Here is a 72089-nt window from a genome sequence, read left to right as displayed (position 1 = left end):
AGGGGTGTTTCTTTACATGCTCATGCCCAGCTGACCTGAAGGTCAAGTGTGCTCTGAACCTTCTTTGGTCTAGAGTGAAGGATTGGCGGAGGTTAGTTACTAGTTCTGAAACCCTAGAGCAGCAAGCTGCAGTTTCATGGGAGCAGTTCTCTGTTATGTTACGCTCGAGATTTGTTCCATTAATAGAGCGAGAGAGGATGGCTCAGAAGTACTTGGATTTGAGGCAGGGGACCGATTCAGTGATGGATCACCAAGATATTTACGGCGAGAGCCATGTTTTCGCTGAGTTTGGTGCATCTTAGCAGGCTCAGATGACCCGCTACTTGAGCATGCTCAAGACGGACATTCGGCAATTTATGTCCACATAAAGCTATGGTTCATTGGTAGATTTACAGGAGGCCGCTAGGCGGCGAGAGATCGAAATGGAGCTCCAGATGATGGAGCAGAGGCAAGCCCCAGCGTAGTCAAAGCCTGCACTAAAGCAGTTCAAGGCAACTGATGTTAGATTTGGGAGTTGGAGGGACCGCACTTGTGGAAAGTATGGCAAGGTTCATGATGGTGCTTGTCGATCTTCTTTTGAAAGCCATAATTGTGGGAGGCAGGGCCATGTTGCAAGGGATTGCCATTAGTAGGCTCATGTACCCAACACCAGGATTTGCTATCATTATGACCAGGTTAACCATGTGAAGGCCAACTGCCCCTTTCTTGATGCTAGTCTGACGTAGGATCTAACGCCAACTACTTTGAGGATCATAGATGGGATCCAGGGCAGGGCGGAGCCCCTGAGGGATCGAGGTCACGCTTTTCAGCTCACGACAGAGGAGGCCAAGGTGGCACCAGACGTTGTGACTGGTACGTTTCTATTTATTATTCTGTTGATTATATTTTATGGTATTCTCATGTTTATGCTCTTAGTAGGTACGTTCTTAATGAACTCTTTGCCTGCTCTTGTGTTATTTGACTCGGGCGTGAGTCAGTCCTTTGTGTATCGATCGTTTAGTAGGGAGTTTGATATGCCTATTGGGGAGTTAGAGTGTTTGTTGTGGGTTTCTACCGCCAACGAACATGGGGTTTCTGCATCCAGAGTGTATCAAGGTTGTGCTGGAGATCTTTGGGGTTCCGTATACGATTAATATGATCCCTATCCCCATGGGGTATTTATGCATGATAGTGGGTATGGACTGCCTGAGCAGGTTTGGTGCCATGATTGATTGCGAGGGCCAGCGAGTGGTAGTTCGAACCCCAAGTGGGAGAGAACTGGTTATCTAGGGAGAGGGAACCAGGGTTGGTTCACGGATTTGTTCAGCAGCCAAGGCTCGACAATATATTCGGCATGGGTGTGCGGGTTATCTGGCTTATGTGGTTGATACTTAGGTCGAAGAGCTGACTTTAGTTTCAGAGGTACCTGTTGTCAGGGAGTTTGTCAACGTTTTCCAAGAGGAGTAACCCAGTGTACCTCCCGAGAGGTAGGTTGAGTTCAAGATTCATCTAGTTCTAGGTGCGGCTTCGATCGCCAAGGTGTCATACCGCTTAGCACCACCTGAGATGCAGGAGTTGTCCTCTAAGCTTTAGGAGCTGTTAGGTAAGCAGTTCATTAGACCGAGCAATTCTCCATGGGAAGCGTCAATACTGTTCGTATAAAAGAATGATGGTTCACAACAGATGTGCATTAATTACCAGTTGTTGAACAAGTTAACGGTGAAGAACCTTTATCCCCTTCCATAGATTGATGACCTCTTTGATCAGTTGCAGGGTGCATCTTGGTTCTCCAAGATCAATATGAGGTTTGGGTATCATCAGGTGGGAGTGAGAGAGGAGGACATGGAGAAGACCGCGTTCTGGACTCGTTATGGGTATTACGAGTTTGTGGCGATGCCATTTGTTCTCACCAATGTGCATGTTGTGTTTATGGATTTGATGAATCGGGTGTGTAGGTCGATGCTCGACCGATATGTCATTGTATTTATTGATGATATATTGGTGTATTCTAAGACCAGATAGCAACATGAGGAGCACCTTCGAGAGCTTATTGGAGTATTGAGGTGGCAACAACTATTTGCCAAGTTCTCGAAGTGTGAATTTTGGTTACGAGAGGTCTAGTTTCTAGGGCACCTCGTTAACCAGTATGGGATTTTGGTCGATTCGGTCAAGATTGAGGTTGTGATATAGTGGGAGGTTCCGAAATCTCCCTAAAAGATCAAGAGTGTCTTGGGTTTGGGGGGATACTATCGGAGATTTATTTAGGATTTCTCTAAGATTTTGGTACCCCTCACTCGTCTGACGAGGAAGGGAGTGGATTTTTGATGGGGCCCTGAGCAGCAGTCGGCATTTGAGACTCTTCGACGGAGGTTATGTGAGGCCCCGATATTGACCCTTCCAAAAGGAGTCGAGGATTTTATGGTATTTTGTGATGCATCCATCATCGGTTTAGGGGTGGTCCTTATGCAGAGAGGACGAGTGATTGCCTATGTTTCACGGCAGCTAGATCCGAATGAGACGCGATATCCTACTCATGACCTGGAGTTAGGGGCAGAGGTGTTTGCTATCAAGGTTTGGAGACATTATCTTTATAGGATCCGTTGTACTATTTACACTGATCAGAAGATTTTGAGATCTATTATGGATTAGTCGAACCTAAACATGAGGCAACGTAGGTGGCTGGACGTGGTCAAGGATTATGACTGCGAGATCATTTACCATTTGGGTAAAGCGAATGTGTTAGCGGATGCATTGAGCCGCAAAGTCGGTTGGGTCTTTGGTTGGGGAGATGTATATGAGAATATCCATTGATTCTCCACATTTTTGTTTGATCAGTGAGGCTCGGGCAGAGGGAGTTCAGAAGGAGAACTGGAAATAGGAAAGGATTAGGGGCGAGATCGACAAGTTTTTCACCGATAGCCAGGAATTGCTGACCCGATGTGGTCGGGTTTGGGTTCCAATTTCTGGTGGGATCAGGAATATAGTACTGGAGAAGGGTCATAATTCTTGTTTTTCTATACAGGAGCCACCAAGATGTATCTGGATTGGAGATTAAGTTACTAGTGGCTGTGTATGAAAAGGGGGATAGCCTGGCACATTGAGAGGTGCTTGATCGATAGGATGGTCAAGTTCGAGCATCATAGGTCGCATGGGAAGCTGCAGCCTTTGGATTTTCCCATGTGGAAGTGGGAACAAATCACCATGGATTTTATCATTAAGTTGCCGAAGACGGCCAAGGGCTTTGATGCTATATAGATCATCGTGGATCGATTGACCAATACCGCCCACTTTTTGGCCATCCGAGAGAGATCTTCAGCCAAAAAAGTTGGCTGATGTGTATGTCCAGGAGATCGTTGCTCGTTATGGGGTTTCGGTATCTATTGTATCAGACTGAGATGTTCGGTTCACTTCTTGATTCTAGCAGAAGTTCCACAAGGAACTAGGCACGAGGTTACATTTCAGCACTACTTATCATCCGCAGACTGACGGTCAAAGTGAGCGGACCATCCAGACCCTTGAGGATATGTTACGGGCCTATGTCATTGATTTTGGTGGGAGTTAGGATTCCTACCCACCTCTTACGGAGTTTTTCAACAACAACAGTTATCACTGCAACATTGGTTCCCCACCTGTTAAGCTCTTGTATGGTCGGAGATGTCGTACCCTGGTATGTTAGGGAGAGGTTGGTCATAGGTTCATGGGAACGACCAAAGTAGTCCTTTAGACCACTAAGCTTATTCAACATATCAGGCAGAGACAACAGACCGCTTAGAGTCGGCAGAAGAGCTATGCCGACCAGAGCCGATCAGAGTTGGAGTTTTAGGTCGGCGATATGGTGCTCCTGAAGGTCTGGAAGGGTGTGATACACTTCAGGAAGATGGGAAAATTGGGTCCCCGGTTTATTAGACCTTTCTATGTGATCGAAAGGGTAGGCAGGGTGGCTTACCGGTTGGATTTGCCTAGGGAGCTCAGTCAGATCCACAACACTTTCCATGTCTATCAGTTGCGCAAGTGTGTGTTGGACAGTGAGACGGTGATTGCTTTGGATGATCTTCAGGTCCATGATCACCTGAATTATATTGAGAGACCGGTGGATATTTTGGAAACAAAGATGAAGGTCCTGTGCAAGAATGATATATCATTGGAAAAGGTTCAGTGGCAGCATCGGAAAGGCTCCGAGTGGACCTAGGAGTCAGAGGCTGAGATGAGGGAGCATTACCTCAACTTATTTGTTGCAGCAGACTTCAAGGACGAAGTCTAAGTCAAGTGGGGGAGAATTGTAATATGTTTTGAGAAAATTTCATTCTTGACCCTTATATTTAGATTTATTGCATATTGGTCCCTAAATAAAAGAAAGAGTGCAAAAGGACCCGTAGTGGAATTTTGGTGATTTTGGACTTTGGGAGTACGTTGAGCGTAAGTATGTACGATAAGCGTACTAGGGCGCGCCTTAGTACATTGGGTTACACCTTGTATGCAGGGTGTACGTGAGGATCATGCAAACCCTAATTTTTAGGTTTTGGCTCATATTTAAACATCATTATAGCCTCACATCTCATTCTTATTCAACATCTTTCTATGAAATCGACCCCAAGTAAACCCTAAGAGAAGGAGAGTATTTTGGAGCCTTTAGAGTGTTTAGAAGTTTTCTTGGAGAAAAAATAACGTGGTGAGAAGAACTTGGAGCCTGAGAGCACTTTGGATCTAGGATTTCATTCTTGTTTTCAACCTCCAAGAGGCATAAAGCTTGCAACTATACCACTCCATCTTGTAGATCCAGACATTTCACTCTTTTAAGTCATTTTTGGTCCCAAAATGGTGATTCTTAAGCTTGGCTTGTTCTTGACCCATTACGACGTCCTTTTAGACCTTAGGAAGGGTTTTGTGTTGGAATAGTGTCCATGGTCATTAACTATTGGTAATATTTCTAATAATAGCAGGGTCCTTTTGGGTTGCCCTCAAGACCCAAATTGAATAGAATAAATAAAGGAGAAACTAGTTTATTAATTATTATGGTTAATAATTAATTAGAAACCAATTGGAAATATATTTTGGGAATTAATTAACAGTTTGATTACTCAAACTGTTGAATGTCCATTAATCGATAGTTGGTTAATCAGGAATGTTCCAGAACCTTATGGAAGTAGGGTTGGATGAAAATCACTCCATACCACATGGGAAAGGAGTGAAATTTCATGGTTAGGCCTCTATCCCACATGGGAAGGAGTACTAAAACCTAATGAGGTACCCAAGGCTATAAATAGGGCCTTAGGGATTTCATTCCTCCTTGCACCTTGGCTTGAAGTATTTGCCAACCCTTCTTCCTCCCCCTCTTAGGGATGATTTCTAACCCCTTTGGGTTTGTGAAATTGACCCTTCTCCTAGTTATTTTATTCCACTCTGTGGTTTCATTAGGTGTGATACCATTAGAGGGATTCTGGTTTGGATTCATTCATCCAAACAACTTCATGGAGGTTCAAGATCTCAAGCATGGAGATCAAGGGCTACATAAGAGGTATGTTTTCTTACTTATGTTTTAGTTTTCTAGGGTTGATGTAATTAGCATGAAGCCATAGATCCATAGGATGCATGTACACTTAGGTATATCGTTGTTTTGATTTTTCCGCTGCCTAGTTTTAGAGTGTATTTGATGCATAGATAACCCATCAGTGGTATCAGAGACATTGGTTCATGGTTACTTTCACCCTAGATCCATGTTTTCTGTAAAAACTTGTTTGAAACTGAACGGAGGAAGAATAATTGAAAATTTCATAATGTGTTAAAACCTTAGTCGCAGCTCATGACGTGAACTAGGAGTTCACGACGTGAGCTCAGCAGAATTTAGGGTTTCAAATTTTTTGCCATTTTTCGAATATGTAGCTTTGATAAACATGGATAAATACCTAAATTTAATTTTTCTTTGAATTTGATAATTGATCAATATTATTTAAACGTGTTTATTTGAATTGAATATTTATTTCTGTATAAATAGTGAATTTAAATATTTTAATATTATTTGTAATAGAGATTATAAATTTGAATATTACCCCTCATGATTTATTAATTATTACATTGCGTCCTCGCAATTAATTAGAATTAATAATAGACAACTAAATTTAAAAAGTTTTAAATTTACCCCTTGTGTGTGTGTGTATATATATATATATATATATATATATATATATATATATATATATATATTAGAATTGTGTCTACTATATGTATAAGAAAGTTACAACATGCGCCCTTGTGAGTTTAAACATTGACATTGTCAGTCTTACCTCAACTAGGCTCACCCGTTCTAATGTAAGGGTTTAAGGAGGTCTCTATGATTCCTAATGAGGTCGGTTTTTAATATGCTTCCCGCTTACCACCCTCATCGCCTTATTGCATTTTGAGAATGGAGTTACCGAAAGGGTTTGATAGTGATGATGGTCAATCTAAAAGTATTCTAAATAGAAGTATAAAACAAAATCCCGTTTTATTAATAGAATGTGAGTTTATACTATCCATGAAAATTGCACATTCTCTTTATATTCTGTTGGTGGAGCTCGTGTGGTTAACCGGCACATCAATCTAGAATATAGTTGAGCATGATATGGAACTCACGAATCTCAAGCGTAACTTGAGTCGGGGATCATGTGATTTTGCAAGGTTAATTCGCAATCTGTTTAATGAATCTTATGTTATCCATAAAAATTGCACATTCTCTTTATAACTTGTTGATGGAGCTCGCATGGTTAACTGGCATGTCAGTTTGAGAGTATAGGTAAAGAATGATGTGGAACTCGCGAATCTCAAGCTTAACTTGAGCCGGGGACGACGGGATTTTGTATGGACGATTCACCATCTGTTCAATGATCCACGACGACCCCGTCATTGAATTTAAGATGAACATAATTCAAGATGAACATAATTTCGTAGTGATCGAAATTGGAAAAGGGCTTTGTCCACCTAAATAACTTTATTGTGTGTTTACGATATCCCTTTACACATCATGGAGCCAAATATGGATCCTAGCCTTTTAAAATAATTTAGGGTGATTATTTTCTAAGGATAAGTAAAACAAACTATGATGGAATTTGTCATTGAATGATGTCTATAACCTTATCCACTAAAATCTACTGCTATAAAACCTTTGAAAGGATTAGCTATGAGGATGATCAATCTTGTCAATTTCGTAGTTTGGGAATAGTTCTCATAAACGAAAGGAAAGATCACGCCTTTGTTAAAGTTCTTCCTAGGTTACTTCAAACATTGCATTCTAAATTGTTAGAAAGAGCAATTATCAAATGTACGTTGTAAATTGGTATATTGAAGTAAAATGAAATTTCCTTGAGTTAGGAGTTGACTATGGTTAGTCGACTAGCTAACATGTACATATGATTAGTTCTCTCTGATTTTGATATGAACAACTTGGAATGTCCATTAAGGAGTTTTGTAGCATGTTGAGGTTTCCTTTTGGAAACTCATACTTCAAAACACTCTCATATTTTACTATCATGAATAGAAGTGTCAAGAAGAAGAAATCCAATTGCCCACGGTTTAAAAGGCGATTAGTGTGGGTATACCTAATCTAGGCCCTAATACTTAGGACAAAGGAAGGCTTATTCTAAGACATTTTCTGATAGCTGCTTGTTTCCATAACAAGAAAAGGACTAAGAAATCAAACTTTCCCAAATGTATATTTGAGGTGAAAGGACTGGAACATGAAGAAGTTAAATTTGACCATGGGTCACGAGCCTATGCTACTTTCCATTGGATCAAAAGATAACTAGTTCTTCCATTTTTTTTATTCAAACAAATATATGGATTTATAATGCCATCAAAACATTACTTCTAAACCTTGAGTGTGTTGCTAAGGATTAGTGCTACATTTGCAAGAATGTGAAGTCACTAAAATAAAGTAAGAAGACTAAAACATGGAGAAGATAATTTGATCATGAATACCAAGCCCTTGCTACATTCATAGGATCAAAAGACAACTTTTTTCAAAATGTTTAGTCTATGGTATTATAATTGAATTTTTTTATACTATGATTTATGAGATAGTTCTGACTTATTTAAATGTGGAGCATTCTAACATGTTAAAAGAAAGTCATGAAATCTATGAAGCTGGTACAGTAGCAATAGTTCAAAATTGATTCGAACATTTGAATAAGGTGTATTATTGTGAATATTTGTTGATGTTAGTTCAACTAATGGATTGTTCAGATTGACCAGAATAAGTACTTGTTCAAATAAATCCAAATGTTTGGGTGAAATGTATTTATGGAATCATATTATGGGATACATAAATGAGAAATACATTACCAAGTATCCAGTTGGATCAGATTTTGGATATCATTTGACCTCGAGTCTTATGATAAATGCAAATCTTCTTTATCAAGATAGATAATGAATGCGTCACTGGTGATGTGAGTATCTGTTGGAATTAGTTCACACTAATGGACCGTTCAGATTAACCACGACAATAGTGAGACCGACTTCGTATGAATGTGAGTCTAGAACCTCTCATGTGTTCAGAGCTCTCATATAGCGAAGTTAAGAATCAATTGGGCAATAGGATGAGACACTCATAGTCATAATATCAGTCCAAACCTTATCGAACATCTAAGTGATGGTGAAATAGTTTCATGATCTATCTCCACCCAAAACACTACCACTAGGAAGTGTTAGTTGGATAGAGAAACAAATCGTTCATTAATTTTGTACTACATGAGTCGCACTATGTTTGCTAACAATTTGTGGATTCTACCATGAATAGTGTTACAAGAAGTCCTTTGGTCTTGTGCCAACTAAATAGGTTCCTAAAAAACTCTATGATATGTGAAGTGGGATTCTATCATCACTGCTATATATGTAAGTCTACGATTATGAGGCTTATGCTTGTCGTGAAGTGCTCGATAATCTAGGACTATTATTAAAGAGCTGTTATCTCGTTGGAGAGCCCATCAAGCATTTTGGATAATTGTTTAACAACCTTCTAAGAACAAAGTGTATGTTGCTCAAAGGGCAGTCTTCCAAGAGAGGGAGATGATTTCCAAAAGGGGTAGTGGGAGCCACATTGATCTTGATAAGATTCAAGAGTTAACCAATAAAGAGCCTAAAGTTGGACATAGCATTCAATTTGGAACTGAAAGAGCTATTAAGGAAACTGACATATTTCCATTTTTCCTTATAGATCTGATAGAAGATGTCATGGACCTAGTTATATAAGAGTTTATATTGCTAAGGTATTTGAGTCACTGGTAGATAGCAATTAGAGTGTACCAGCTATCGGAAGCTATGGTAGGCCCTAAAGGCAACAACATAGAATGAGGAATTTGAAAGTGAGATTCAATCCATGTATGTTGTTATTTGGTAGACCTAGCACTTGACCTTAACCCTTAAGTGCAAGTGAATCTTCAAGTAGAGACAATCATGGATAGGAACAAACATATAACTAAACCAAGATAGGTTTTGAAGGATATGTAAGCTTAATAAGTTCATTTATGGACTGAAATAAGCATCTCGTAAGTGGGATCATTATTTCACTGAGAAAGTTCAAGGAGTTTGAATTTTGAGAAATAAAGATAAGCCATATATATGTCAAAGCTAGTGGGAGTAATTGGAATCTTTGTTCCAATGAGAAAAGTTCAAGGAGTTTGTATTTCAAGAAACACAAATAATCCATATGTATGTCAGTGTTAAGGGGAGCACTATAGTCACCCTTGTATTGTACATAGACAATGTACGATTTATAGGAAACTATATTCCAACTTAGCTGGTGTAAAAGCTTGGCTTGGTATGAGAACTGTTTCACTATGATATACATGGGAGATACAAGACGTGTGCATAATAAGGATCTATGGAGATAGATCAAAGTGATTCATTGGATTAAGCCAAAGTACATGGAATGTTGAGGAAACTCGAAAATGTGTTTAGGCTTATTACAATATGGAATGACATTGAGCAATGATATTGTCCTGGTTATACTATTGAGCTAAAGCAAATGATTCGTGTCCCACATTCTTCTACTATGGGATCGATCATACATGCCATGACATGTACCACATTTAATGACTTGTATGCCTCGTGCAACACAAGTTGGATTAGTTCAATTTTGGCAAGAATCAATGAACAAAGATCAAGAACATTCTTAAGTGTCCTTGGAGGATAGAAGATATGATATTGATAGTATGGAAGAGATCATTGTAAGAGCTACATTGATGCTAAGTTCCATACTAATAAAGACATTTCCGTTTGTAGTCGGATTTCGTGCTTCTCTGAATGGTGAAGTTTTAGCTTGGAAGATTACCGAGTATTACACCATCGTGGATTTTTGCAAACTTAGAGTATGTTGCGGTTGGTTAAATTGCAAAGAAGACAATGTGACTAAAAGATATTCATTAGTGACATCTTTGTTGAAATTCAATCATTGATGGTCCTTATGAAGTTTCTTGTGACTTTGGGTGAACCTACCTCGAGTATGGATCCCAAGTCACACAAGCTCACATTACACATACTCAGTAAGTACCAACGCATTTGATAGTGAGTCAAATGTAAAGACATCATAGTCAATGATTCATATCGAAAAATAATCTTGTCGATCCATTCCTAAGCCGATGTCATTGACCAATTCTGACAGTCGGACAAATTCAAGAGGCATTAGATTTGCAAATGAATTCGCTTAAACACTCTTAGTTTGGTTTGTTTTAAAACCCGAGAACTTTAAGAAGTATATGTTTTAATTTGATTTGGAGAATATTAAGTGGTGATCTTAATATATGATGGATTTCGGTCATTTCAATTAGCCTGTCACTGCGTTCTCACTTTTTCATGTTTGGAACCCACTTACCGAGTATTAATTTACTCAAACGTCCACAGATGGTTATACTCTTGGAAGTAAGTAGTGATTCAAGACTGTCGTGAGTATTAGTGGATTGTCCATATTGATTGGACATAGCATAGAGATTGCGCTAACACTCATGAGTGCTTAATAGAGATTTAAGTATTGGACCAACCCACGCTTAGAGATTACTTCATGGATTCAATCACAAGTAATTCTAAGATGATAATATCTTCTATTCTTCAAACCTAGATGCATGTCAGGTTTTTCTCTATGATTCTGTTATGTATTCGTCTACTCCAACGCTAACCGTAAATGGTAGTTATAAAGGGTATGTCCATGTGTGACATGATGAAATAGACAAAAACTATGTAGTCAAAGTTTATTTGTTCCTTCTGCCTTAATAGGAGAAGCGATATCTGTGGACCCCTAGATGATTTGGTGCTGGCATCTAAAGTGCTTGGCCGAGCCTTGGCTGGAATTAATGTGTTCAATTTGGTAGTCAGATGCAGTAGTCACATATCTATATCGGGAAACATAATCTTGAATTCTTGAGATTGACCATTATCCATGTATCGAATTCATATAGATATCATATAACGAAGGGATAGTTGATCACTTATCTAAGGGTTGAATCTTGATTAAATCAAGAGTTCGATAGTTGCATTGGATGGCTAACTCTCTATTGATTATTGGAGAAATATCGGTCCTCATATAGTTGATGACTTGTCCAAGTGGGAGACTGTTGGAATAGTGTCCAAGGTCATTAACTATTAGTAATATTTCTAATAATAGCAGGGTCCTTTTGGGTTGCCCTCAAGACCCAAATTGAGTAGAATAAATAAAGGAGAAATTAGTTTATTAATTATTATGGTTAATAATTAATTAGAAACTAATTGGAAATATATTTTGGGAATTAATTTACATTTTAATTAATTAAAGGGTTGAATGTTCATTAATTGATAGTTGGTTAATCAGGAATGTTCCAGAACCTTATGGAATTAGGGTTGGATGAAAACCACTCCATCCCACATGGTAAAGGAGTGAAATTTCGTGGTTAGGCCTCCATCCCACATGGGAAGGAGTACTAAAACCTAAGGAGGCATCCAAGGCTATAAATAGGGCCTTAGGGATTTCATACCTCCTTGTACCTTGGCTTGAAGTATTTGCCAACCCTTCTTCCTCCCCCTCTTAGGGACAATTTCTAACCCCTTTGGGTTTGTGAAATTGACCCTTCTCCGAGTTATTTTATTCCACTCCTTGGTGTCATTGTGTGTGATACCATTAGAGGGATTCTGGTTTGGATCCTTTCATCAATGCAACTTCATGGAGGTTCAAGATCTCAAGCATAGAGATCAAGGGCTACATAAGAGGTATGTTTTCTTACTTATGTTTTAGTTTTCTAGGGTTGATGTAATTAGCATGAAGCCATAGATCCATAGGATGCATGTACACTTAGGTATCTCGTTGTTTCGATTTTTCCGCTGCCTAGTTTTAGAGTGTATTTGATGCACGGATAACCCATCATCTTGAGTCATAAAAATGGGGTCTTACTGGTTGATTTTGCTCCATGCATTCTTTAGAAGGTCTTAATGTATTAAGATGTTGAGTTAAGCACTTAATGGACATGCAAAGTCATATAGTTGGAAACTTCATGACTCTTGAGGATGATTTAGCCTTGGATCTGAAGATTAGACGTAGGAGCTTAATCCATTAAGCTCTTAATGAAGTTTTGAGAAGTCTGGGCATACGTCCTGCGTAACCTAAGTACGCAGCGCATATGTGGTTGAGAATTGGTCACTTGTTGATTCGGCTGGGTTGACTCAGCTCACTTGCTGATTTTGACCAATTTAACTTTGACTTTGACCAAGGGGTATGTTGGGTATTTTGAATGGTGATTGAGAATTGGTCATTTGGATGAATAGGTGATAGTTAGAGCTGAGATTCGGAGTTGGGACCTCATCAGCCATTGTTCAGACTGTGAGGTGAGTTTTCCTCACTATACTTGCCAGTCAAAGGCACCAAGGCCAGACCATTGGATTGATATCATGATATACATTGATATGCTAAGTATGGAACAGATTTGCATGATTATATGCTAGTTGCTGATATGCTTAGACTGATAGATCTGTAGGACTACTTGTGATTTCTGTCTGCATGATTTGGCGACATTACAACACTGGGGTTGCTTTATTGCTTACGCTTCAAGGCAGGTGAAGCCTCATGGGGCGAATTATCCGACACACTATTTAGAGTTAGGGGTTGTGGTTTTCGCCCTTAAGATTTGGCGACATTAACTCTATGGAGTCCGTTGTACTATTTACACAGATCACAAGAGCCTGAAGTATCCGATGGATCAGAAGAATCTGAACATGAGCCAGTGTCAGTGGTTGGATGTGGTGAAGGATTATGATTGTGAGATCATTTACCATTCGGAAAAGGCCTATGTGGTGGCCGATGATCTTAGCTGCAAGGAGGTCGTGGCTCCGATTGGGGTTATTTGTTTGAGGATGACCGTGATTACTCCTCTTTTGGAGCGGATTCGAGAGGCTCAGGTTGAGGCTATGAAGGAAGAGCACCGAAAGAATGAGCGTATAATGGGTCAGGTGGCTTCCTTTGATTATGATAGTCGAGGGTTATTGAATCTTCATCGGAGAGTGCGGGTTTTGTATTGGGGTGGTGTGCATCAGGTTCTGATGGAGGGGGCACACAAACAGAGATTCCCCATTCATCTCGGGGTGACAAAGATGTATAGAGATCTTCATCCTGATTATTGGTGGCCCTGCATAAAGCGGGATGTAGCTTGGTATGTGGAGAGGTGCTTGACTTGCAGGAAAGTCAAATTCGAGCATCAACGGAATCATGGTAGGATGCAACCGTTAGATATTCTTTTTTTGGAAATGGGAAAATATTACCATGGATTTCATTATGAACTTGTCTCGTACTGCACGCAGAGTGCATTCTATCTGGCTCATCGTCGATCATTTGACCAAGAGCATGCATTGTATACCAATTTAAGGGAGTATCTTTGCAGAGAAGTTGGGTGAGGTATACATCAGGGAGGTCGTGACGCGGTATGGAGGCTCGGTTTCTGTGGTTTCAGATAGAGACGTCCAGTTTACTTCTAGATTTCGAAAGAGGTTCCACGACGAGTTGGGTTCTCATCTGCATTTTAGTACGGTCTTCCATCCGTAGACTGATGGTCAAAGCGAGCGAAAAGTTCAAACCTTAGAGGATATTCTTCGGGCATGTGTTTTAGATTTCGGTGGGAGTTAGGATATGTATCTCCCTTTTGCGGAGTTTTCTATAACAACATTTATCACTCCAACATTGATCGACCTCCTTTTGAGATTCTCTATGGGAGGAAATGTAGGACCCCAATATGCTAGGGTGAGGTCGATCAGCGATTCATGGGGAGTACTCAAGTGGTACTCAATATTACTGAGTTGATTCAGCAGGTTCGGAGTAGACTTCAGACAGCTCAAGGTCGACATAAAAACTATGCCGACAAACGTTGATCAGATCTCGAATTCCAGGGTGGGGATATGGTTCTCCTGAATGTGTCACCTTGGAAATGTGTAATTTGATTCAGAAAGAGGGGGAAGTTGGGCTCTAGGTACATCAGTCCTTTCAGGGTTTTGGCTCGGGTGGGCCGGGTTTCTTATCGCTTGGATCTTCCTAAGAAACTTAGTCAGATCCATAACACGTTCCATGTCTCTCAGTTGCGGAAATTTTTAGTGGATGATTCCGCGGTGGTTCCATTGGAGGAGATTCAGGTGGATGATCGTCTAAATTATATTGAGATACCGGTGGTGATTCTTGAATGGAAGACAAAAACCTTGAGGAACAAGGTTGTTGAGTTAGTAAATGTTCAGTGGCAGCATCGTAAAGTTTCAGAATGGACGTGGGAGCCGAAGGACGAGATAAGGGAGCATTACCTGAGCATACTGGCTCTCTGTTAGATCGCAGATGTACCCACGTACGTTGGCCGTACGTCGGAGAATGTGGGGCGTACTTCGATTAGCTATAAACCCTAACTTTTAGGGTTTTACCCCTATATAATCTCATTAAGTCCATGAACTTTGCCTCTTATCAGCCTCCATATCTCCTAAACCCTATTCTCACCATTTTAGTGCTCTTGAGCTCTTGATAATAATATTAGTCTTTTCTTGTGCATTTTGAAGTGATAAAAGGATATTGAAGATTCATTGCTTGGAGTGAAGCTTAGAGATCTAGAGCTATCACCTCTTTTGCAAGCCATTGAAGGTATAAAGTTCTTAGCTTGACAACTCCTTGTGTAGATCTAGTTTAGGGTGATTTATGGCTTATTTTAGTCCCTTTTGGTTTTCCCTTGTGAGTAAAGGTTACTATCGGAGCTTAGCCTCTGAATCTAGACGTTCTAGAGGTCAATAATGCATAAAAATGCCACCTTGATGGGTTTTGTGCAACCATGCAAAGTTGATGTCTCATTTCATGGAGCTAAGATGCTAGAATTGGACCTTGGGGTGTTTTAGCCATGCAAAGGCTTAAATCCTTCGACTTTATGGGTTAGGACCTTAATATGATGATATCTTGTGGATTGGATAATAAGTTCTGAAGTTCTTAAGTCATTTGGCCAAAAAGTTGGGATCAGGCCAGTACATGGGGCGTACTCTTGGGTACGCTGAGCGTACTGGCTGTGAACCCGTTTCTGCATCAATCACGTACACAGGGCATACAAGCCTGGTACGCCGAGCCTACGTTGTTCTGGGCTGAAGGAATTGTGGTTTTGGGCTTTTGGGCTATGTTTTGTGTGAGCATGGCCTCTTAAATCTCATGGATAATTTCTGGATTATGGGATCTTCTAGATTGGGCTATTTGGGCTTTGGGTGCCATTTAGGAAATTGGGCCTTTAGAGAGCAAATGGGTTGGGCCTTGATTTTGGGCCAAGTAGGAAAAAGGGTAAAATGGTCTTTTACACTGGATGTTAGACAAGTGAACTAGACTATTGAATTTATTAAGACCCAATTATAATTCAGTATTATTGATGATGTTAATGTAGGGATTTTCTGGACCAACAGACCAAGATTTTATCCGAGTGATTCTGCAGCTTGAGGTGAGTTTCCTCACTATGTTTAGTGGGTCAAAAGCACCAATGTCGACCCATGGTTTGCTATGTTTAGGATGCTAGTTGTCTGCGTGACTCTTGCATGTGATATGTGTTTATATGTTTTCGGACGGTACCCGATGACTATCATGTATGTTATTTATCTTTTTGATTATTTCATGTGTTTATATGGTTATATGTTTATTTTTTTTATATGTATATCGGGTGGGGCCCAATGTCAGGTAGGGCCTGATAACTGATAGATTTGTTTACCGAGCGGGGCTTGATGTCGGGCGGGGCCCATTATATGTGTAATACGTATGGTATGTGGTATTCTGGGAAACTCACTAAGCTTTGTGCTTATGGTTTTCAATTTATGTTTCAGGTACTTCTGGTTCGAAAGGCAAGAGTCCATGATGATTGCAGTGCACACACCACATCGTTCTGCATTTTTAAATCACTATGATGTACTTGGATGCTATTGATACACTTTGATTTACAATGGTTTCTATGATGTTGTTTGGATAATGGTTTTAATTAATTTAAAAATCAAAATTTTTAGTCTTAATTTTTGGGACGTTACGTTATTGTAATATTTTTATTTAGTTTTGTTTTTCATTACAATTATATATTTTGTTGTTGATTCTATACTATTGTCATAGGAGGTAAAACCATTACTCTTAAAAGGAATGAACTGTAGCGTCCCAAAAATACCGAGTAAAATTTTCATTTTAATAATAATAAAACCAACATCCAAAATGTGTTTATAAAACCATAAAAGACAATCATAGTATGTCAATAATCATCCAAGTACATCAAATCAATAGAATGTGGAACAACGTGGTGTGTGCGATGCGATCATCCCGAGCCCTTCCCCTTTTGATCCGGAAGTAACTAAAACATAAATGCGATCATCACTTGGCCCAATAACCGAGGCCCAACCCAATGGCTCCAAAACCTCAATATGGCCCAAATTCCTAAATGAGGCTGGGCCCAAATCCAAGAAGGCCCAAAGCCTAATAATGTCCCCAAGACAGAAATACCATTGGCATAACAAGGCCCAAAACCGTACTAGTCCACACATGGCCCAAATAGCAAAAGTCAATAAAAGTCAACAAAAGTCAAGCTGCTGAGTACGCCCAACGTACTCAAACTTATGCCCATCATACTCCCTCCATGGCTAGTACGAGCTGGGTACGCCCAACGTACTTCGCAGTCAACCTAACATACCAATAAGTGCTTAATAGGTTAAGCCACAGCCAAATTCTCATATATGATCCTAAATGATGTCTTAACATGTAAAGTCGGCAACTTTACACCCTTTCATGACTTAGTGGGACCCAATACTCAAAATGAACCATAATAATAACTCAAGCTCAAGCATGGACTAAGATGACTCATCAAGATTGCATTTTTATGAACAAGGGACCTCAAAATGCCAAGATCAACCATCCTGTGACAACCCAAAAATTTCTGTTAGTTTTAACATCGAAATTAAGTATGTCAAAAATTAGTCAAATTTATCCCAAAAATATTTTTGACTGGAATTAAACCCGTTGGAATATTTTAAATAATATTCGTCAAGCAAACCAAAAAATAAGGCGCTCTAATTTTAAAATTGTCGTGTTTAACGGTAGTCGTGAAAAACCCTGTTCGCGGTTGGTGTCGGGTGGACCCCCAACTAGGCCATAAACTCCACCCTATATAAAGGTTGAGTGGGTTTCATTTCAAACCTTTTTAGACCTTAGGAGTCTCTCTCTCTCTCTCTCTATACTTTCTCTCTCTACAAATCGGGTTTGGTCAAAAATCACCTCTTTCAAGCCCCAAACTAGGAAGTAATCTATCCTAACTTGTTGTCTAGCTCGTTTAACTAATAAATTCGTGTTTAAGACTCCCAAAAGTGGCGAAATCATGAGTTTACGGTCCAAGAACACTCTTGGACCGTAAACACTCATAAATGGGGTTTTAATGCCCAAAAACCCTTCCAAACCACTTATGGAGCTTAGTTATGACTTAGGGGCTTACATGAAAGGACTTAGAACACCAAAATCTTAACAAATAGGGATTAAACATGAGTTTACGGTCTAAGAACATTCTTCGACCGTAAACCCATCTTCAAGGACCATAAACACCTTTTTGGGTGTTAAACTACCCCTCAAACACCTCCAAAAGCTTCCATGAGTGCCTAGAGCCTTGTAATCCTTCATTTGATGCACCAAAACACATGATTCATGGACTAACATGAGTTTACTGCCGTAAACTCATGTGTTTAAGGGAGTAAACTCACCAAGAACACCTTCATAGACCGTAAACACCTTTCCAAGGTGTTTAAGTGCCTTTAACACCTTCCTATGCTCATATAAGTGACTAGAACCTTGCCTACATAGCCTAGAACCACCAAAGCACTAAAGGAATGGGCTAACATGAGTTTACGACTGTAAAATCATGTTTTTACGGCCGTAAACTCCTCAAGGAGTGGTCAATGGACCGTAAACTCCATAAAGTGTCCATTTTGAGCCCCAATCACTTCCTTAGCCCTTGATTCGACTATAGCATGATTCTACGAGTGAGATAAGACCTTTAAAAATCCCATGACACCACTACCATGAGTTTATGGCCGTAAACTCATGGGTGAAATGGTCTTGAAACCGTAAACACCCATGAGGGCCATCATTTGAAGAGTAAACTCCAATGTCAGTCCATACTCACCTTATATGCAACCCTTGGTACTTCTAGCACTTGTAGCAAAGTGTTTTTATGTAGTAAGACATCCTTACTTGCTTAATTAGTTATTAAATGACTAATTAGATACTTAAATGTATCATTACATGTTAAATAGGATTCGCGTGTGTGGTCAAGTCCTCACTTAAAACTTAGCATCCTATACCGTCCATTCATCCGAAACGCCAACGTCAGGTGAGTTCATACCCCTGAATTAACCTTTTAAATGTTTTTACATGATTTTACGGGGGGGGGGGGGGGGGGGGGGAATACAAGTTAAAACATGCTAGTTATCAAATCAATCATATGTGATTAATAACCCGCATGCACAAAGATTTATCACACTTTCAGCTGTTTTACCAAGTATAATACTATAGATGGTTTTCCAAAACATCTTAACTTGTTTAAATCTTTCTCAAATTGTCTCTCGCGCCTTATGTTTTACTTCAAAACCAGTTACAACAGGGTTTTAAACAAAGGTTTTATTTACTTATATTGTTTTTATCAAATTATATTCAAGACGTGTTTATAAACGGTTTTTAAAGCTTGTTTTACATAACGATATCAAGTTGTAAATTCTTATTTTTAAAGGTTTTCCAAAGGTTTTACCAAAGTTTTCTTCCATGCTTCTATGCTTCTACTTCGTTAAATGCATGTCTGTACTTGTATAGTTATATAAATAATGTTTAAAAGACTTAGGAAGGCTAGTTCGCCCTATTTCCTTTTCCTCGTTTGGATGTGGTCTGGTGGGTGTCGGTTATCCGTCCGAAGGTCGTTTAAACATTAGTTATATATCATGTATACATATACAGACATAAAGGTTTCCATCGACCAGTTCATTTCCCTTGGGTAGCAAGGGCATCTTTCCATTCACCATTCATAGATCAGAGACACTAGTAACTATTATAGGAATAGTTAGGAGAGTCTATTCACTCTTTCTAGTAAGAGAATTCCAAAGGAGTCAGTTCATTCGCGAGTCTATATCATTTCTCCAGCGCCTCTAATAGAATCCAGAATACGAGATGCATCTTCAGGACACGGATCTCCCCGTCGTCAAGTTGGTAACCAGAGTCTCCTGGAGGGAGAGCGGGCATTGTGTGTATAGATCTATACGGGACAGACACTCCCGCACCCTGACTGCTAGCTACAGTCCACGGCCTACCAAGCCAAGGGGTGACAAATGTCACAATTATTCCGACGCTTGCAGGGCGTCAAGTACTCTAGTGTCAATTAGTATGGTTACGAGTATCTCCAGGTTTACCTTATAATTCATGGCCTTAAGGTAACGAGAATTAACACGATATTCTTGAAACAACCCATTTAGGATCACCATTTGTTTTAGACCTTGCTAGCTGTATCATTCATTTGATACTGTCTGGGCTCTGTGTTTCTTTGTTTTAGACCTTGTTAGCTGTATCGTTCATTTGATACTGTCGGGGGTCTGTGTTTCTTTGTTTTAGACCTTGCTAGCTGTATCGTTCATTTGATACTCTCTGGGGTCTCTGTATTCTTTGTTTTAGACCTTGCTAGCCGTATCATTCATTTGATACCGTCTGGGGTCTGTGTTCCTTTTGTTAGACTGAGCCAGGCGTATCATTCATTCGATATTCTCCTGGAGTCTATGATTTCTTTTGCCTTAATCAGCAGTATTACTGCTGAGGCATATGTTATTTTTCCCCTAGTATTTTTACTTGTGATTTTCTCATTATTCCTTCAAAGTAAATATTGTTTTCCGATAATGACAGTATTTCATGGAAAACTACTCTTAAAAACATAAATCTGTCAGGTCTTGGTAGAAGACTGCTTTTAGTTAGAAAATATAGGATTTTCAGGAAAGGACGCTAATAAATCGTAGATTCTAAACTACTACTTTTCATAAAGTTATTTTGAAGAAAAATGCTTACTTACACAAATGACACTAAATATTTATGAACTCACCATAATACATAATGTTGATACTCGCTTTCAAAATAACTTGTATTCTCAGGTCAGCGATAGACAAGTACATCCCAGGAGCTTTGTGAAGACAGTCTAGAACCGAGCAGCATCTATACTAGATTTTTTATTACTTTAATGTCTCTTTGAAATGTAACTTATGTAAACTATTACTAATAATGCAATGGTTGTTGTACCTTGATTACTATACTGCATATGTTGTGATACTTGACATGACGTCATCCACCCCGGAACGTTTCCGCCGTTCCAGTTTTGGGGTGTGACAGATTGGTATCAGAGCATTGTTTATAGTGAGCTCAGTATATCAATTCATAAAAGATATACAGCCTATAAATACATAGGGATAAAACACTCTGACCAAGAATTATACTTTAAAATATAACCATACTTTACCAAAGTATAAGAACATCCAGAATCTAAACACTCGAACACAAGTATCACAAGAAGAACAAGAATAAAAGTCTTCGGATGTTGAGCATTACCGTCAAACATGGGCAGTTATGTAATCGTAAGCTGGAATAAATATAACCTGGTCAACTACATTTATTCGAGATGCGATGAACGTGTGCTTGGGAGTGATAGTGGTGTTTCAACAGGTCTGAAACTTACCAAATAGGAATGCTAGAGCCAAACATAAACTTTATAATACTATGGGAGTATTTTGGAATACTAAAAGACTCACATTAATCCCAGAATCATATTCAGAAGTTAAGAATCAAACAAGAAATTAAAATACCATAGGGGTATTTTAGGATCCATAGATAACCTTGTGTGAAAAACTAAAAAGATCCCTTATTGATATACCTATGATTACAAAGGGTACACTTCCAAGGTTATATATAATAAGGATCCCATAGACTGAGAATGTGTGGTTTCACTCTATGTCCTTTTCCTCATTGGGATGTGGATATAGAGTAGTATCACATATTCGGAGGCCTATCGGATCTAAGCTATATATGATTTGTGTACCCTATGTAATTTTAGCAGGACTCAATATGTATCACTTAGTGAAATGTTAATAATCTCTTAGGATTCTTTAGACATTTCCATTCTCACACGAACCCTATATAAAACCCTATCCACTTCAATGCTCGACAGAAGAGTTGATTCAGATCCAGGAGAAGTTCATTGAGAAGACTTCCAGTTTGGAAATAAATGAACTAGGACGAGACTATTGAAACCACCAAGTGCCTATACCTTTTTAGGGACATCGGTGGGAAATTCGCCTGAACTTCTGAGATTTCCGGTCATCCATCATGAAGTCATGACACTCAAAGTCGGGATTATAAGTAAGGTGGAATAGAAATTCAATATGTCTTCACGAGAAAAGAACCCTAGGTAACTATCCGAAGAAAACCAAAGTCGGTCCCAATCAAGGATATGAGGTAGACAGAGGGAGCCAGTACATGGAACCCGAGAAGTGTCTTTTCCTCGTATTCGTCACGCTAATACACCCATATAATAATACAATTTAGTGAGTTAGTGATTACACTACTCACACTATGTGTTAGGTAAATCACCTTTTCCCCGTCACAAGTAATACGATTAGATCGGATCTCAAAACCTTAATTGAGAATGTTAAGCCATAAGTCTTCATGAGCCTTTTTCTTCTGTGATTTCGTTCCGAACTTCCCTCAAATCTTTCCAAGCCGGAGAGTGAACCTTTCCCAGTATAAAGGTAACTTAGTAGGAACGATCCCCATCTTATGGCTTTCCGATACTCTTACTCCTACCTTAAATACCCAGACTACATCATAGGGATGTAGGTCGACACTCAGACAACCAATATCCGAGGCGCGGGAAAAATTTATGCCTAATATAGTAAGGATAGATACGTCCAGAGTTAAACATCGTCTCTCATCAGCTTGTGTTCCTTTCCGTGTAGGAAAACCATGCCTCCGAAGAAGCGTAACCAATCCGCTGGAAAGAAACCGACTCTCCTATTCGATGAAGCTAAATTCCAAGCTGCAGTCTCAGCAGCCGTAGCAGCTGTCATGGCTCAACTGAATGCTAACAACGCCAATGTTAGCAAGAGCCCTATCGGAAATTCCGATCCAAGTAATGGACAGCAGCAACCAACCTCTGTGTACCCAGCCACCCAAGAACCTCAACCAAATCCACTGAAGAGAAAGTTCAAGAACGAGGAGGGAAGTACCTCGGCTCAAGGACCTTCCGAAGAGCAACGAGCTGAGACAGTCAATACCCCTTCCAGCCCTTCCATCCCGACTTCAAGAAGACCATACCTAGGAAACCTTCCCCACTGCAGCAAGTGTAGCTACCATCATCGTGGTATCTGTCGAGAACTCTTTTGTGCTAGGTGCAACATGAAGGGGCATATTGCTCGCGTCTGTAGAACCCCGGTTGAGTTTATTTCATCAACCACCAATGTGGCGACCAGTCCAGTTTGCTGTCTATGTGGTGAAATTGGATACTTCAAGAAGGACTGTCCAACCGAAGGAAACGACAAAGGCATAAGAGGAGTCTAACTCAAAATGCCTAAGGAGGAGCATCGAGGAACCTGGTAGATTTTTGGTACGTCTCTCAATCTCAGATAACTAACCAAAAACATTAAAAGGCTAATTCTAAATGTAATTACTTCCCCGTTAAGGCGAAAGTCGCAGCACTATTATAAAATTAAAAAAAATTCATCAGGTAGAGCTATAATGGCTCGATATATACATTAAAGCCATGTATAATTAAGATAGATACACCTGGAGTGAGTGATGCTGCCTCATTTCCTGTTCCTCGTTTGGTTGTGGATTTAAGGCGGAGTCGCTCAGTCAACAGTCCTCCCTACCTTAATTATACATGACTAGTATATGTTAGGCGATTATAGAAAGGCCTCGTGAGAATCCATTCATGAAAGGTACCCTATTCCGAAACACTCAGGACCCCCTATAGTTCCGCGTCGACTCTATCGGTCCCAGTATCCGTGACAGTGATACACGGGATGAAACCCGAGACGCCAAGAACTTGTGTGCCCGTTCAGCACATGACCCTATCGACCCTCACTCTATATCATGTCGATGTACGCCAACTTCGACGCCCCTATCAACCATGGTTTGACTTAGCGCAATCATGTGTAAATCCCTAGTGCTGTGTAAAAAGAACTTTCACCGTAGCCATTTCGGCAAATAAAGGTTCTTCCGAATGTAAAAATATTAAAACCTAATGCGATCCGTCAGCCTTCCCACTTGTCTCAAACCTTCTGAAGTACCCAGGAGAAGGGTACCGCGCGTTGTTAACCAACCCCTTCATAGACAGATAGGAACCAAAGAGAAAGACACTATAGGCACTCCAGAAGACGATAACCACCGAAACCCACTCCGTAGAACCCCAGAAGGACCCTTCGCACCTCACAATCAGGTTCGTGAATCAAGAGGATAGAACTCATGGGACTGACTACTATAACTGAGTATATGCATAAGGGTGGTATAGAATTTAGGTCAAAAAGATTTAAGATGTGTGCTTCCTCCCTACTCCCTGTTCCTCGTTGGGTTGTAGGTCTGGGGTGGAGTCACCCAACTGAACATCCTGCCGACCGCAATTATATACGACTTGCATACACCAAGTATTAGTGGTTAAGCCAAGTATGAGCCCTACCACGAACCTCATAGTAAAACCCTTCATCCTATCCCATGGAATAGGAGCTAGAGTCAAGAGAACCCCTGCAGGTTGACCTACTATAATGACCACAAATCCGAAATTTGTTGTCATCCGGGTTAAGCCAACATAGTAGCTAACACCCTCAGTTGGTAAGGAAATCTGATTCGTAAGAGTCAAGGACATTGACTACGACCATCCATTCACGCTTAATCCCCCGAATTAAGCATCTCAGCGGATATCCCGGAAATCCGAAAGCTGCGATAAGTTAAACTTTGAGAAGAGTGGATGAGGAGATTTTGAAGTTCCGAGTGACGAAACCCTATACCTCTAGACTTAACCTAAATCAAGAAAACTCGAAACCACCTGAAGAGTAGTTGCAGAAGATGCTCGCACTACTCAGGCACTTCGTCCACCCCGTTACTGACAAGTAGTGCCTAGGACGCTCCGCCACCTCAAGTGGAAGAAGTCGTTGTCGCCCTGTAGACAATAGACTGCGTTCTCCAAAGTGAATCCTAGAATGCCAAGAACCGCATGATGACCTCCGCAGCCAAGAATACTTGAATAAAGTAAAGTGTGAAAGTAGGTTACATTAAGCCTTATAACCCAGATCCCGAAGAGATTATAGACTTGACACCGGTCTAGGTGTTAGTCAATGGGTTATACAAGAACACGCGCTTTCTGCTACTGGAATAAACCGACGCCTTAGAGATAAGAGCATGTCTTAAAGATTCATTGGACTACTAGGTGTTCCAAGAATACTATCTCGCGCAGAGATAGTAGAACCACCTCCCGAGATAGTCCAACACTTCAGAAAATATCTAAGGATTGAGTTAACCCTGAGCAAAGCTTGCTATTCATGAACTAGCAAAGCGAGTAAGAGCATGATTCCTTCCAAGATAAGAATCATACTGTGAAAGCATCTGTTAGAAGACGAAGAAATCTAAAACCCTCTAACCATCGTCGGCTAAGGCCCTATCTCATTAACTTTGAGAGTCTCCGTTAGAAACACCTCAAGAATCAGAAGTGCAGGTCCATTTTGCACTAAGTTGAGATAGATTCCACGAAACCAATTACATGCCAGTGCATAGCCAATACATCCGATGGTCCACAAAACCTCTAAAAGCCAATCAATAGCAAACACAAATCCGAGGATAACCCGAGCCTTCTAAGACCAACCCGAAGAACTACACCCCGGTGTGAGAGAACGTTAGGGACTTCAAAATGGCGATCATGCCAGTGACGAACCCACCATAGAAGTACGTTATGTTCAGAGAACCGAAAAGCTCTATCTTCCCGAGAGCTTAGGACCATCCGAAATTCTTTATAAGAATTGGTCCAACCTTTGTCAGACCACGACTACTTTCGGAATTCCATAACTTCCACCATAGTCTATTCGCGTCTCCAGCATGGACAACGTATTTGTCCAACGTGACTTGTATAAACCTACTCGTCGTAATAAAAATCATTGGGAACCCTAACTTCGTAGAAAAACCCGTAGGACACTGCGTACCGAGGAGTCAAGCGAGCATAACGAATCCGCATCCCACTAGTGAAGGTTTGCTGGAACGCCAAACGAAGACCGAAGTTCATTTTGGAGTGCGAGGACCATTCGAATAGGAAGTGCCCTCATCTCATTACTTTATCATTTATGCCTACTTCTTTTCCAAAACTCTAATTTCGGGACGAAATTCCCTCTAATGGGGGGATGATATGACAACCCAAAAATTTCCGTTAGTTTTAACGTCGAAATTAAGTACGTCAAAAATTAGTCAAATTTATCCCAAAAATATTTTTGACCGGAATTAAACCCGTTGGAATATTTTAAATAATATTCGTCAAGCAAACCAAAAAATAAGGCGCTCTAATTTTAAAATTGTCGTGTTTAACGGTAGTCGTGAAAAACCCCGTTCGCGGTTGGTGTCGGGTGGACCCCCAACTAGGCTATAAACTCCACCCTATATAAGGGTTGAGTGGGTTTCATTCCAACCCTTTTCACACCTTAGGAGTCTCTCTCTCTCTCTATACTTTCTCTCTCTACAAATCGGGTTTGGTCAAAAATCGCCTCTTTCAAGCCCCAAACTAGTAAGTGATCTATCCTAACTTGTTGTCTAGCTCGTTTAACTTACAAATTCGTGTTTAAGACTCCCAAAAGTGGCAAAATCATGAGTTTACGGTCCAAGAACACTCTTGGACCGTAAACACTCATAAATGGGGTTTTAATGCCCAAAAACCCTTCCAAACCACTTATGGAGCTTAGTTATGACTTAGGGGCTCACATGAAAGGACTTAGAAAACCAAAATCTTAACAAATGGGGAGTAAACATGAGTTTACGGTCTAAGAACATTCTTCGACCATAAACCCATCTTCAAGGACCATAAACACCTTTTTGGGTGTTAAACTACCCCTCAAACACCTCCAAAAGCTTCCATGAGTGCCTAGAGCCTTGTAATCCTTCATTTGATGCACCAAAACACATGATTCATGGACTAACATGAGTTTACTGCCGTAAACTCATGTGTTTAAGGCAGTAAACTCACCAAGAACACCTTCATAGATCGTAAACACCTTTCCAAGGTGTTTAAGTGCTTTTAACACCTTCTTATGGTCATATAAGTGACTAGAACCTTGCCTACATAGCCTAGAACCACCAAAGCACAGAAGGAATGGGCTACCATGTGTTTACGACCGTAAAATCATGTGTTTACGGCCGTAAACTCCTCAAGGAGTGGTCAATGGACCGTAAACTCCATAAAGTGTCCATTTTGAGCCCCAATCACTTCCTTAGCCCTTGATTCGACTATAGCATGATTCTATGAGTGAGATAAGACCTTTAAACATCCCATGACACCACTACCATGAGTTTACAGCCGTAAAATCATGGGGGAAATGGTCTTGAAACCGTAAACACCCATGAGGGCCATCATTTGAAGAGTAAACTCCAATGTGAGTCCATACTCACCTTATATGCAACCCTTGGTACTTCTAGCACTTGTAGCAAAGTGTTTTTATGTAGTAAGACATCCTTACTTGCTTAATTAGTTATTAAATGAATAATTAGATACTTTAATGTATCATTACATGTTAAATAGGATTCGCGTGTGTGGGCAAGCCCTCACTTGACACTTAGCATCCTATACCGTCCATTCATCCGAAACGCCAACGTCAGGTGAGTTCATACCCCTGAATTAACCTTTTAAATTTTTTTACATGCTTTTATGGGGTGGGGGAATACAAGTTAAAACATGCTAGTTATCAAACCAATGATATGTGATTAATAACCCGCATGCACAAGGATTTATCACACTTTCAGCTGTTTTACCAAGTATCATACTATAGATGGTTTTCCAAAACGTCTTTACTTGTTTAAATCTTTCTCAAATTGTCTCTCGCGCCGTATGTTTTACTTCAAAACCAGTTACAACAGGGTTTTAAACAAAGGTTTTATTTACTTATATTGTTTTTATCAAATTATATTCAAGACGTGTTTATGAACGGTTTTCAAAGCTTGTTTTACATAACGATATAAAGTCGTAAATTCTTATTTTTAAAAGTTTTCCAAAGGTTTTACCAAAGTTTTCTTCTATGCTTCTATGCTTCTACTTCGTTAAATGCATGCCTGTACTTGTATAGTTATATAAATAATGTTTAAAAGACTTAGGAAGGCTAGTTCTCCCTATTTCCTTTTCCTCGTTTAGATGTGGTCTAGTGGGTGTCGGTTATCTGTCCAAAGGTCATTTAAAAATTAGTTATATATCATGTATACATATACAGACATAAAGGTTTTCATCGACCAGTTCATTTCCCTTGGGTAGCAAGGGCATCCTTCCATTCACCATTCATAGATCAGAGACACTAGTAACTATTATTGGAATAGTTAGGAGAGTCTATTCACTCTTTCTAGTACGAGAATTCCAAAGGAGTCAGTTCATTCGCGAGTCTATATCATCTCTCCAGCGCCTCTAATAGAATTCAGAATACGAGATGCATCTTCAGGACACGGATCTCCCCGTCGTCAAGTTGGTAACCAGAGTCTTCTAGAGGGAGAGCGGGCATTGTGTGTATAGATCTATGCGGGACTGACACTCCCGCACCCTGACTGCTAGCTACAGTCCATGGCCTACCAAGCCAAGGGGCGACAAATGTCACAATTATTCCGACGCTTGCAGGGCGTTAAGTACTCTAGTGTCAATTAGTATGGTTACGAGTATCTCCATGTTTACCTTATAATTCATGGCCTTAAGGTAACGAGAATTAACACGGTATTCTTGAAACAACCCATTTAGGATCACCATTTGTTTTAGACCTTGCTAGCTGTATCGTTCATTTGATACTGTCTGGGCTCTGTGTTTCTTTGTTTTAGACCTTGCTAGCTATATCATTCATTTAATACTGTCTGGGGTCTATGTTTCTTTGTTTTAGACCTTGCTAGTTGTATCGTTCATTTGATACTGTATGGGGTCTCTTTATTCTTTGTTTTAGACCTTGCTAGCCGTATCATTCATTTGATACCGTCTAGGGTCTGTGTTCCTTTTGTTAGAATGAGTCAGGCGTATCATTCATTCGATATTCTCCTGGAGTCTATAATTTCTTTTGCCTTAATCAGCAGTATTACTGCTGAGACATATGTTATTTTTCCCCTGGTATTTTTACTTGTGATTTTCTCATTATTCCTTTAAAGTAAATACTGTTTTCCGATAATGATAGTTTTCGGGGAAAACTACTCTTTAAAACATAAATCTGTCAGGTCTTGGTAGAAGATTGCTTTTAGTTAGAAAATATAGGATTTTTAGGAAATGACGCTAATACATCATAGATTCTAAACTACTACTTTTCATAAAGTTATTTTAAATAAAAATGCTTACTTACACATATGACACTAAATACTTATGAACTCACCAGCATTATAAAATGCTAATACTCGCTTTCAAAATAACTTGTATTCTCAGGTCAGCAATAGACAGGTACATCCCAGGAGCTTTTGTGAAGACAGTCTAGAACCGAGCCGCATCTATACTAGATTTTGTATTACTTTAATGTCTCTATGAAATGTAACTTATGCAAAACTATTACTAATAATGCAATGGTTGTTGAACTTTGATTACTATACTGCATATGTTGTGATATTTGACATGACGTCATTCACCCCAAAACGTTTCCGCCGTTCCGGTTTTGGGGTGTGACTCATCCCTAGCTTCTGGAGTAGCTCATACTCTCAAGCATGGCTTAAAGGACCATAAAAAGCATAAAAACAAGCGCTAACTAGATCTAACCAAATGATCCATCAAGTTAAGAGCTTTATACCTCAAATAGCTTGCAAAGTTGATGAGGATTATAGATCTTCAAGCTTCAAGTCCACCAAAGCTTCAACACCAAGCTTCACCTCCTTCAAATGATCCAAAAACACCACAAGATTACAATAGTGGCTCATAAACACTCAAATCAAAGCCATGGTTTCATTCTTAGGGTTTTGAGAGGTGGAGGTTGGCCATAAGAGAGTCTTGAAGCAACTTAAAGTGTTTAAATAGGGCACAAACCATAAAAATTAGGGTTTTTCCAAGTCGAGTGTATGCCTCGCGTACACCCACGTACACTCATGTGGGTGCCTCTGTGTGACAACCCGAAATTTCCATTCTGAACAAACCATATCAAGCCAAGAGAAGTTAGAACAGTTTCAGTGAAATTCCAGACTTCGGGTATAAGTTTGTCAGTTTTTCAAGGTTTACACTTAAGGAGATATCAGGAGAGTGGATGCACTAGGGCTTTGTGCAACACTGTTATTCCAATACTCTAGGATAGTAGAGTTCATTCCGGGAATAAAAATATTTTCTGCCAAGAATCCCAGGACTATATATAGAAAACTGAACCATATTGGTTCATTAGTTACATTTCCATTTAGAGAAAAGTCAAAATTCTCTCTCACGGATCTTCGGGTTTTTATCCCAAATTGTGAGTACTTTGATCTAGTTATATTATATAGCTTAGATTGTGTATTATAACATCAAAATCGGACCAAAACCCCAAGATTTGGGAGTTTACCGCCCAAGAACACTTGAGGAGTAAACTCCATTTTAAGGGCCAAAAGTGTCCCAATGCCCCTCAAAGCCTTGGAACTCAAACTAAAAGCCTCCATTACATGTTTAGGACACTAAAATCAATTAGAAACAAGGATGAAAGTGAGTTCACGGCCAAGGAAGTTCTTGGGCCGTGAACTCCATGTTTAAGTGCAAAAATGCCCTAAATGCCTTCATTTAACCAAGAGACTAGCATAGCACATTACCTTGATGTGTCTAAGACCCAAAACAATCAAAATACCAACACCTAGGGGTGTTTACGGCCGCAAACACATGGCCAAATGGTACATGGGCCGAAAACACAAATTAGGGGTGTTTTGATGCCACAAACACTTCCTAAGGCTTAGGCTTGAATTTAGACATATACCCTAAAGTGTTTAAAGCCTAGAAAACATAAGGAATCACAAGTATTATGGAGTTTACGACCAAGAAAAGTTCTTGGGCCGTAAACCCCTATAAAGGGGTCAAATGACACCCTAACTCCTTCCTTATGCCTAGAACCCAACATAGATCATAACCTTGAAGTGTTAGAGACTTGAAAACACCATAAACCTTTCCCCAAGGGAGATTATGGCCATAATCTCCATGGGATATGGTCCTAGGGCCGTGAACTCCTCAAAGGAGTCAATAGGAAGCCCAATCAATTGTTTAAGCCTTGGAACAATTCACCACTAGAGTTGTATTAATTCTAAGCTTCATTTAGAGACCTTATTGTGAGTTTACGGACAGGAGTTTACTCCCCTGGGCCGTAAACTCCAAAACATATGGTCATTTGACCATAAACTCCCATTAGAGGCATTTACTCCTTTGTTGCAACCCATTTGCCTCCTAGCACTTGACCAAAAGTGTTTTCCTCGCATTAAAATGCTTATACTTGTATAATTAGTGTTTTAATCACTAATTATTTATATACATATGTCTTCATATGTAATTAGGATCATTGTGTGTGTCTAAAGTCTTCACTTGACACCAAGCACTTGTCCAATCATTCCTTACGATAACAGTCCGTTCAAATCCAATCACTTCAACAGGTGAGTTCATACCCCTTAATCAATGTTTTAACTATTTTTAAATGTTTTATGGGGGGATACAAGTAGAATCATGCTACTTATTATATCAATCACATGTGATTAATAAGCAGCGTTCAAATGATTTACTACTCATTAGCCGTTTTATCAAACAGTTTCCTTCAAATGATTTTCATAAACACTTTATATGTTTAAAACTCCTTATTAAACTGTACATTTTACTCTTTATGTTTCATTTCAAACTCATTTACAACTGTGTTTCAAACAAATGTTTATTAATACTTAAACTGTTTTATCAAACCCATGCTTTCATACCGTTTTATAGATTGACATCAAGTCGATCTTTTCTTAGATAATAATTATGTTGAAAGGTTTTACAAAACTTATTTTATGCTTTTATATTATAAATTGCATGCCTCTATATGTATAGTAATATAAGTAAAGTTTAAAAGACTTAGGAAGGCTATCCACCCTGTTTCCTTTTCCTCGATTTGGATGTGGTCTGATGGGATATCGGGTACTCGTCCGAAGGTCGTTTAAATATTAGTTATATATCATGTGTACATATATAGTTATAAAAGGTCTTTCCAGTTCATCCAATGCCCTTGGGTAGCAAGGGTATACATCCATGTTCATACGTACCAGTTAGATTACTAGTAAACTACCATATGGGTAGTTTAGGAAGATACTAGAACTATTACTAGAACGCGATGTCATACAATGAGTCAGTTCATTCATGAGTCAATACTTTCTAGAACATTACAGTACATTACTATACTTGCTAAATAGAGAGAGCATACATTACAGCTAGAACATTACAGTACATTACTATACTATCACATGATCACACTTACATGAGTACGCTTACATATACATAGAACAGACATCACTAGGTGCTATAGCATGGAACCAGTTCAGGATCTAACTATACCGATGAATCACAACGCAATTTTGATCGTTATATCGAGTATACATTGATCATAGTAATGTGGATGCTCATGGCTTGCATACATGCAGGGGTCATGGGTAGGTCCCAAAATCCCTTTGATAGGGGAGCATATAGTCTGGGATCTAGACATCACATTATACCTTATCCCTCAAATAAGGCAGTTGAGTACCGATGTAGTTATTTATTACAAATGCTACAGTACTTAGAAGTATTACCCTAGACTTAAGGTAATTGGTACGGTTGTAGTTTGGTACTACACCATAGTACTATTTCATTTTCCCATTACATTCACTTTGTGAATATTCACACGACGCACTGTAATGTAGAAAACTATATTTTTGGTTAATGATAGTCAGACTTGGGAAATACTCACTCTTACAAGAGACACACACAGACACTAGATGCCTTGGTAGAAGGCTACATAAAGATCAGTTAAGTCTTGGTAGAAGACTCCCTGTTATAATAGGAATCATAGGGATTTCTAGGGTTTTTCAAACGTTTACAGTTGTTTTACAAACATTTTCACTACTTACAGTTCATATACAAATTCTTACATACAAATTAAGACACTAAAATACTTATGATCTCACCAGTTTCAAAGCTGATACTCGCTTTCAAAATTACTTGTATCCTCATGTCATCTTAGACAGGTACCGATGCAAGGATTAGGGAAGATGGAGCTCGTTGAAGACTCATCTTTCATTTTGATTTATGCTTTAGTGTTTATCAAAATTTGACAGAACACACTTGTATAACAATTCTATTATTAATGCAATGGATGATGTTGTTGCTTGTTTACTACTTTACATTGTTGTGATACTGTACATGACGTCCTCCGCCCCAGAACGTTTCCTCCGTTCTTGGTTTTGGGGTGTGACACTCTGCGCTCATGCATCGAGCCAGTACTCCCAACGTACTCGGCTAGTGGCTAAAACCACCAATCTTTCAAAGTCCATAACTTCTTCGTTCTAAGTTCGATTTCGACGTTCTTTATATCCACGAAAAGGTAATGAGAAGCTCTACAATTCTACCAACTCTCCTTTGCCTGAAAACTTTCGAGCTTAAATCTAAACTTCATAAAAGGCCCGAACTATCACTTTACGGTTATACTCTTGAGCTCCAAAACACAAACGGAACTCTTGGATCCCGTAATCTACATTACCCACATCCAAAAGGGTCCAAACCGCTCTTTCCCAAAAGCCCGAAACCATATAATACTACATCTTCGGTCTAGGGCCCCGAATTATTAAACGACTCGAAACATGGTGTTACATGAATGACCACCATGTAAATAACAGAACCTCCTCTAACACAGTACCATCGAAGCTCTCTCTACTTTCTCTCCTTTTTCACATTGAGTTTGCTGGAAAAAGTTATGCATCTCGAAGCATTGACAGAGATGCATCAAAACATGTCAGAGTTCCTTCCTTATGTTCCTCTTTTATGAGTGGTGACCTAGTGACTTTGTCTTTATCAAAAACATCTCTGATCATCGGACATCACGAGAATGAGACATGTTCTTATTTTTTTGTTGGGAAACATGATGACAACTTCCTATTTTAAAACCCGTCGTAACTCCTCCAACCCTAGTGCATTCATACGAATATATATGGGTATAGATGGCTAGAAGTCGTCCTACTTTCGAAAGTGAAAGATTTGCATGTCCAAAATGAGTTTTGTAACCACCAGAAGTGATGTGTCGAGAATCAGAGAAGAAAACAAGCATTTTCTAGCATTTGACACTTTTGGTCCCTTGACTTTGGCATGATGATAGTTTTGACCCCACAACAAATTTCTTTAACAAAGTTGGTTTCTAAAATTTACAAGTTAGCCCCCCATGAACCTTTATATTAGATAAAATGATTTGTTTTAAACTTTTATATTTATTATTATTATTATTATTATTATTATTATTATTATTATTATTATTATTATTATTAATTTAACCCTTAACATCTATATAATGCTTTTTATTTAATTAATTAACTTGTCAAACTTAAAAAACTTAGTCTTTAATTATATAATTTCTCGTTATAATTTATCAATCATATTTCGAAATCATTAATTGGAAACGAATGTTACACTTTTCCCCCACTTAAACTGATTTCGTCTCAAAATCCGCCTCGACTATCTCGAAGAATACAACTCTCACACAATTCTTTTAACGAATCAAGAAAAAGGGTTCTCTAGATATACCCATCAACCAATCTTTCTTCTAGCGAGGGAATAGTCCAATCTACGGTGAAACGAGTATCAAAAAACATTTCGATAAGGCAATCTCAACAAATTTCCACACCTGGAGACCATGCTCGTAAATGGATTCTAATGCATACTTGATTTCTTGACAAGTCATCACTATGCCATTGGTCACAAAAGTATAATCATCAAGCACTATTGGGAGACTTATGGCTTATAATCTCTAGAACTAATACTCCAATACTAATAGTTGAACTCGATTGGATACTTTTGACACATAATTCTGACTTTCAACTTGTTATTATCCACTAACATAATACATTCCTTACACATAGCAGCTCTACACCAACATATTGATTCGCCGAAGGGTTTATCTTAGACACGGGCATACCGAGGACTGATCACTTCCCTGAAAGGCCTATCATGATCATCCAAACCTTGACCACTTCCCCTTAAGGGTTTATCATGGTCAATCATACTAACCCATGCTCACCCTATCCATGGACAACTCAACACATAACATCCGTGTAGCACACAATCTAAAACCTGACGAGCTCCACCCCAACATGAGTCAAACAATCTAAATCTACAATCCTTACACATTCTGGTGGAGCACTAATGAATTCCAATTGTATCACTTTATCCCCATACTTAAAGAAGAATATCCTCGGACACTCATTTACTTCTACACTTGCGACGATGCTTGATTACAATATAATACATGGAAAGCATGCATACCCTTTCTGAAACTGACTCACAATTGCCAATCCATGGCAATCGATAACCGATATATATTGTGAGCTAACCAAGTTCCAACATTCCAATACACGACCTGGTAGTTCAACTACTTCCTCGTGAACATATATGACACTCCCATGCCAATCCATGGTAAAGACAAGTTCCACGTACTTCCCGCATGCTAACTTCAATACACTACCCGAGTTGTCCATATGCTCCCTTCCAAAGATTCTCAACGCTCCTAAGCGGAACTTACTTGACAGAGTGAGTTCCTTGTTCAATAGCTCATATGTCGCAAGTACAGCTCATGCATCACTTCTGAAGATACTCAACGTTTTCTCGGTTTCAACCTATGTGTTGATGGGTTGTTGTGTTTTAACCCATTTCCAGGAATTATAAAAATGTGAAACAGATTCCAACCAAATTTAACGAGTTCACGGACTAGGGTTTTGCACGCTTTTTAACTTGAGAGAGAGATTGGGATTTCGATTTCAAGCTTCTAATTCTAATCTAAGTCCTAAGCTCTAACCTAAGTTGCATAAAAATAAAACACACTTATTTTAAGTTTTAAAATATACATATGTTGGGTTGGATTTTTTGTTCGGTTTTACATATTAGGTTTGTTTATTTTTTTGGGTTATCTTGTAAAGTTGATACTAAACCCAAACCGACTTTTTATGTTTTAAATAATTCAAACCCAAAACTAAAAGCGTAGGTTCATTTTTTTTATTTCGGTTTCATCGATTTTTCAGTTTTGATTTTTCTCACCCTTAATTGTAGAGGTGACAATCGTATCGTGTCATGTCGGGTTCGTGTCGTGTCGACACACTAAACGGGTTGAAAGCGTCTGACCCTAACCCGACCCGTTTAATTAACATGTCGTGTCTTTTCAACCTGTTTATTTTCATGTCGGACTTCGTGTTAGGGGTATACCTTGAAATATGTCGTTTTATGTGAGGTCAAAATATTGAGCATGTTGAAAGAGTAGAAGTTTGATAAGTGGAAAGGAAAAATTAATAGTTTAGAGGCAGAATAGATGAAGTCATAGTAAGTTCAGATGCCAAAATTGAAAGAGTAGGAGTTGGAGAGGCGGAAGACAAGATCATGAGGATGAGAGAGTGGTCAAAGGGACTATGTAGTTTGGGAGAACGGAAAAATTGAAAATGAAGTCTTAATGTAGACGACTAAGTCATTTCAACATTACAAAATGAATCAATACAAATGTTTTATTTTACTTATTGTTTTGGTTTTTTATATTTCTAGTTTATTTACAAAATTCAAAAAACTTGCATATAAATAGACGGATCATTTTCGAGTTATATTCGAGTTGAAATTTTCAACCCTAACCATACATGTTTAATTTTCGTGTCGTGTCGTGTCGTGTAAATCTGTTTATTTAAACGAGCTGAAATATCTTACCCAAACTCGCTTATTTCTTGTTGGGTTTCGTGTCATGTTAAATTTTGCCACATCTACCTGATTGTATTATATTCTTTTTGAAACAATATATTCTATTATATTTATTTATTTATATATTAATGTCTAGTGATAATATTTATTAAAATATGATATGTTTAGAAAACGAGTAATTAAACGAATGATGTTAAATATAACATTTTAGATAGATGCAGATAACTTAAATAAATTCACAATATATATATATATATATATATATATATATATATATATATATATATATATATATATATATATATATATATATATATATATATATATATATATATATATATAACATTTTAGATAGATGCAGATAACTTAAATAAATTCACAAAAAAAAGGTTAACCATTTGAATGTCTAAGTCAATGGAATGATATGACGAAAATGTTATTAACTCATAAGATAGGTACATCGTTAAAGTGCTCTAATTTTCGGCTAAATACACGTATGCACCAAAACACTTTGATAATGAACCCAAAGTCTTGAAATAATATTATATCAGTGAAAAGGGAGGGGGTGTGAAGGAGAATACCTAACATGAAACTCTAATGAAAACAACACAAGTATACAACAATAACTATAATAATCCTAACATTAGTATTTAGTAATGAACAATTAACTTCTTGGCCACTAACCGGATTCCAGCATTTTCTGGATAGTTATACGGTTCTAAACACAAGTACGCATCCACAAAGCCACCGGGACGAAACAACCAATCCAATTCTGCCACATCATAACCACTACTCGAAACCATTTGTGGTGCAGACAAAGAAGATGATGATGATGATGAATCCTTATGGTATATCTCTGTCATCCACCCACTCCTCTCTCCATCTTCAGTCCTTAAGCTGTACAAATTTCAAATTACTCATACTAATAATTCAAATCTAATCATAGCTTTTTATTTTTATTATTACAAGGATTGTCACCCCTATTTCTAGCTTAGTAGGGGTTAAAACTAACATGTCTTGCTTTCTGAAATGATTTCTCATTTTATATGTTAGTGATAAAACTTACTTTAATCTAACGGTGGGTGAGTCAGAAAACTTTCTGTTAACAAGAGGTCTCCATTCAGAGTTGCAATCAAAACCCAAGAATCTCTTGGTAATATTATCACATGCATCAAGTAGATTACATAGATTTGGAGAGTTTGCATCTACCACAAAACTTAAGCGTGGTCTTCCAGCATAGTCGAGATATTTTGTGCTTAATCCAAATCGTATTCTCATGGAATCACAGCGGATCTGTAACGGAATGTCTCTGTGAAGGATTTGTATTTTTTGGAACCTGTGAAAATAGGGAGAAACGGATACTACAGTGATTGACGCCATGCAAACTTCATTATATGGAATGGCGTTATCAGATTCAACTGGAATTGGAATTTGTTCCCTTGGATTTATAGATTCCTGTGTGATTGGTATGTTTGAGTGAGTTTGCATTATAAAAACTTAGACAATGTAGTTGGAAGCTATAAAATCTTGTTTGTTTACGACAAATATAAAAGAAATGGGATGCAACATTCCATACCGAATGTGATTCCTTCACAAGGGATGTTTTTATTCCATGGGAAGGGAGCAGTGTTTTTTTTTCTTTTCTTCCCTCATTGAATGATATATTATAATTATAAATTACTTTTATTATATCATCTTCAATAATTTTAACATTTAAAAAATTTCAGAATTTCAATTAATTTTTTAATCTTCCGAAAAAGCTAAACTATATTATTTGAAATATATTTAACATGTGTTTTAAAAGAAAAGTAATATGCACATGTGCACTTTGTTTAAACACTTTGTTTAAAGATATATCTTTATTTACTTACAGGTTAGTTTTATGATTTTATTTATTTATTTATGAATTTAGTTTTATTGCTTTTCCATTTATACACAATTGAATGACCTATTCTATTCGTTCAAGCCAACCAAATATAATAATAGAATATAATTATATATTTTATTACTTTGTTTATTTCAGTACGTTAATTCCATTTCATGATTGAATGACCTATTCTATACGTTAATTCCATTTCATGATTGAATGACCTATTCTATACGTTAATTCCATTTCATCATATCAAACAGACTCATACAGAAATGAATGTTTAATTCCATGAGAAATTACCAAGAAAAGAACTGTAGCGCAACACTTGACAACTTCAAAATTCATTCGAGCATCGGCTAAACTCCTGAAAGTTGATGTTGAAGGAGAAGAATTAAGATGATGATGTTTTTATATGAAAATTTTACAAATTTTGAATTCTAAAATGTGGTGATGCGTATATTATATATTTGTAGGTGGATAGGGAAATTACCTATGTCTTTGTTGTCCAAGCCCAAAATAAGCAGCAAGAGTGTCAATCTTAACAAATCAAATCATGAGCAAAAGTTTGAAACAACAATTTTTGAAGAAAAAAATATCGACAAATTACAAAAAAAAAAATAATAATAATAATAACAAATGTACTTTGTCTATCTTTACTTTTATGTGCAATAGATGTTTTATTAGCATATATATATATATATATATATATATATATATATATATATATATATATATATATATATATATATATATATATGTGTGTGTGTGTGTGTTTGTGTGTGTGTGTGTGTTGTGTTCACTTTGTATCTTTGAACTGAGTGTGTTCACTAGGTATTTTGAACTAAGTGTGTTCACTAGTTATTTTTGAACTAAGTGTTTACCAGATGTTTTGGACTACGTGTTCACCAGTTGTAATCTATAAGCTTTGGTAACGATGGACTTCGTGCCGATTCCTTAGGATAATCCTTAGGAATGAATGAACGAGAAATAGCTGATTCTTAGGGTAGATCCTTAAGAGTAAAGAAGATAATGGGGATGGGTAATTGGGTTTAATTGCTTGATTGTTTAAACATAATAATTATATTATTGTGGGTTGAAAACCCTATGTACTCACCAGGTTTCCCAACCTGACCCACTCAGTTTATTTATATCACAGGTGTTCATATGAAGTCACATTACACTGAGATTAAAGAGATGTAGATCACTAGTATAAATAAATGTAAGTTCTGTTTATGCTTATGTTTCTGTATTGACAATGACATCCCAAATGTTTTAAAATGAATAAAATACGTTTCTTCAAAAATGTTTTAATAACGTATTTATCGTGTTTTTCTGGGAACAAATTCCGCAACATTTTTATTAAAAGTACTCTGATTTTTATAAAGCATAAACAAAATCGGTCTTTTCTGGCCGTGAAAATGGGGATGTCACATTACGGCCATGAGACCATGAGTTTACGGTCATAAAATCCATGCCTATATAAGAAAAACTTAGCCATTTTTCATTCATTCTTGCCATTTCAAGCCTAGAATTCGAGTTTGCTCTCAAGTATCATCAAGATCATTCATTCCAATCTTCAATCCAGTAAGTGATCTTTCCATTTTCAACTTGATAGCCTTACACATCTAGTGAATAAACATGATTTCATCAATGAAATTTCTTCATTTGATAGATCTTCAAGTGTTCTTCATTTCACCAAGAACACCAAGAACACACACTAGTGTTCTTGGACCTTAAACACTCTTGCAAGCTTCCTATAAGTAAGTACACTCCTCCTATCTAATTATATGCTTAGATTACTTGCTAAATCTTTGAAAAACTCCAAAAATGCCCAAGAACACATGGGTTTACAACCAAGGCAAACTCCTTGGGTCGTAAACACCATTATGTGTTGCATATGTGCTTCCATTACCTCCTAAGGCTTGGATATTGGACTAGGACGCTTCATACTTAAGCTATAGACCTTAAACTACAAAATGGTAAGATTTGCCATGGGTTTATGGTCGTAAACCCACTAGGTCCATAAACCCTAGGCCGTAAACTCCATGGGGTTTGGTCCTTGGGTCGTAAACTCTAAAGCAAGGTCTTACAACCCTTAGATGCAACCCTAAGTTCTTATAACACTTAAATCCAAGTGTTTTCCATGTTCTAGGGTGTTTATACTTCCTTAATTAGTGCTATAATCACTAATTAGTTACATATAATATATCTTTATATGTTAATAGGAAATTGTGTGTGTTCAAGTCTTCACTTGACACCTAGCACCTTCTCCAAACTATGGATTTCAATTACTTTAGACCTTGTTATCAAACAAACTACTTTTAAATCAGTTTATAAAACTGACATCAATTCATTATGATTTATTGTTCAAAACCTTTAAATGTATTACAAAACCTCATTTTAACTTTTATATTGCTAAATACCATATCTATACACTTATGTTAGAAGTATATATGTATTGATATGAGAGTTTTTAATTCTTCTTCAGTTCCAACACCCTTGAGTAGCAAAAGTGTATAAACATACTTGGACATTCTAGTAAACTATAATAGGCATAGTTAGGAGATACTAATTACTATTCCTAGTACAAGGAAACACACAAGAGTCAGTTCATTCATGAGTCTATACTATATACTATATGAAGAGAATTGATATATACTATACTAGAAAGACGATTACATACTACGGGACTGACCATCCTACACCTGGCTGCTAGCTACAGTGTGACCTGTCATCGACAGATTATCTCGGTTGTACTGTTCGATGATTTACCGCGTCATGTTTATCCTATACAAAAGGATACGATTTCAATGATTATACTAGGAAGACTACTACATACTATATGAAGAGAATCACTGTATACTATACTAAGTAGACTACTACATACTATATGAAGAGAATTGTTATATACTATACTAGAAAGACAATTGCATACTACGGGGCTGACCATCCTACACCTGGCTGCTGGCTACAGTGGGACATATCATCGACAGATATCTCAGTTATACTGTTCGGCGATTTACCGCGCCATGTTTATCCTATACAAAAGGATACGATTTCAATGATTATATAATTTTGCCTATTACTTTTATCTTGTGACACATTCACATAAACGATGAGGTAGACTATATTTTGTTAATAATAGTTGTAGATGGGAAAAACCTTCATTCTTACAGAGAAGCAAACTTTCAAAACAATCGGGTCTTGGTAGAATACTACTTTTTATACTAGTAGGAAATATGAGATTTTTCTAGGGTTTTCATACTTATACAAACTTTTTCATTGAACATTTACAAGTCTTTTCATCACAGCTTTACAAATCAATGACACTAAAGTACTTATGAATTCACCAGCTTAAATGTTGATCTACGCTTTCAAAATAACTTGTATTCTCAGGTCTCCAGTAGACAGGTACGATGATCAAGTTTTGAGAAGACAGAGTAGTCAAGACTCGTCTTTTATTTTGATTACTTATTTTGGTGTCTTATTACTATGAAAGAACACACATGTATTAAAACTTTACTATTAATGCAATGGATGATGTTGCTTGTTTACTACTTTGCACTGTTATGATACTTTACATGACATCCTCCACCCCTGAACGTTTCCGCCGTTCTTGGTTTTGGGGTGTGACATTATCTCACACAACGTGCAGGAATTCGCCTTGTATATATGAACCTACGACAGGACGTAGGAGGCTTTTTAACACTCCACTTCAAAAAAAAAATTGTTATTTTACTTCATTGCAGATTATTTCAATTTATTCTATTTCTTTATCTTATTACTTATATCATATAACTTAAGGGTTATAAAAGATAATTTTTGAATGTCATTCATATAAGTTTTTTTAAAAGTATTATTATAAATGATAAAGGGATTGTTATATGTAAATTTTGCGGTCAATTTTTATTTGATTTTGTTAATTTTATAAAAATTTATAATGGTATAAACTTTGAATATAGGTTACATGTCAATCAATTAATTTTCATAAACTACATATGAATTTTTTTTAATGGAATGGAATAATAGATCATTTTTTTACCAGACCCGATTGTTTTAGCTAAATTGATATGACCTGATCATATAGTTGATGTGTCCCCAATATGAAATTCTTTTAGATCCGTCACTATAATTTGTCGTGAATTAGTCATTAATATGCTTAATATTAAACTTGTAAACTCAGTGACAATTAAGCCATTATGAAACAAATGAAAAGATCATCCGGTTACCACAGCTGACATGACATATCACATAGGAGTTACTAGGACATGCTTACGTGGCACTGACATGACTTTTTCTTTATTTGTTATTATTAAGCATTTTAATTAAATTCGTCTTTCATTTTAATCCAAGAACATATTCACCTCTTATCACCATATGCTTCCTACAACCACCTCCCACTACCACTATCTTCCTCTAAACAACCTACCACCACCAAACCATCCACCTCCTACCACTACTAAATAGCAAAATCATATTCAAGACTATAACTAAATCAAACAAAAAGAAAACAACAAATTCATTAAAAATCAAATGCCAAAACTATAATTATGAAGATGAAATCAAAAGAACTAATAAACCAAGATTAATATTATTCAGTCTTTCACCACCCACCGGGATATACCCAAAACAAAAGATATGAGTTTTTTTTAGGATGGTGAACTTAAAGATGTTGAAGAAAATAAATTTCAAAACAAAAATTAAACCCACCATTCAAACAAAGTTTACCCAATGGGGAATGAACCCCACTGGTTTCGGATAGCAATTCGATTCACGATTTTTGTATTCAAAGCAGACCACACCATTCCCCGATTTTTTTTCATCCGAACCACGCTAGTGCAGACTGGTTACGAAAGTTAAACATGTCATCATTGTGTTCCCTATTGTTTTTCTCATTTAAACCAGATCTTCATCTTTGTGCCCTAAATTTGTGTTTTCATAAGAACCCATTAGTGGATGCTCGTTTGGAAACATAAATTCTTCGGTATTGTGGGGTTTTCATCGAAGATGAAGGAGGTGGCTAGGGTTGGTGTTGGACCAGAGAAGAAGCGATTGTGGTGGTAGGAAGAAGACGTTTTTCATAGTCCGTCAAGAGGTGGACGTATTTAATTAAAGCGTCATATAAAATGAAGACGACTTCAAGAAGGGATTTCCTTTTTGATAAATATATACATCATCCTATTCATTTTATTAATGTCAAAATAAAAGAGGAGATTCATAGAGAGAATTAGTGGATTCCACATGTTATTATTTTATATGAGTTTGAAGATGGGAAGAACAAAAGGTTAATATATATATATATATATATATATATATATATATATATATATATATATATATATATATATATCCCTTCTAATAAAAGAATAGTTTAAATCTCCTTTTGACATGTCATCATATTAGGCCTCCTAATTAATACATATTTTATTCTTTTTTTGTCATGTGTCACCCTATTAAACTTCTTAATTAATGCATGTCACTTGTCAACCTATTAATTATCTATTTCAAATTTTAAAATTTTCATTTTAATTACAATAAATTAATAACAATGGAGTAAAAATTAAAATAAAATTAATACAAATTATAAGGTGATATAATTTCACATATTTATTTAAATTAACGATTATAATTTATTAATAATTTTGTGTTCTAACTATTAAAGTTTAATTAATTTTGTAGGCGTGGTTTCACGGGTTATAAACTAGTATATATATATATATATATATATATATATATATATACTAATAAAATAGTAGTTGTTTTGCCATGTGTCACCATATTAGACATCCTAATTAATATGATGCCACTTGTCAATTAATTAATTCTTCATTTCAAATTTATTAGACCTCCTAATTAATGTGATGTTACTTGTCAATCTATTTATTTTCCATTTTCCATTTTAAATTTTATATTATTGTTTACATTAATTCACAAATAAAAGTTATCCGATATAAATTAAAAATTAATTTCACATATTTATTTGAATCGACGAATACAATTTTACATAACTAGTAAAAATATCTCTTAATTAATAATTTATTTAAAATAATTGATTAACAATTTTGAATTTTTACAATGAAATTTTAATTAATTTTGTAACCGTAGTTCCCACGGGTTATAAACTAGTATATATATATATATATATATATATATATATATATATATATATATATATATATATATATATATGTGTGTGTGTGTGTGTGTGTTTTGTATAGATAGATAGTGAGAACCAACAAACCCTAAGAACTTGTGAACTTTTTTTCTACGCAAACATTTTTAAAACAAATATATTAAATTGCCCTTATAAAACGTCTAGAATCATCGCCAAAAATAAATTTGAAATGTACGTTTGTATGCATATGCACATATAAAAAAAATTAAAAATGAAATTTTAATAAATGTTTTAGACACAACTTATTTATATTATATATATATATATATATATATATATATATATATATATATATATATATATATATATATATATATATATATGTTGTGTTGTTTTTCTTCTTTGCATATGTGCATATGCAAATGCGCGTATGCTTATTCACATATGTATTGATTTTTTATAATAATATTAATGAGAGGTAACTAGAATAACAAGTTTAAAAAGAAAATTGTGTGAAATAACAATATACACTACAAACGTATTCGATAAGAGTATAGTAGGAAGCCAGAAACCTAAAGCTAATAGCTGTTAGTTGGAATGTTAGTTGGAAGCTGTAAATTATAATATTTATTTATATAAGAGTGTTCAATACAAGTAGCTAAGAGCTTTTAAAATGACATACAAGAACATGGTTATAAACTAAATTTAAATAGAAATATGATAAATTAGTTTTTATAAACGATAGAAATCCAAAAAATAAAAATATTTCAAATTTCAAGACCAAATGTACCGAGTAAATTCTCAATTGGTAAAAAAAATTATGCATACTACTAAATGATGACTTTTTTACTAATAAAGAATAGTTTTCAATTTTGTAAGAAAACATATCAAACATTTTTTTACATATTAAGGCTAGACGGAATGGGTGCGGGAAAAGGGTGAGGGAAGCTTCCCTCACTCCTGCTCACCACTCTGTGGGTGAGGGAAAGAAACGCGGGAAAAGAGGTGGGGGTAGGGGGTGCCGCACTCTCTCTCCTCATGCTATTGGTCAGCTTTTTTTTCTTTTTTCTTTTTATCTTTTTTAATATTTATAAAATTATACATCTACTATAAAAATATAAAAAATATATCAAAGTTCATGGTTTTTAATTCTCTACAAAATGAGTATAATATATGTATTAAATATATTAAAAAAAGTGAAGGAAAGACTTCCCACCCATTCCTTGGCTTTTAGGTGAGAGAAAATGAAGTGAAAGAAAGAGGGATATGGCCCACCAAAGGTGAGGGAATAGTATCTCCCACACCCTCCGGTCTAAAGGTGTTTCTAAAAGACAATACTACTAACTACTAAGATATTAATTTTGGTTTGTATATTCATATAATAAATATTTGTTTATTTGTTAGATGAAGATTAATAAATTATAAAATTCATTGAATATGATGGTTTCAAATAAAAATATCATACTTACTAAATTATATTTATATTTAATCATTTAAGATATATATTTTGTTTTAAATAAAAACATCATAATTGTTTAAATATATTTATATTTAATCGTATAAAGTAATTATCAAAAAATATAGATATGATTTACTTATTTTAAAGGGTGTTTAAGTAAACTTGTTAAAACTTGACAAAAAATTGTTAAACATTAACTGAAGTAGTTTTTTAATTAACTCAAACCCTAAAAATCATGCTGACCAACAAAACTTTTTTTTCTTTTTGTTTTTTTTTTCTTAAAAACTAGAAGTTAGAAGCTGGTAAGAGCTATGTGCCTATATGCGAAGGACAATCTACACCTTAGGCAATTTTAAAGGAGTAGTGTATATGTTATTTCCCACAATTTTCCTTAAAAAGTTATTATTGTAGTTGATCCTTATTAACATTATTCCTGATAATCAATACTTTTTGTACAGTGGGTATCATGGCAGCGGGTGAATAATATTTTATGAAGTTAAGGATATTGACCATTTGGACTATAGGTGGGCCTATGTGTGGGTGGGTGTGGGGTGGGGGTGGGGGTGGGTGTGGGTGTGTGTGTTTGTGGGGATTGGTATGTGTGTGTGTGTTTGTTGGTGTGTGTTTATGGGGGTATCGGTGGGTGTGGGGGGGGTGTGTGTGTTTGTAGGGGTTGGTGTGTGTGTGTGTGTGTGTGTTTATGGGGGTGGACTTGGGAGTGAGTGTAGGTAGGTAGGGGTGTGGTGGGCTGGGGGTGTTAATGTGAAGGTAGGTAGAGATGGATGGGATGAGAGTGGGTGTTTATATTTAGAAAAATTTTGGAATTTGAAAAATATGGAAAACAATGATTATCGATTTTCCAAAAATTTCCAACTTCTTTGTAATTTTAGTAGATGGAAAATTTTCATTTTCCGTGAAAAATTTAGAAAAATAGACGAACTAAACGTGTTTTCAAAATTCTCATTTTTCTTGAAAAAATTTTCCGGAAAACGGTCAATTTTTCCGCAACTAAACGCACCCTTAGGGCATCACCAACCCACCCCCAAACTCCATTTCCACCCCCATTCTTGTCCAACCCGACCCCATTTTCACCTCCATTTTTGGAGATATGAATAGTATTCCCCCATATGGGGGAATACTATTCATATCTCCAAAAATGGGGGGATACTATTCATATCTCCAAAAATGGAGGTGAAGTTTGGTTGCCAATTTTAGCCCCTCTTATTTTTATTTCATACATTTCTAATTTATTTTATCTACTAATTATAATTTAAGTGCAATATTTAATATTTATAATATCATGTTATATACTAATTTATATTAATCAATCATAAATATAGAGTTTAATTAGTAAAGTGTTGTATTTGACAATATATATATATATATATATATATATATATATATATATATATATATATATATATAAAAGCTATAAAAACGGAATATTCTAGGAATATATTGTAGCACCCGGTTCCTGGTATGTATTTTATTTAAGTATTTTGCATTTTTGGCCTGAGACTGGGCGAGTTGAAGGCCCAACTCGTCGAGTAGGAGCGGGTTTGGACACGGGACTTAAGTGACGGACTCGTCGAGTCGGTGGCCAGACTCGACGAGTAGGCTCTGACTGGACAAACCCTAATCTGAGGGTTTGCACCCTATTTAATCATCTCTTTCAGCCACCACTCGTCCATATTGCTCCCAGAGACCCTCCATAGCAAACCCTAGCCGAGTGTGTAAAGATCTAAAGGCAATTGTGGTGATTTTAGTGGTTTTTTTCACAAGGAAGAAGGGTGAGCATAGAAGGATCAAGAGGAGACTAAAGGATTCGTGTTTGGGACATCATTTGCAGTCTTTGAAAGGTATAAAGTCTATACCTTGCTTGCTTGTTATTTAGATCCCTCTTTGGGGATGATTTAGGGCTTTTAAGCCATATGAGGTGACCAACCATGATTTGCAAACATGGTTGGGGGTCAAGACTTCGGATCTAGCACTTGGGAAGAGTCACTAGGCAGATTGGAGTTGCTTTTGCACTCAAGGAAGGTCCCATGCATTATAAGAGCCATTTTAGGGCCTTTTACGCTTAAAAGTCCCATGCATGCACGTAAAGTTCGTAACTTTACGTGCTAGATCGAGCTTAGGGGCTTGGATCTATCATTTGGACAAGTGTTGTACACCAGAAATCGAGAAATGGGACTTGGACAATATAGACTCGGTGAGTCGTTCTTGGGACTCGGAGAGTCCAATGCTTGATGTCCCCAAGTTTGTTGAGGGTCCAGGGGAACCAGTTGGGTGTTAGAAGGGTTTAGAGGGTTCAAAGGAGTGACCCAACATATTGGTCTTAGCCATAGACCTGGAGTCTATAGGACTCGACGAGTACATGAGCAGAGTTGGCGAGTCCAAGGCGATCTCCCAACTTTTGAAGATGAACTCGACGAGTTGTTCATACAACTCGGCGAGTCGATAACAGGACACGTTCATCAGATGAGGATGGACTCGACGAGTTATTCATACAACTCGGCGAGTCGAATGAGGATTCATTCGGTGATTCATATGGAATGGGAACTCGTCGAATCATTTCTAAACTCGACGAGTAGATGCGCGAAGAATAATAGATGATAGGTAGGGACTCGACAAGTTGGCGGCCCAACTCGGCGAGTCTGGTCAACCGCGTGTTGACTTTGACTGGACTTGGACTAACCCTGATTAGGGTTGCACGTTTTGTGTGATGACTTAAAGGTTGTCGTGTAGGGATCGAGGATTCGAAGGGAGTCGACTTGTACGCCGAGGATAGTTCAAACACTGCATGACATTGAGGTGAGTTACCTTCCAATAGGGGTGGGTCTAAGGCAACAATGTCGGCCCACCAAAAAGGGGTATTTAGAAGATGATTGTCTTTGTGATAATTATCTTGGTATGGTTATGTGCTTTGGTCATGAGATATATCTGTATGATATGTTATGTGTATAGTAGGGATTAGATTCCCTGATAACGGTCCTGAGGACCGAAGGGTAGGTCAGTACCCGGATATGCCTGACTGTATGTTTATATCTTATTATTGTATGCTAGTGGTAGGGGTAGAATAGTCCCCAGTTACCGGTTGAAAGATACTGATGGCAGTTATCGGTTGAAAGATACCGATGATGGTTACCGGTTGAAAGATACCGACGATGATTATCGGTCGAAAGATACCGATGATGATTACCGGTTGAAAGATACCAACGATATTATATGGTATGTGGTATGATGGGGGAACTTACTAAGCTTTGTGCTTAGAGTTTCAGTTTTGGTTTCAGGTACCTCTTTGTCTAAGGGGAAGGATTCGGCAGCGTAGCATCGCATCACAAACACATGATTCCGCATTGGACTTTCTGGGAATGTACTCTAATTTTTATTGTACTGAAGACATGGATTTTGAGACATGAATTTACAACTTTCTTTATTGGCAATGTTCTGGTGATATGACTTATGTTTTACTTAATTTAAAAATGAAATTTTTGGGCTTGAATTTTTGGAAGTTACATATACTTTTGGGGTAAAAAATGGGGTAGAAAATTGTAACATCCGGAATCCCATGTATATTATTTTATTCATTTATTTTGGAGTTTGTAGAGGGACTCGGTGAGTTGGTGCTTAGACTCGCCGAGTAGGGTCGCAGATTTTCATCCGGGTTCATGACTAGACTCGGCGAGTCCATGAGTGGACTCGGCGAGTCCACGCTGTTTAATGAAACCCTAATTTCCCGGGTTTGGGACCTATTTAAAGGCCCTTAGGGCCGTCATTTGCGGCTACCAAACCCCAGAGAGAAACCCTAAGAGATCTAGAGCGTTTGTGAGGAAGGATAGGCCATTTTTGATCATTTTGTCGGTGTGATTGAAAGAAGGAGGTGACCAAGGCAAGAGAAGGCTGAAGGAGGTGCAATTCTGGTGATTTTAGATTCAGAGACTTCATCTTGAGGTATTTATTCGGACCTTCTTCAGATTTGGTGTTGATTCTTAGAGTTAGGATTTTCTAACCCCTATAGAGGATGGATATGTGGAGCAATTGGTCCCTTCTCGAGTTTATGCTTTGGATCTGGACTCAAAGAGGTCCAGAGACCTTAACCCTTAGAGCTTTATGAGTTATTTTGGGAGCCATGAACTTAGGATGTTATTTTTGGGGCTAAATCACCAAGTGAAACCATCTAGATGTTATATGAGTGTCAAGGTCTGAACTGTATGTGATTATCATGCTTCGGAAGGTCAGATCTATGGATTAAAGGAACAGATTTGAGCTCAGGAGGTCAATGGAGTTTGTGCATGGCATGAACTCGCCGAGTCCAAAGATCAGACTCGGCGAGTAGGGTTAGGGTTTCCTGTAAATCACTCAGTGCGTAGACTTGCCAAGTTAGGGGAATAACTCAGTGAGTCAGAGGGGGATTAGAGGACTGGAGTTCAAGGCGGAACTTGCCGAGTTGTTCTTGAGACTCGGCGAGTTGAGTCGGGGTGGCCCCGCGATTCATGCCAGGTGTGACTCGTCGAGCAAGGGTAGGGAATCGATGTGCCAAGCGGGACTAAAGAGTTAGTGGACACGTGTAGACTCGTTGAGTCACCCAAGTGCACTCGACGAGTCGGGTTAAAGTTTGATCGTTGACTTTTGTTGACTTTTAGGGTTTGGTCAACATTGTGGCCTTTAAGCCAAGAGAGGGGTAAAATGGTCTTTTACTCTTATGAGGGTGCCAAGAGAGGGTTGAGTATAGTTATATTTATGGGAGTATTTACTTTATGTGATTAGGCGAAGGCTAGATCGTATTTCTACCGAGTCAGAGATTTACCGAGACATCTGAGGTGAGTCTTCTCACTATACTTTACCTAGTGTGGTAACAGAATTATGTGATAGAGTATTTTAGAGTTATATGCCAGTGTATTTGCATGTTATTTATGTGCTGTGATTTATTGTGATATGTGATATGCATGATTCAGAGTTTATAGAGTTAGGAGCTTCGGGTCCATAGAGTTAGGGCCAGAAGGTCCACAGAGAGTTGGGGCTGGAGGGCCCCACTGAGACACATTGACCAGAGGGTCGACAGAGTTATAGCCTTGAGTGGAAAATATGTGTTAGAGTGGTATTTTGGGGAACTCACTAAGCAATTATGCTTACAGTGTTATGTGTTATGTGTTTCAGGTACCAGCGATGGTCGCGGGAAGGCGCCGACATGATTCGTACACACGCACACCGGAGTTTATATGTTTTTGATCTTGGGGTTGTATTGATATAATGTTGATACGTTGTTTTGAAAAGTGAACGTGAATGATATTTTATGGTTTTAAAAAGTGAAAAATTGTTTAAAATTTTACGGTATTACAAGTTGGTATCAGAGCCTTGGTTTGAGGGATTCAGATGCATCTTCGGGCGTATCTGAACTCAAACTGAGGATTTGAGGAAAATTTTGATAATAAAGTAAAATTTTGAAAAGAGTGAAAGAGTTTTGAGGCAAACAGAGCAGAGCCGTGTGTACGATCAGCCAGCGCCCGAACGGTGATTTCCCAAAATACCCTTAAAATAAGTGTTATCAGATATGTTATGTTATGCTATATGATGAATTATGATATGCATGCTAGAGTAGACTAGGTATTCTTATTAGGACTAGAGTGGCCTGATATATGATGCCTTAGTCTAGGGGCTTTGCTGCTAGAAATGCTTGAGAGTGTTTAGATAGCAGCGAGGTGGTTATTAAAGATCTGCTAGTGAGTAGCACATGATTAGAGAGAGTAGAGTACTTGGGATTTGGGACTCTGGGAGGAGGACTTGGGATGAATGCTGATGCGGTATGGACGGTAGTATTGGGCCCGTACTACTGAAGATACCGAGTCAGTGCGCAGTCCAAGTAAGAATCCCTAGAGTACTAAGGAACAAGTAGGGTGGAGTTATCGAGTGTGATTATACTTGAGTGAGTCCCTAATATTCTTATGTTGTATTTCAGAGGGAGATCATGGTAGGGACATGCCACACACCAGAGAGCAGTGGTACGAGCAATGCTAAGATCCGTAGGATCATTCATGAGGAGGTGGCTGCGGCCATCAGGGCAGAGATACCAGAGATGTTCGGGTCTATCAAGACCACTCTGATTGAGACATTTGACGAGAGATACGCTGCTCTTTCTGAGGCTGTTGTTGTTGTGGCCACTGCAGCTATAGCTACGACGAGGTCGCAGGGTGGTGATGCGTTACTGTTCCAAGAATTTAGCAACATGAAACCACCGGAGTTCGATGGGACCCAGGACCCGATTGCAGCGATGAGGTGGATATCAGACATAGAGGGGTGTTTCTTTACTTGCTCGTCTCCTGAGCATTTGAGAGTCCGGTTCGCGCTGAACCAGCTTCGCTTGGGAGCGAAGGACTAGTGGAAGTTTGTGACGGCGCACTACACGCCTGCTGAGCTTGCTGCAATGACCTGGGAGAGGTTCACTGCTATGTTTCGAGATGAATACGTTCCCCAGGTGGAGAGGGAGCGATTGACACATGAGTTTCTAACCCTCAAGCAGGGTACCGAGTCTATTACAGCGATTACTCGGATGTTTCATGAGAGGGCAATATTCTGCCCAGAGCACGTGTCCTCCGAGCAGGCACGTATGATCCGATATTTGAGTGTGTTGAGGAGGGATATACGAGAGTACGTGGCGAACACGACGTACCGTACATTTGCTGAGCTTCAGGCAAATGCCCGGAAGAGGGAGATAGAGTTAGAGACCCAAGCTAGGGAGGAGGCTGAGTCTCAGGGAAGGGATCGGCGGCCGGCTCAGTCCCAGCCGGTAGCCAAGCGGGCCAAACCCACTGATTCGAGATCAGGGAACCAGAAGGGCCGCACTTGTGGCAAGTGCGGCAAGAGTCACGATGGGGTGTGCAGAGCAGGGTCTTGCTACAAATGTGGCAAGGAGGGGCATATGCCCAAGGATTTCCCCAAGGGGTTTTCAGTATGTTTTCACTGCAACCAGACCGGACACCGGAAGGCAGAGTGTCCACAGTTGCGAGGGACAGCGCAAGGAGCATCTTAGGGATCTGCCCCTACTGTAGTGAGAGCTACGGATAGTCGACCTGCGAAGGTCGAGGCACCGAAGGCACGAGGGAGAGCCTCCCAGTTGACTGCGGAGGAGGTCCGCTCAGCGCCCGATGTCATGGCCGGTACTTTTCTTGTGAGTTATGTACCTGCCTTAATGTTATTTGACTCGGGTGTGAGTCGATCTTTTGTATCGTTGGCTTTTAGCCAACACATCAGTATTAGTCGGGAGGCAATGACTCGACCTCTGAGAGTTTCCATAGCGGACGAGAGAACGGTGTATGCCACAGAGGTGCTTCGAGGTTGCGTACTTGAGATTTTTGGAGTGGAGTTTCCGATTGATTTAGTCCCTATCGCGATGGGAGATGTCTGTGTTATCGTGGGCATGGACTGTTTGAGCAGATTTGGAGCGGTCATCGACTGCGAGCGACAGCTGGTGACCATAAGAGACCCTAGTGGGGGAGTTCTTACGGTGTACGGCGAGGGTACACGTTCTGGGTCGGCATTTTGTTCAGCCACTAGAGCGAGACAGAGTCTACAACAGGGATGTAAGGGATTTGTAGCGTATGTGATAGACGCGAGGATTGATTCAGAGAGACCGAGGTCAGTTGATGAGGTTCCGATAGTGCGTGAGTTCCCGGATGTATTTCCGGAGGAGTTGTCGGGTGTGCCTCTCGAGAGGCAGGTAGAGTTCAGTATCGATTTGGTTCCGGGGGTTGCGCCTATCGCCTTGCTCCTCCAGAGATGCAGGAGTTGTCCTCGCAGCTTCAGGAGCTGCTGGGGAAGGGGTTTATTCGGCCGAGCAGTTCGCCGTGGGGAGCACTTATCGTTTTTGTCAAGAAAAAGGATGGTTCACACCAGATGTGCATTGATTACCGGGAGTTGAACAAGTTGACGGTCAAGAACCGTTACCCGTTGTCGAGGATCAACGATTTGTTTGATCAGTTGCAGGGAGCGTCTTGGTTCTCCAAGATTGATTTGAGGTCTGGATATCACCAGGTGAGGGTGCGAGATGAGGATGTCCAGAAGACAGCGTTCAGGACTCGTTATGGGCATTACGAGTTCGTGGTGATGCCTTTCGGGCTCACCAATGCACTAGCGGTGTTCATGGACCTCATGAACAGGGTGTGCAGGCCGATGTTGGATCGCTCGGTGATCGTATTCGTCGACGACATATTGGTGTATTCGAGATCCAGAGAGCAGCATGAGGAGCATTTGAGAGAAATCCTCGAGGTTTTGAGATCGGAGAGGCTTTATGCCAAATTCTCCAAGTGTGATTTCTGGTTACGAGAGGTCCAGTTCCTAGGGCATCTCGTTAACCAGAAAGGGATATTAGTCGATCCGGCCAAGATTGAGGCAGTGATGAGTTGGGAGGTGCCGAAGTCACCTACAGAGATCAGGAGTTTCCTAGGATTGGCAGTCTATTATCGGGAGTTTTATCAGGGATTTCTTCAAGATCGTCGTGCCACTCACCAAGTTGACCCGGAAGGGTGTTGCTTTTTCATGGGGCCTAGAGCAGCAGGCCTCCTTCGAGACACTTCCCCAAAGACTATGCGAAGCCCCGGTGTTAGCCCTTCCGGAGGGAATGAAGGATTTTGTGGTGTATTGTGACGCGTCGATATCAGGGTTGGGAGCGGTGCTTATGCAGAAGGGGCATGTGATATCATATGCATTGAGGCAGCTGAAGCCTCATGAGGCAAGGTATCCCACCCACGATTTAGAGTTGGGGGCAGTGGTGTTCGCCCTCAAGATCTGGCGTCACTATCTTTATGGGGTCCGGTGTACCATATACACGGACCACAAGAGCCTGAAGTACTTAATGGATCAGCCCAACCTGAATATGCGGCAGAGGAGATGGTTGGACGTGGTAAAGGATTATGATTGTGAGATCCTGTACCACCCGGGTAAGGCTAACGTGGTAGCCGATGCCCTGAGCCGTAGGGCAGAGAGCGTCCCGATAAGAGACGTTTGCATGAGATTGACAGTGATGACTCTAGTGTTGGACACCATTCGAGGAGCCCAGCCTGAGGCCGTGAGACCAGAAAACTAGAAGAGAGAGAGAGAAAGAGAGAGAGAGAGAGAGAGAGAGAGAGAGAGAGAGATTTATTAGGCAGGTATCGGAGTTCGTTACCGATAGCCGGGGGCTTATGACCTTACAGGGTCGGATTTGGGTACCGTTTGTAGGTGGGACGCGTACCATTTTGATGGAAGAGGCACATCGATCGAAGTTCTCGATCCATCCCGGGGCCACTAAGATGTATTTGGACCTGAAAAGGGAGTATTGGTGGCCCTGTATGAAGAGGGACGTCGCGTGGTTCGTTAAGAGGTGCCTAACATGTCGTAGGGTTAAGGCCGAGCACCAGAGACCGCATGGTAAGTTGCAGTCGTTAGAGGTTCCCGAGTGGAAGTGGGAACATATTGCTATGGATTTTATCACCAAATTGCGGAGGACCGCGAGGGGCGTCGATGCAATTTGGGTGATTGTAGACAGGTTGACGAAGAGCGCTCATTTCCTTGCTATCAGTGAGAGCTCTTCAGCAGAGAGGTTGGCAGAGATGTACGTGAGGGAGGTGGTATCGCGGCATGGAGTGCCGATCTCGGTTGTCTCAGATCGAGATGTGCGTTTCACTTCCAGATTCTGAAAGAAATTTCATGAAGAATTGGGTACGAGGATGCATTTTAGTACCACATACCACCCACAGACTGACGGGCAGGGCGAGCGGACGATTCAGACGCTCGAGGACATGCTCCAAGCATGTGTATTGGATTTCGGCGGGAGTTAGGACACGTATTTACCCTTGGCAGAGTTTTCCTACAACAATAGCCATGATTCGAGCATTGGTATGCCACCCTTTGAGCTGTTGTATTGGAGGAGGTATCGGACCCCCATTTGTTGGGGAGAGGTAGGGCAACGTGTGATGGGTAGTACCGAGATCGTGCTTCAGACGACTGAGCAGATACAGCAGGTCAGACAGAGGTTGTTGACCGCTCAGAGTCGTCAGAAGAGTTATGCGGACAGGCGTCGGTCCGAGCTCGAGTTTCAGGTCGGCGACTTCGTGCTCCTGAAGGTCTCTCCTTGGAAAGGAGTGATCCGATTCAGGAAGAGGGGCAAGCTGGGATCCCGATATATTGGACCTTTCAGGGTGATCGCGAGAGTAGGCAGGGTAGCCAACCTTTTGGAGCTACCTGCAGAGCTGGGTTAGATTCATGACACCTTCCACGTGTCGCAGCTGAGTAAGTGTATAGTCGACGAGTCGGCAGTGGTACCATTAGAGGATATTCAGGTGGATGTGAGTCTGAACTACGTTGAGAGAACGGTGGCGATTAGGGATCGAAAGATCAAGGTTCTGAGGAACAAGGAAGTGCCTCTGGTGCAGGTCCAGTGGCAACATCGAAAAGGGTCAGAGCTGACTTGGGAGCCGGAGCGCGAGATGCGTGAGCAGCATCCAGAGTTGTTTGCAGAGTGAGACTTCGAGGGCGAAGTCTGATTCTAGTGGGGGATAATTGTAACATCTGGATTCCCAGGTGTATTATTTTATTCATTTATTTTGGAGTTTGTGGAGGGACTCGGCGAGTTGGTGCTTAGACTCACCGAGTAGGGTCGCGGATTCTCATCCGGGTTCATGACTGGACTCGGCGAGTCCACGCTATTTAATGAAACCCTAATTTCCCGGGTTTGGGATCTATTTAAAGGCCCTTAGGGCCGTCATTTGCGGCCACCAAACCCCAGAGAGAAACCCTAAGAGATCTAGAGCGTTTGTGAGGAAGGAGAGGCCATTTTTGATCATTTTGTTGGTGTGATTGCAAGAAGGAGGTGACCAAGGCAAAAGGAGGTTGAATGAGGTGCGATTCTGGTGATTTCAGAGTTCAGAGACTTCATCTTGAGGTATTTATTTGGACCTTCTTCAGATTTGGTGTTGATTCTTAGAGTTAGGATTTTCTAACCCCTATAGAGGATGGATATGTGGAGCAATTGGTCCCTTCTCGAGTTTATGCTTTGGATTTGGACTCAAAGAGGTCCAGAGACCTTAACCCTTAGAGCTTTATGAGTTATTTTGGGAGCCATGAACTTAGGATGTTATTTTTGGGGCTAAATCACCAAGTGAAACCATCTAGATGTTATATGAGTGTCAAGGTCTGAACTTTACGTGATTATCATGCTTGGGAAGGTCAGATCTATGGATTAAAGGAACAGATCTGACCTCAGGAGGTCAATGGAGTTTGTGCATGGCATGAACTCGCCGAGTCCAAAGATCAGACTCGGCGAGTAGGGTTAGGGTTTCCTGTAAATCACTCAGTGAGTAGACTTGCCAAGTTGGGGGAATAACTCAGTGAGTCAGAGGGGGATTAGAGGACTGGAGTTCAAGGCGGAACTCGCCGAGTTGTTCTTGAGACTCGGCGAGTTGAGTCGGGGTGGCCCCGCGATTCATGCAAGGTGTGACTCGTCGAGCAAGGGAAGGGACTCGACGTGCAGAGCGGGACTAAAGAATTATTGGACACGTGTAGACTCGTCGAGTCGCCCAAGTGCACTCGATGAGTCGGGTCAAAGTTTGACCGTTGACTTTTGTTGACTTTTAGGGTTTGGTTAACATTGTGGCCTTTAAGCCAAGAGACGGGTAAAATGGTCTTTTACCCTTCTGAGGGTGCTAAGAGAGGGTTGAGTATAGTTATATTTATGAGAGTATTTACTTTATGTGATTAGGCGGAGGCTAGATCGTATTTCTATCGAGTCAAAGATTTAACGAGACATCTGAGGTGAGTCTTCTCACTATACTTTACCTAGTGTGATAACAGAATTATGTGACAGAGTATTTTAGAGTTATATGCCAATGTATTTGCATGTTATTTATGTGTTGTGATTTATTGTGATATGTGATATGCATGATTCAGAGTTTATAGAGTTAGGACCTTCGGCTCCATAGAGTTAGGGCCAGAGGGCCCACGTGTTTGGTTGGAACTAGTGGAGTTTTCATTTCCAATCTTAGAAATTTAGAAAACTGTAAAAATCACTTTTCTAATTTATATACAATTTGAAAAACTGAAAATTATCATTTTCTTGAAAAATTTTAGAAAAATGAACGATCCAAACCCGTTTTCAAAATTTCCGTTTTTTTTTTGGAAAATTTTCCTAGAAAACTAGAAAATTATTTTCATTTTCTAAGAAAATGTTTTCAGAAAATAGAGTTAAGTTTTCATTTTCCATTTTCAATGAAAATTTTAGAAAACGCGTTTGGTTGAAACCGGGAGAGTTTTCATTTTCCATCTTAGAAATTTGGAAAATTTTGGAAAACTATAAAATCACTTTTCTAATTTACATACAATTTGGAAAACTGAAAATTTTCATTTTCTTGGAAAATTTTGGAAAACTGAACGAACCAAACGCGTTTTCAAAATTTCCGTTTTTCTTGGAATTTTTTTCTAGAAAACTGTTTTCATTTTCTATGAAAATATGGTTGGGTTTTCATTTTCAATTTTCATTGAAAATGCGTTTAGGTTGGAACGGGTGGAGTTTTCATTTTCCATCTTAAAAATTTGGAAAACTTTGGAAATCTGTAAAAATCACTTTTCTAATTTACATACAATTTGGAAAACTGAAAACTTTCATTTTCTTAGAAAACTTTGGAAAACTGAACGAACCAAAGGCGTTTTCAAAATTTCTGTTTTTCTTGGAAAATTTTCCTAGAAAACTAGAAATTTTGAAAACGCATTTGGTTCGTTTAGTTTTCCAAAGTTTTCTAAGAAAATGAAAATTTTCAGTTTTCCAAATTGTATGTAAATTAGAAAAGTGATTTTTACAGTTTTCCAAAGTTTTCCAAATTTCTAAGATGGAAAATAAAAACTCCACCCGTTCCAACCAAACACGTTTTCAATGAAAATTAAAAATGAAAACTCAACTATATTTTCTGAAAATATTTTCATAGAAAATGAAAACAGTTTTCCACAACCAAACACACCATAAATTTATTTAATGGATGTGTCACTATGTTTTATATGTTTTAGACCATTTGCTTATGATAAACATAGATGAACCCATATTTCCTTTGAAGTCAGGAAAACTTTTGACATTATTCAAGAAGTTGCTCATAGGGAGAGCAAGAGGTTATGAAACATTTATTAGCACATAAACATTTTTTTTTTATTTTTTTTTATCGAAGGTGTTTTTCTATTTTGAACTCAGCACCAATCAAATAATTTTAGGATTATAAAAAGTTTTAGGAAAATCTTGGCAATTTTGTAAAGTTGGGATGCATTAAGGACATTGGATAACATAACCGAGTGACACCATGATAAGTTTTTTCTCATCTAAAATTGAGGAAAAAATTATAAGCCTAATTGAGTATATTGAAAACATGCATGAGAAACACACCATGAAATATTATATCACAATAGATAGCTTGAAAAGTGCCAAGCATGTTCATTTCTTGAAGAAATTGAGGAAGAAATGATAAGCCTTATCAAATTTGTATAAAAAAGAATCCACATGTTAATGTTTATTGTATCCCATTTTTCAACAATTATTGATCCCTTACATGTGAATATAAGTAAATTCATCTTTGATTATTAGTAAATTTATTTGTGTATGATCAAAATATTGAAATCCAAAAAAAAATAAAGTGAATTAACATAGATTAACATTTAATTTAGTAAGATTCACATGTGAATGTGACTTTTTTATTTGAGTTCATATTTGTATTATTAATTCATGTTTATCATCAAAATGTGAATGTGGATAAAAAATCCGATAGAATTAACGATTTTTGTACACAATGATCATTCACATAGAATATTAACCATAAAACTATAATATGTTAAAAAGTAATTAGTGAATTATCAATAATTGTTGAAGAAAAAACAAATACATTAACTATTTATATGCGAATTATCTTCTATACAAATTTGATGCAGTTGAAATTCACATGTTAATATGAGCAGACTCTTGAACAAAGTAACCAAAAAAAACTCGTTTTTTACAAATCACTATGAATCTTTATTTAAAAGGTGGCGAAAAATCATGAATTTTGTTATAATTACATTTTTTTCTAGATAAAAAACATGACCTAAATAATTTAAAAAATAAAATGAGTTTTTTGGTATAATCATGTACATACACTCTAACATAGAAAAATCCAACCTATTTCTTTTATTGTCGATTGCTTTACATTCTAAAGTTCAAAATTAATTCTTTGATTTCTTGATTAATTACGATTCTTTATTAAATTTTTTGTCTCTATGTAATGAACATCAGCTAAATACCCGTACCTACAAAAATCGATCTTTTATTCAACAGGTAAATTATAAATTTAGTTAAATATTATAAGAAAAAAAATTAATAATAAAATTGAAACAAAGAAAAAAAAAAACTTTAATGATCAAATTCAAACAAAGCTATAAAAATAAATTTCGACACTTTTAAAATTCAAATTTTGAAGATGGCTTCATCAAGATTCTGGGAATCAGTAACTAACATACCTTCAAGTCACCGGCTCTCCTCCCAAACCTCTGTGTCAACAACGCCAATGAATCAATGGTTCCTTTGGGCTCCGGCGGCGGCCGATTTATCTGCGCATACGCCTCCCTTAACCTCACGCAATCAAAACTCAATATATTGTGACCCGCCCATACTCTTCCTGTTAAACAACCCATCGATTCAATTCACAATTCAGTTACCACTTTTATACAAAATTCTGTAGTATAAAGGGAAATTTGGGATATCAATTTACCATGTAAGATGTCGTAAACCCTATCTGCGATATCTGAGAAGGTCGGGGCGGAGACGACGGCGTCGGCGGTGATTCCATTGGAGCGAACGAACGAGTCAGAAATTAGGGAGCGATCGTGTGGTCTAACCAGTGTACTGAAGCTCTCCAGCTCAATCAGCCTCTCAGGGCAAACTAAAATCGACCCAAATTCCAAAATTGCATGCGCCTCTCCGGGTCGGGTTGGGACAGTTGTTTCCAGATCGAAGAAAGCTATCTCCGATCGGTCTACGATGGACGCCATATCGCAAATTCGCAACTCTGTGTGTGTGTGTGTGAGAGAGAGAGAGAGAGAGAGAGAGAGAGATGGGAGAATTAAGGCGCGATATGGGAATTAAACATCAATGGCGATGTAGTGTAGTGATCATGAATTTGTGATCACCTGCTTTATATATAGGAAGCGGAAATACAACTATACAACAGCTTTGGAGAAGAAACTTACTTTTGATAATGGAGTTTTCAATTAAAAAAAAAAACTAAAAGTTTAAAAATACTAACTTAAAATTCGTTAATCGTTTAAGGTTTGTAAAAAATGCACAAGGACTAAAATATGACCTTTTTTTTATTCCTAAATGAAACTTTTAACGAGTCGTGTTTAGTTTGTTTTAATGGAACTTGTGACTTGTCATTCTTTTGGAAAAAAAATTAATGTGATCTTCTTAATGTTATCATGAGTTGAGCTTTTATTTTCCATTTTTATTCATGAAAACATAATTTTAAAGTGAATATCTATTAAATCTTGTAATGTTTTAATAAAGGGCAAAAGGCACTTTAATTCGTTGCTAGAAAAAGATTAACCAACATTGGATTTGTTAGTAACTTTTCTCATTCATTGGTCACTTTATTGAAAATTATTTCTCCTTCGTCAACATTTTCTGTATTTTCTTCGACAGGTATTCCATTCAAATCAAAAGGAGCTCCTTTATGCATAGTTGCCCAAAAAATTATATGTAAAAATTGAATCTAAAAAAATGATAAATAATTCAACATTCCTTAAATTTCAATAATTTATTTTCTTCACTTCTTACAAAGTTTAAGATATTTCGGCTTAGAGCATGTTCCTCGGGAAATGGTTCATTATTTGGTGAAGATACTGAGACGTCTTGCCTTGCATTCGCAAGATAACACTGCATTACCCTTACTGATAATCTTGATTGAAACCTCCAGAATTTAAACTTTAAACCTTCTCTATGTATGCTTACACAATGAGTCATCATAAAAATGATTATTTTAGAAATACAATAAGAAATCAATCAATGATTAACTATACATAATCAGTTTTTTCGAAAAACAATATAATTTCAGCTAATAAGAATATTTCAAAAATTAATTAGGGTCTCTAATCCTCAAACTCCAATAATAAACCAATTTATTAAAGAAAAAAAAATGGTCGCTTACCTTCTTGGACAATGAGTCACGCGTCTTTTTTTTGGTACCCAATCCACGCATAGGAGTAACCCTTTTTTTTCTTTTTTTAAAGATATGTCCCATTTTTTTGGGTGATTAAGTTCTATTATTCGGCTTTTTTTTATATTTAATGTTTCAATCCTGTATATCAACTTTTATTTTTTTTAAATATCTTTTTTTTAAAAGATTTGTTAAACCCATATGTTTAATAATGTTTATTAATAAAGGATAAATACAATTATATTTATGATTATTAATTTCTAAAATGAAATATAATATTTAGTCTTATTATTTTTAACTGTTTAAATCTTAGTTTGTATTGTTTTTAATGATTTGTAGGCATATTTTTTTCAATAAGGATAATATATTTATATTATATAAAAGAAATATAATTATTGTTACTTTATACTATGCTACATAAAAAAATAGAAAACATTTATATGATTACGTCAATATGAACAATTTATTTAAGAAAAATACATCTTTTTCTATTTGATTTGATATATAATTTTAATATATAATAACACCTTATCGAACAATGTTACAGACTAATATAAGATTAAATGGACTTTAAAAAATAGATTTTACTTTTAATTTTTGTCCTATTAGTTTTATTAAATAATATATTTTACAAATTAAAATTAGGTTTTTTTATTAAAAAACAAATTTTTATTTGTATTATATATTAATTAATAATCATTACATAATTATTATTGTAATAAACTAATAATGACATTTGATAAAAAAGTGTTTTTAATCATTATTGAGAAAATAAATGAAAAAAATAAACCTAAATACTCTCTCCGTCTCAAAATTATAGTCAATCTTTCCTTTTTGGTTTGTCTCAAAATAATAATCTACTTCTAAAAATAAATAACATTTTTACCAAAATACCCCCTCATTATTACTAAACAACTAAGCATTTAATGGAACATTAAATGCAAAGTAAGGACAAAACTGTCATTTTATTATATAAAGTTAGTGGTAATTAATGATTTTCTTAATCTGTGTGTTTTTTGTCTGTGGACAATAATATTGGGGCGGAGGGAGTATAATAGACTGGTGTGTCTAAAATAAGACCCTTACTTTTAACTAGAAAATGTAAATTACCTATTTTGTATTGCATTTATTTTTGAAATATTTCGTTTTGTATCTTTTTACCTATCAATAATTATTATTGATTCAAATTTCTAAGTTTAGTTAAACTTTCGTTGTGTTGTATGTACAAGATTTTAAGTGTTTGAAACATTTATTAAAATGTGAATATAAATAAGTTAGATCAATTACGTAGAATATTTCTACCAAATTTCAATTAAAGGTATTTTATTTTATCTGAACAATTTTGAAACTAAATTAAAAACGAGTAGAAGAAGTTGTTAAATATGAAGGGAAAATTGAGAAGTTACATAGAAACGAAGGAATTGAGAAGTTACATAGAAACGAAGGAAAGTTTAAAGTGAAAAAGAGAGATGACGTACGTGCATGGATTCTTTGTTTTCCTTTGCCTGCAAGTTATTGGTTTTCATTTATTTTTTAATGATGCAAATTCCATATATTTATTTAAAGATATATGCACCTTATTGATGTGTCTTGCACAGATTTCGGAGCTTCTAACTTCTAACTTTTGACAAAACGTTTTAGTTTAAATAAAAAGATTCATTTGGCAATACAAACATTTAGCTTTTATTTTAAACAAAACGCTTCAAATCTAAAAACTTCTTCATGTAACGTTTAACAAAAACGTTACTGAGTTTTTTAAATCAATTTCTAGAATTGTCCTTAAAAATATATTGTATATTTATTTTTTTAAACAATTGTCCTTTTAAGTAATTTTATATATTTCAAAAGTTTCCAACTATTTTTGTCAAACACTCATATAACAAATAAAAGTTATAACTTTCACTTATCAGCTACCTGCTATCTGTTGTCTGCTACCAGATAACAGCTACATTTATCAAACACGCCCATATATAATAAATAAAACTAACATTCGGGCATTGCAAATTGCAACAGAGACTTGTGTTCGTTTGAAAAATACAATCTACAAAATATATAGGAAATATAAAAAAAACAAATTATAAAAATGAAAAACTCCTTCAAAAACATGTATACATACAAATATGTAAAAAAAAATGTAGAGTTAAGCTCTTGAATTGTGTTTTAGAGCCAAAGGGGTAGAATGTAACATCTGATTTTCAGGTATTTCCATTTTAGCCCTTGGCCTAATTAAAGTTTGCACTATTGGTCCCTTGTTGTTAAAAGACTCGCACTTTAGCACGTACGCGTGAGGTACGCGCAACGTACTTGTGAGAGATCTAGATCGCAGGATGCATGCTAGTACGCGGGGCGTACATTTGGTACACGGGGCATACTAACTCAGCTCCTAAACCCTAGATTTAGGGGTTTGTTCCCTATTTAATCCACCTTATGTCTCCCTTGGAAATTTTTTATCAGCCTCCACTCCTTTCAAGCCCTATTCTCGAGCCTAATCCTTGTGTGTGGATATTTTGAAGCTTGTTAGTGATCTTAGTGCTCTCCTGTAGAAGAAGAAGACTATTGAAGAAGGTGGTGTTGCTTGTAAGCTTGTGGATCCAGAAACTACCTCACCTTGTGCATCTTTTGAAGGTATAAAGTTTATACCTTGACGTGTTTCTTTTTAGATCTCTTAAATGGGTTTTTATGAGCTTTTTGTCCCAAAGATTGGACCTTTGTGAGTATGAGTTACTCTAGAGTATTTTGGTTGTCCTTTTAGATGTATTAGAGTGCTTAGATTCATAAAAATGGTTGCTTGATGGTCCCTTTCCAGCCATGCAAGAGTTTGGTGGTTTGAGTATAGCTTAAGTTAGGGTTTTAAGGTTTAAGCTCTTTTCAGCCATGCAAAGGCTTAAAGTTATGGACTTTATTGATTAAGATGTTCTATGGAGGTTAGATTTATGCTTGGATTGCATGTCTTAATGATTAAGACATTTTTGAGTGATTTTTGGGATCAAAAGACGTACGCCCAACTACTTTTGGCTACGCCCCACGTAGCCAGGCGTGACCCCCGACCCACATGATTCTTTGAGTACGTCGTACGTAGGGGGAGTGTACACCCAACGTATGCGCCAGGCAGTTGACTTTTGCCGAATTTTGAATTTTGGTAATGATTTAGGGTTTTGGACCATGGGAGGGGCAAAATGGTCTTTTTGCCACTAAGGGCCATAGTTGCGAAATTTGGACTTGTGAGTTGAGTTATGGACCTTAATTATTAATTAGGTTTAATTATTGTATTATTAGGCGAAGTCTAGTTCTAGCAGTTTAGGTGTGAGATTTATTTGTCATCGGTATCAGGTCAGTCTCATCACTTTTTCTTACATGTGTGGTAGAATAGTTGTATTTGTGCTGACCAGCTGAGTCTAACTATTATTATTGTGTTATGATGTTTACGTGTAACTGAGATTGTGTATAGCCTCTAGGGTTGTTGATAACCCACAGGGGGTGTGAGTGTCACACCCCCAAACCAGAATGGCGGAATCGTTCGAGGGCGGATGACTTCATGTAGTATCGTAACAGTTGCATACATAGTAAAGAAAGTAAACACAACCATCATATATATAATTTAAAAGTTACATTGTTGAATGATACTTGTTTCAAAAAAATTACAATATGATGACAAAATGAGTTTTAAAACCGACGCCTTATCATCACTTCTCCAAAAGCTGAAGTTTACCTGTATTACTAAATCCCTGAGAAATACAAGTAGATTTGAAAGAGTAGATCAGCATTTAAGCTGGTGAGTTCATAAGTATTTAATATTAATATGTGTATAAATTTGAATGAAATTCTTTGTAGATATTTGAAAACTCCTAGAAAATCTCATATTTCCTACTAGTATAAAAGTAGTCTTCTACCAAGACTTACTTTTTTGAATGTTTGCCTTTAGAATTCCAATATTTGTCCATAAGTGTGTGGTAGTTTAAAAGTTCCAAAACTGGAATGCAAGTGTTTTTCATGTCTAGAATAGTGGATTTATGTATGTATAAAATCGCTAAGGCACTTGATAACCCCATAAATCAATGTGTTCTTAATGCTCCATGTGAGTTTTACTACCATGCTATTGACCCAGACTGCGTGTAGCAACGTTCTTCAGGCATTGGAATGTTATGACGTTTGTCACCCCAGACCTGCCCGTCTAACTGTAGCTAACAGTTTAGGTGCGGGATTGTCAATCCTGTATAGATCTATACACAAGTATCACGCTCTCCCTACAAGAGATAATGGTATATAATATAGGACTTTAACTGCATACTTGAAAGTACGTGAAGTTGAATGTCTCACAAAACTTAATATCAAATAGATTTACGTATGAAAAGTCCATTTGTTCTTGTATATGAAAGTATTTCCTTGATATATTACTTATAGTATGTAAAATCTCATGATTTCCTTGTAAACTATACCTATTATAGTTTTTCCAAAAGTGTGTTTCGTTTGTATGGTAAACCCTAGTGTAGTGTCGACTTTGTATGTAAAGTATAACATTTGAAATAACATTATTTAACATTTATACTCAAAATATAAATAAAGTGTTTGATATTTATATAACAACATGTTTCATTTTAAAAGGACAAAGTGTTATCGTGATATGTTGCATGAGAACGTTTTCGTATAATAGTTATAAATCACATATGATTGATTATAACCAAAAGTATAGCAAAAGACCTATGTTATTCACACGAGGATAATCGTGTGTTTACTTGTATTTCCCCCCTTAAAAGTGTATAAAAGCATTACAAAGCATTTGAAAACGTAGTTATAGGGGTATGAACTCACTTGGGAGAGTGAAGATGGTGAGATGAAAACCGAGTAAAACTTTGACAGGAGAATGTTGATTTCTCGGGAATCTCGGGAATCTCGGAAGTGTAAAACCTTCCTTCGGAACTTGGATGTGAAGACCGGGGCTTTGGGGGTTAAAACGCAGAGCTTTGGCACGAGAGAGAAGAGAATTTAGCACCTAAACCCGAAACCATCGGTTTTCTATTTATAGGGGTGAATTTTGAGAATTCACGTCGTGATCATGGGTGGCTCACGTTGTGAGCTCGGCCTGGTCTTCCTCCGTAGACTTGACAACTCGTTGATAGGCTCTGGAACCCATCAGTCATAGGTTCACATCGTGAGCCGCCTGACAGTCTCGAGTTTCGTGTCTCGAACTTGTAAAATCTGTAACTTCCGCGTACGAGCTCCGTTTTCAACGTTCTTTGTATCCATGCGTAGGTGAGATTATGCTCTACAACTCTCGTTTAGACTCCGTCGGCTAATTTTGAATTTATTTTTAATACTATATTTTTAACACGCCAGGACAGGAAAAGTCTGTTAAAAATCCATAACTTCTTCATCCGGTGTCCGTTATCGTCAGACTTTTTACCGTTGCGCTACTATTATTGAGATCTTCGATTCTTATTTAGATTGTTTCAGCCAAAAATCCCTCGATCTCTACTTCGAGTTTTTAGTTGTCTACCGCTATCCCGAAACTTAAAAAAATCATAACTTCTTCATACGAAGTCGGAGTTTGATGTTCTTTTTATGCATGTTCACGGTTCAATGATACCTACGACTTTCATTTAGATACTTAAGGATAAAAAGTATTTTATTAAAACTTCGCATTTTACGTTTAATCGTATTGAGGGTTTTGTTGTGAATCTTAGGTTGGTTATAACTTCTTCGTTATAACTCGGATTTTATTGGTCTTTGTATTTCTGAAAACCTTGACATGATAACTATCATTTTAGGCAACCCAATAGAGAATTTTGAACATTTTATTTTTGACGCTAATTTCATTATATCAAAAGAGATTACAATTCTTGACTTTTTAGGTCATTACATTTATTTGAAATATCGGGTTGTCACATCATCCCCCCGTTAGAGAGAATTCTGTCCCGAAATTAAATGTAAAGTAAATATTTGTGGATTAGGGAAAGAGATGCAGATACTTTTTTTTCATCTGATCTTCTCGCTCCCAAGTGTATTCAGGTCCCTGTTTTGCATTCCAGCGGACCTTCATAATGGGTATGTGACTTTGTTTTGTTCTTTTAATTTCCCTATCCATGACCTCAATTGGTTCCTCTATAAAGTGGAGACTCTCATTGATTTCGATTTCGTCTAGAGGGACGACGAGGGTCTCATCAGAAAAACATTTCTTCAAGTTTGACACATGAAAGGTAGGATGTACATTATTGAGTTCCTGCGGTAGTCGAAGTTTGTATGCTACCGGTCCGATCCTCGCAAGGATCTCGAATGGTCTGATATACCTTGGGTTTAGTTTCCCACGTTTTCCTAAACGTATTAACCCTTTCCAGGGTGAGACCTTTAATAGCACTCGGTCTCCAACCTAAAATTCTAAGGGCTTCCGTCTTTTGTCCGCATAACTCTTTTGTCTGTCTCTTGAAGCTTTTAGTCGTTCCCGAATTTGTACAATCTTCTCATTTGTTTCTCTTATAATTTTAGAGCCTGTGAGAGCGCTATCGGGCACTTGTCCCTTGGCTAGTTGCGTGTCACCCACTGCAGCCCAACACAGTGGAGATCTGCACCTGCGGCCATAGAGGGCTTCGAATGGAGCAACTTTAATGCTGGAGTGATAGCTATTGTTATACGAGAATTAGACTAGTGGTAAATGGGTATCCCACGCTTTACGAAAATAGATTACACAAGCTCTTAGCATATCTTCCAAGGTTTGTATAGTCCTCCCACTTCAACCGTCGGTTTATGGATGGTAAGCGGTACTCATGTCTAGTCTCGTTCCTAGTGATTTTTGCAGCGACTGCCAGAATCGCGAGGTGAACCTACTATCTCTGTCAGAGATAATGGATCTTGGTACACCATGTAGTCGTACAATCTCTCAGATGTATATTCGAGCTAGCTTCTCCATCTTGTCGGTTTCCTTTATTGGTAGAAAGTGTGTGAATTTTGTTAACCTATCGACGATTACCCAGATGGTGTCTAGCCCACCTGTTGTCTTGGGTAATTTGGTTATGAAATCCATGGTTATCCGCTCCCACTTCCACTCGGGTATTTCAGGTAGTTGTAGTAATCCTGAAGGCTTTTGGTACTCTATCTTGACTTTGGCACAAGTCAGACACTTGCCCACATAGGTAGCGATCTCTACTTTCATGTTCGGCCACCAATACAATCTCTTGAGGTCCAAATACATCTTGTCTGAACCTGGATGCACGGAGTATCGTGTCTTATGAGCCTCATTCATGACCACGTCTCTGAATCCACCAAACTTCGATGTCCAGATCCGACCCACGAAGTAATGAACTCCGTTATCCTTGACTTCAAAATTCTTATATATTCCCCTCAAGGCTTCACCCGTCACATTCTCTGCTTTCAAGGCTTCCTTCTGAGCTTCCTTAATTTGCGTGAACAGGTGTGAATGGATCGGCATGGTTAAGGATTTCACTCGGCGGCTTGAGTATTCCTTTTGACTAAGAGCATCAGCTACCACATTCGCTTTTCCTGGATGATAACGAATTTCACATTCGTAATCATTCAACAGCTCAACCCATCGTCTTTTCCTCATGTTGAGTTCCTTTTGATTGAGGATGTATTGAAGGCTCTTATGATCGGTAAAGATTGTGAATTTCGTGCCATAGAGATAGTGTCTCCAAATCTTTAAGGCGAAAATGACTGCTCCCAGTTCGAGGTCGTGTGCAGTGTAGTTGACCTCGTGCGTATTGAGTTGTCTCGAGGCGTAGGCGATGACATTTCCTCGTTGCATCAGAACACATCCAAGACCTTGATTAGATGCATCACAAAAGACCATGAAGTCTTCTATTCCTTCAGGCAAGGACAATATAGGTGCGTTGCATAGTGCTTGCTTCAGTGTTTGGAATTTTGCTTCTTGTCTTTCTCCCCAATTGAAAGTTACACCCTTCTGGGTCAAGGTGGTAAGTGGTTTAGCAATCTTCGAGAAGTTTTGTATAAACCTTCGGTAATAGCCAGCAAGGCCCAAGAATTGTCGGATTCATGTTGGGGTTCTGGGAGCTGTCCAGTTCTCGATTGCCTTGATTTTGGAAGGTTCCATGTGTATCCCGTCTTTGCTAACTACATGACCTAGGAAATCTACTTTTCGAATCCAAAATTCGCACTTTGAGAATTTTGCGTATAGCTTTTCTTTTCTTATAGTTTCCAAGATTTGTCGGAGGTGTTGACCGTGTTCTTCTTTATTCTTCGAATAAATAAGTATATCGTCTATGAACATGATCACAAATTTGTCCAGGAATGAACGACACACTCGTTTCATTAAGTCCATGAACACCGTTGGTGCATTTGTTAATCCAAAGGGCATCACTACAAACTCGTAGTGACCGTAACGAGTTCGAAAGGCTGTTTTGGGAACATCTCCTTCCAAGACTCGCAGCTGATGATACTCGGATCTCAAATCAATCTTTGAGAAATAACTAGCTCCTTGGAGTTGGTCGAACAAGTCATCAATGTGTGGTAGGGGATGTCGGTTCTTGATAGTGAGCTTGTTGAGTTCTCAGTAATCGATGCACATGCAGAAAGATCCATCCTTCTTCTTTACGAATAAGACTGGTGCTCCTCAAGGTGAGAAGCTCGGTCTAATGAATCCTTTGTTGAGTAGTTTGTTTAATTGGATGGATAATTCCTTGCCACTTGGCAGCACAAAAGCCTACCACTGCTTCCAGGTTGTTATCCAAACAACTGAGAACACATAGAACTCACATGCATAGTCAACTTTGACTGGAATGGGCACAAAAATAAGAATATGTCAACACGATGGGTTACAAACCTCAAGTCGTTTGCTAGTGATAAACAATAGGTTTCACCCTTGATTAGTTTTTGAAACTTTCAAGACCTTTAAGACTCCCACTGTCCTCTTGACATATAAGATTCTCTTATCAAGAATCATTCCTTGACAAACAAATATTCAAGAATTAGTGCGGATTCTTATCAAGAAAAACACTTCACACAATTGGTCTTAGTTGGTCTTTGTCTTATCCAAGACATCAAAACTTGCCAATTTCAAATGTACAATAATAAGAAACATATCATTCTACATTTGACAAGTGTTTTAAAGCTTCTTAAGATTTTGTCACTCAAATTACAATCTTGGAGTATGACTCTAAGATTTGTTATGGAACGAAGTATGATTCATCTTTTTGATTTTAACCATTTCAACAATCCACGATTTCTCTTCTTAGCCAAACAAATGCACTAAGATGTCCTTTATAGAATCAATTGTGATATGGTTTCATAATCACTAAGATAATCATAAAACAAGATACTCAAGTACTCTCCCATCTTTTCATATTGGAGAAACTTTTATCTTTCTGCCTTATTTGATTCTTCTTATTCGTTCTGCCCAACATTGATACTTTTCCAATGTTTCATAATTATACTTAAACTTGTAAGTATAATCATATTTACTAAGCTTTAGTAAATCATGACGAATAGTCCCATCATTCTTTATGGTGGACCTGACCAGTGTACACTCAAGTGTACCCGATCCCCTAATCCTTCACTTGACTCACATATACATGTGAACAATGAATTAGTCTTAATTTCCCAAAGATGAAAATTTTCATTCATCATACAATACAAGTCGCATGATTCCAAGTTAAATCCAACTGAAACGTGGGTGATAAGAATCTTTCCTTATTTGGTAAATTATGACACTTCCACAAACGAAAGAATCAAATCCATTTTTCCAATATTGCTATCAATGGAACCATATAAACAATAATTTTTCACAAATGCCATTGTAAGGATATCTAAAATAAATAAAATTAAAATTTTATTTTATTTTAAAACTTGCGGAAAAACTTATCCTTACAATGCAAATGCATATGAAAATTATGTTATTATGCATTCCTAAGCA

General features: G+C 37.8%; 1 protein-coding gene across 1 annotated transcript; it reads right to left on the bottom strand.

Annotated features, from left to right (window-relative positions):
* Positions 1 to 36975: 36975 nt before the first annotated feature.
* Positions 36976 to 61215, bottom strand: LOC145103150 (protein NEN1-like). The gene is made up of 6 exons (XM_079040695.1): positions 60770 to 61215; positions 60519 to 60676; positions 38933 to 38979; positions 38743 to 38806; positions 37639 to 38027; positions 36976 to 37469 (listed from the first exon to the last, which is right to left on the bottom strand). Exons 1-6 carry the CDS (start codon positions 61047 to 61049, stop codon positions 37223 to 37225), a joined length of 1185 nt encoding a protein of 394 aa, XP_078896821.1. The 5' UTR covers positions 61050 to 61215; the 3' UTR covers positions 36976 to 37222.
* Between the last annotated feature and the right edge of the window lie 10874 nt (positions 61216 to 72089).

The sequence above is a fragment of the Lactuca serriola genome, chromosome 4, assembly GCF_051521515.1.
Source record: "Lactuca serriola cultivar US96UC23 chromosome 4, Lser_US96UC23_V15, whole genome shotgun sequence".
NCBI lineage: Eukaryota > Viridiplantae > Streptophyta > Magnoliopsida > Asterales > Asteraceae > Lactuca > Lactuca serriola.
Note: the sequence above shows the minus strand (reverse complement) of the source record. Positions and strands in the feature narration are given on the sequence as shown.

Coding starts and splice junctions, on each gene's coding strand:
- LOC145103150 (XM_079040695.1), bottom strand. CDS start 61,049: ATGGCGTCCATCGTAGACCGATCGGAGATAGCTTTCTTCGATCTGGAA. Junction 38,980..60,518: donor GGAGAGCCGGTGACTTGAAG/GTATGTTAGTTA, acceptor TGATTTGTTAAG/ATTGACACTCTTGCTGCTTA. Junction 38,807..38,932: donor CTTGGACAACAAAGACATAG/GTAATTTCCCTA, acceptor ATCAACTTTCAG/GAGTTTAGCCGATGCTCGAA.